This window comes from Taudactylus pleione, unplaced genomic scaffold (assembly GCF_031769625.1).
Source record: "Taudactylus pleione unplaced genomic scaffold, aTauple2 ptg000722l, whole genome shotgun sequence".
Taxonomy (NCBI): Eukaryota; Metazoa; Chordata; class Amphibia; order Anura; family Myobatrachidae; genus Taudactylus; species Taudactylus pleione.
The window spans coordinates 1,067,086-1,139,174 of record NW_028285124.1 but is presented as its reverse complement, the minus strand read 5'-3'; positions in this window follow the sequence as shown (position 1 = coordinate 1,139,174).

Here is a 72,089-nt window from a genome sequence, read left to right as displayed (position 1 = left end):
TCAAAGCCATTGTGGTGGTGAATAGAGGCCAAAATATGAAAATTCTGTCAATGTCCCAATATTTATGCACCTGACTGTAATAGGAATGAAGAAAGAGGCTGGGGTTATGTGCTGAGATGAGGGGATGAGAGGTAGAAAGACTAAATACTTTCACAGGTTTTTTTTTTTTTTTTTGAAAGCATGAGGGTTGGAAGGTACAGAAAGGAAAGTCGAGAATTGTGGTAGGGCAGCTTAAAATGCAGATGCACAGAGGTAGGGATTAAAACCCCTAGAGGAAACAGTGTAAACCCACAGGGGATATTTAAACAATCAGCCCAAACAAAGCCCAAGATTTCTTGTAAAAGAGGATGCTGGATCCGTGCATCGCCTTTTGTCCTTCCAAGTCGCCTCCCCTTCCATGCCCCTTGGACCTCCTTTGTCTTGAAATTCCACCTTTTAACCCTGCATTTTCCTGCAGACACTGTCCCGTGACACACTAATTATTTCCTTTCATGTGTACTACAGATAGCTGAACAACTCTTATACACTATCCCCACAATCCTACAGCGCTTATCTGCATCGAGATCATTTGCAGATCTCTGCTTACACAGTCTCATTAGTTTTAGCAAGAGCCTTATGAATAGTCAGAATTGCAGTTTGTCCTTTGATCTCATGTCCATAGTCAGTAATATGCGGGTTTAGCATTACTGGTGTAAACAAGGCAACCAGTATCCATAACATCTTCTCTTCATGGGTCAAGGAGCTTGCTCCTTTCCGACTTAGGTGGCAACACACCAGGGGCATTTATTATGTCCCTTCTGGCTGTCACAGATCCAAGCATAAAACAAACAAGGTTGTCAGTAGAATATCCTCATGTTCTTCTCCCAGTGGAGCTGTAAGGACTTTTTTTACAATGTGATGTGTGAATCCTGGTAGACTTTTCTGACTTTTACTGCTGTGGGAGTTGTCCGCAACACCTGGTATGGTTCTTCCCACCAATCTGATAAGGAACTGGAACGCAAAATGTTTTTAATCATCACAAAGTCACCAGGCATTAAATCATGACAAGACGCAGGACTGAGAAACTATAGCATTATGTATCTGCTTGACCTGTTGCTCATGCTGATTAGATATTTACCCATGACATCTTGTCTGGAGCAGGTACCATCATAAGGTTAGGTAATTTTCCAAATAGAATCTCATAAGGTGAGACATGTAAAGTTCCTTTTTAGGTGTGGTTTGGATTGAATGCAAGACTAGTGGCAGGGCCTCAGGCCAAATAATTTGTCTGTTTCATACATTTTTGTACCTTTTTTAGTCTGTATGGTCTGATCAACCCTTCTATATTTTGCCACTGGATTGAGATGGTATGGCACATGGAGACTTTGCTTTATTCCAATCATGTCACACATTTCCCTGAATACATTTCCTTTGGAAGCTGAATGTAATCGACTTGTACCACCTGAAATGGTCCCTCTGTGGCAGGAAGGTGTGATGATATTGTAGGCACCATACTCCCAGGATTGTGCTGTAAACAAATTAGACAGCTCTGAGAAAATTTAGAAGCCAAAGTGGAGAATCCTCGCGCATACCAGTGGGTCTTGTCTAAATTAGTCATAGCAGTTTTAGATGCATGGATCAGATCATGGGTGACCTGGGCCAATGCAGGTAAAAGTGACTTACTGTAGGTGCTACTAGCTTGCCCTCTTTAATGCACCACAATCCATCAGCATCCATCTGGCATCCTTCTCGCTCCCAGGTGAGATTTCATGTGGACGAGAAGCTGATTGCATAGAGATTAGTGTTTGCATCAGGTATACAAGTTAAACATTAAATTAATTTTGTTCTTTTGATTTTGCTGTATGTTTTTAGCCATTTTATCAGATCCCACACTTCCTTTAGTAACTTCATCTTTACCAGTGGTATGTGCTTGACACTTAATTATAGCTATTTGCTTAGGTTTCATTAGTGCCTTCAGAAGTTTCTGTACTGCTTCAGCATGTGCAATAGGTGTACCATTAGATGTTAGAAAAATTTTCATTTTCCACAAAGTCCCAAAATCTTGTGCTACACAAAAAGCATAACAGGAATTGGTATAAATGTTCACACTCTTATCATGAGCTGATTCACAGGCTCTTGTCAGAGCTACAAGTTCTGCTGAGTGAGGGGTGGGCAGGGGTCTGGCTTCCTGAGTATCAGTTGTTGTGAATACAGCATATACAGACCCAAGACTGCCATCCTCTTGTCTCAGACAGCTGCCATCCACAAACAAGACTACATTTGGATTTTGTATAGGCTCATAAGTGAGATCTGGATGTGGGGAAAAATGTTGTGCTACAATTGAAAGACAATCATGTGTATTCCTAACCCCACCTTCCTCCCTCTGAGTTTGTAAAGACTCATCATCCAATGGCAGAAGGGTTGCAGGATTTAGACAGTTGCACCACTGAATGATGACATTACTGGGTGCAAGTAATGTTAATTCCCACTTACTGATCCTTGAGGTAGTTAGGTGCTAAGTTTGTTTTCAGGTGAGTAAAGTTGCTGCTGCATGAGGTACATACAAATGCAATGGCTGATTCAGGACAATGTCTTCAGATTTGTAAACTAGTGTAGCAGCTTCTACTACAGCTCTCAGACAGGAAGAGCCCATGCTACTGGGTCCAGGACAGTGCAGTAGTATGCTACTGGATGCTATTTGTCCACATAATGTTGAGTTAACATTCTTGGAAATCAGTATGTAAATCCGGCACCAGATGAAATACTGATTTTTTACAGGACTTCAAATTCAGCAATAATAACACATACCATAGAATGGTTAAGTTTACGCAGTGTGAAATGAATCCCAATAATGCTTTGAGAATTTAAGACTATGTACAGCGATAACTTCAAAACCAATAAAACCACATCGTGATTAGCCGTCAGTGAACATATACGCATCTCCAAATAAAAAAATATATTTTAGGCTACGAACAGAATTATTCTGAGGAAATAAATATTTGTATTACACTGAGTGAGCGCTAAAAGACTAAAGCCACTTTATATATGTAGACTCATCTGTACGGAGAAGCTATAACAGGAAGTTTTTACCCCGAAGCGATTAAAGTGAACAAAAAATATTCAATAGAATTTACAAATTGGAAAAGGTTTTAAAAAATAAAACTGTCAGAGGTCAGAAATATGCATTAGTCAAGTGGCGTGGATACCCCACAAAATGTAAGTGTTGGGTCACTGCATCAGAGATAGTAAATATATAAAGTGCATTACTCTCTAAATAAGGTGAGCGATGGATGATGACAAAGCTTTCTACATAACCTTGCCCAGTAATGCATCAGCAAACACATTCCCACAAAATAAGATTTCTAACTACATGACACAACTGGCAAAGGTGATGCACTTAAATGGTGAATGGGAGGTCACTTACAGAAATACAATACCCACACACCTAGAATACTTTGGATACACACGACTGTACGTTGCAAATAACTGTGGGATGGCCCAAATGTGCATATCACAAAGGTGTGTATTAAATCCATTTTTTATGAAACAAACAATGCATTATTCGATGTAATAAACGCAGAAATTGTGCAACATAACCCAGAGGGTGGGTTAAGATTATGGTACAAATTGCTTGAATGCATCATATCCTTTCACATTAAGCTGTTGTACCAGCTCACAGCCGGCACTAAACTAACAAGGAGGCCAGTATGTTTTATCAGACATTATCGGACACCAGAGGGTCAGTAAAAGTTATGAATTGTTGCTATGTACTGTTGAAATTAGGGGTCATAACAATATGGTCACAATTTGATACGAGAAGCCTGATTTACGTGCCTTTGTGCAAATCGCATTTTGACATGGTAGCCATACAGGTTAAGAGCGACCAGAATGAGAACAATGCGTTTAAGTTTGGGAAAGTGATCGTAAAACTAAACTTTAGATGTCGTAAAAGTGATTTTTATTAACTAGCCAGAATGGTCACTGTTAAAATTTTATGGCGATCCAGCACGCTCTGTGCAATACTATAAAACACAAGCTGGTAATGGTTTAGCTGCTTTACACGGCAGCTTACATGTATGGCTGCGGTTTAGGCTGTATTTTTGTTAAGCCTTTTCAGAAAAGCGGTGCCTCTTCCGGAGAGGTCTAGAGTTGGCTAAATGGCATGTAATGATTGCAAAAAAGTTATCTGACACACCACAATGGCCATTGTGAATAAAATACATGAGATTAACCAATCCAATCAAGATGCTTCAGGTATAATATATAGAAGAAAATGTGCACCTAAAAGAAAACTAAAGCGCATGACAGCACTTCTGCCTTGGGGCATACCCTTTTTAAATAAACACCGGAGACACCACAACTTAAACAAGAAGAGAAATTTAAAGCTCGGAGTTGGTTATATTTTTTTAAACAACCTGTCATGCATAGTCTGTTGAATGTGCAAAAATAGAGCTGGATCTTTTTGATGTACCCCTGACACAAACTAGCATAGAGAAAAGCCTATATGTTAAAGTTCAATCTTTAGCGGCGTCATCTGACTTGAATTTTATGTAGCGGCCAGTGGTGAACACTACTACGATCTGAACACACTGTTGTACATAACGTGCAAGATCATACGACCCAATAACAATCAGACACCCCAAGGGGCTCGGGTCTCCCTTATTGATTACCCTATAGTGACTTTATTCGGTCAGCTGGATGTTACTTTGGGTAATAGGCTCATATCACAATCCAGCAAACTTTACGCCTATTGAGCATATGTTAAGATTATTTGAATTATAGCTCTTTCACTTTGTCAACAAAGCACGCCACAGGCTTATTTTACAAAGATGTGGATGGAGACCATAATAATCGGGCAATGGATGGCGCAAATACAGGATTTAGAAAACACATGAGCAACCACGCAGAGTCGTGTGGTTGAATTACTAGGACCGATACACTGCAAACTTTTTGACCAACATAAACTAACTTTAAATGCTGCTAATTTGAAGATTAAACTCACCGGAAACCAAGATTCCTTCTGCTTAATGTCAGCGGAAGCGGATCCTTTTAAAATAAAGATAGTCACTGCGTCCCTGTTTGTGAAAAGAGTGCAGGCCTCACCAGCCATGCAGATTGGGCACGTGCAGGCTCTGCTAAATGGCAGTGCAAAATATGCGATCGTGTCAGAATGAAAATCTACAGCGTACCTGCGGCAGTAGTGTTTAATTTAGAAAACCAATTTTTAGGCCAAGTGTCCTGAAAACAGTCATAGCCTTTTAACAAAGCATTTTCAGGAGCCTTTGATTGGAACCCTCTGTTTTGAACATAAAAACATGAACTTTGCATCCCTTTATCTGGAGTGGACTTCGCACCTGGCCAATCCATTTCAACCTGACTTTTAACACAGTAATGCTGTAAGAGAGTATATGTCGCTCATACAGATCACAAATAAACAAAAATCCGATGCTGGTATACTGATTAATTATGAAGAGTATCTCGACAGCTACACGCTATTTGCTTTTGACCTGTCACCAGAGCTTGAGTGTGAGCAGGCAATCTATGCGCTGAATTCCGCTTTGTGGATGCGTTGGATTGGACAGTGAATGTGATCATTTACACTTTGTGATAATATTGAAGTCAATCAAAGGCATGATATGCAATAAAATATAGACAGTATCATAAGAGCGCTAATCAACCACAATATACTTAAGCTGGAAAATAGTCCTTTTAAATTGCTTGTCACTTTATTTTTGCTTGTCACTTTTTTTTTTCTTTCGGAGGATCCTCTTCAAACACTCAATATATAAAACGACAAAAAGGACAAGAACAAAAATGTGTAGAATAGTTTTCTGAAGAATTGTATGCAGTAACCACAAAATTCCATAATGAAATTTCAATAGGATGGTGGAATAACGTACCACACTCACTTATAATCAGTGTGGCATGAAACCTATAACAGTTTCTTTTCAACCCAATTTCTCAGAGAAATCATATATGACCCTTCAGGGATACACAGGGAAAACGTATCCTACTCACATGAAACAGAGAGGGATGACTCAAAGCGGTATCTTTACCGGATAAACACATACCCAAACTTCAAATGCATATAGTTGGAAACACATAAAGGTTTCTTTAGATGTATTAATCCTAGGAAATTGTCCAATCAAGAATCTTTAATAAATTCGTGTAAAATAACACCATTTAAAAATATAAAAATAACTTATGGCTAGAAAACATCACGGATAGGAAAATCCCAAAAATATTCAGGTATAGTTGTTAAACAGGTTTGTTAACTTAGAGACAATCCGGAATAGTCTCCAAGAAATACACCTGATACCTTTTAATATAGGTGAAATGTCCACAGTCCAAGTGTTCTCAAAGTGATGCACAAAGGCTTCTGGCCAACGCGTTTCGATCCAATGTCTTTTTCAAGGTCTCCTTAATGATGCATCCCATGCCTCTTATATACCCAAAATGACAGATCATGTGATCATGACCGGAAATCACATCACAGTCCCATACAGAATATGATCCAACAAAACAACCCACAATAAACTAAATCTCTCTTAGTTATGACCTCTTAATGAAAATTGATTATTTGGCAACTGAAAAGACTCGGCATATCTTACCCGCTTACCGGAAGTGCATCACAGCGCATTGCATCCGGCTTTGAGTTCCACGCGTTACCTGCTAGCCGGAAGTGCATCACAGCATATTTCATCCGGCTTTGCATTCCACGCGTGGCTCATGAGAGGATAATTTAATTTAATAGCTTCACCTCGCTTGCCGGAAATCAGTCACTGCCAGAACTTCCGGTTATGCGTTCCACAGTCGTGGAACGCAAAATTTAAAACCGGAAGTACAAATATTATGATGGCACACAAACCGGAGATGTATAACAAAATATAATCAGCATAAAACGCATAAATACATACAATAAAATTACTATAAAAACCATTTTAACTCAAAATCGACATTGAGGCCACCCGGTGTTAATGTGTCCAGTTTAAAGATCCACCTCATCTCAGCCCTAGCAAGGTTTCCTTCTAAATCCCTGTCTTTCCAGTTGCTCTTAATTTGAATACCTAAAAATTTAACTATATCTTTATTAGAACACTTATGAACACTTTAGGAATGGTTTAGATACACATACTGTATCCCACCATTTTAAATGTTACGCAGATGCTCCGACAATCTGGTCTTTAATGCCCTTGAGGTTTGTCCAATATAAAAGAGACCACATCTGCATTCAATTAAATATATCACATTAGTTGTGACAATTAATAAATCCCTCTATTCTATACTCTTTTTCCTTTTACTGTAAAATTAACAGTTTTACTTTCTAAAGAAGGAATAGTTTTACACGCCACACAAACTCCGCACCTATGGAACCCTTTTGTGCGAATAGGATTAACTGTTTTACTTGGGAGAGCACTTTTAACTAAATTATTTTTTAAGTTAGGTGCCATCCAATAAACACAGGTTTCGGAAGTTAACACAGGTTTCGGAAGTTAGTCTCTTTCAACACTGGATCCTTTAATAGAATCCCCCAATGTTTTTTAATTTGTTCCATATTTTTATAATCCGAACTAAAACCTGTAATAAAGGCCCATTCAATATTCTTTTGTTGTGATTTCTTATATCCTTTTTCTTCATGTTTTCTTATAATAAGATCTCTGTCCATTCCCAAAACCACCTTCTCAACCTCTTTAATAGATTCTAATTTATAACCCCTATTAATAAATCTAGCACTCATGGTGGTTAACTGTTTTAAGATGGTCTTCCTCGCTGCAATTTCTTTTTAAACGCAGGAACTGTCCCTTTGGAATTCCCTTCAACCAGTTAGTTTCATTCCCTATAATCATCATCCTATTTGAATCAGTAGGCTTGATATAGCCTTTAGTGTGGATTTTATTATCTTTCAAATAGATTGTCAAATCTAAAAAATTCACATTTGTTCTAATATCAAAAACTAACTTAATATTATTCTCATTTTGATTGAGTCTTTCACAGAAAGATTTCAGATCGACCTCACTCCCCTTCCAAAGAAACAAAATATCATCGATGAATCTATTCCATGATACCAAGTTTGCGCCCTCCCCCCACACCGCATCATGCTCCCAATTAGACATGAATAGATTGGCATAGGCGGGCGCAAACTTGGTACCCATCGCAGTCCCCACTCGCTGAAGGTAATAATTTCCTTCGAAAAAGAAAATTATTTAGGATGAAATCAATACCCTCCAAAATAAAGTCGATTTTATCCACTGACATCTCAGTTTGGGATAAATGCCATTTAACAGCCTCAATACCATCTGTGTGCTTGATGCTCGTATAGAGAGATGCTACATCAGCAGTTATCAAATAAGTTTCATCACAGATAACTGTCATTTAATTTTTGAATGGTATCTAAAGTGTCTCTCAAATAAGATCTACTCTTCTGAGCTAGTGGCTGTAAAAAATGATCTATCATGTCCGACAAATTAGTTGTCAGGCCTGTCCCTGCAATAATCAGTCTTCCTGGCAGAGTGATGGGATTTTTATGGATTTTAGGCAGAGTATAGATACCTGGAGTTTTTGGGTTAGTGATATTAAGGTATTCATATTCTTTTTTGTTAATCGTTCCTTTATCAAGGAATTTCTTTAAAAAAATTTCAAAATTAGTTCTAATTCTGACAGTTGGGTCAGTTTTCAGTCTTTGTATTATCTTGATTTAGCTGTTCTTCAATTTCCTTCACATAATAATTTTTATCTAAAATAACTATCCCCCCCTCCCTTATCACAGGGTTTAATGACGATTGATTTGTCTTCTTTCAGATCTTTTATCGCTTTCTTTTCTTTCTTGGTTAGATTTCCTAACTTTCTTTTTTGTTTTGCATTATTTAGATGTTTAAGATCATCTAAGACTGATTTTGTGAAACAGTCAATCATACTCCCTCTCACATGTATGGGGTTAAATGTAGACTTTTTTTAAATAGAGATTGTCTAGTTTCAATAGAATCATCTCCTCCTTTTTCTTTCTTTTTCTTTTTTCTTTTATCTTAAAGATTTTTTTTTACCGTTAATTTCCTTAAACTTTTGCACATCTATAAAAGTGTTGAAATCATTCATACAATTGCTTGGTGCAAATTTTAAACCCTTCTTTAAAATATTCTCCTTCATTTGTTAAAATTCATTCTCTTAAATTGAAGATTTTTGTGTCCTCCCCATTTATCTCTTTGATGTTCTCCCTACTCTTTTTATTAGTTTTTATTCTTTTTCTTCTTTTTTTTTCTTTCCACCCCTATTACCTCTTTTTGTTCTCTTCATTTTTATCGTATTGGACGGAAATTTGACAGGCATCTCCTTCCTAAAAAAGGTGACTGATTTATATCATTGTCTAAATATTGATCATCTCTCAATACGTTATATCTATTGGGATGATACATCGATGGTCCAAATTCTCTTTTGTTCCATTTTCTATCTCTCCTAAATGATCTTTTAGGGTACATCCATTCTGATTTATTATTGTTGTAATATTGCTGTTTTTGGTATCTGGGGTTTGTCCTCTCACTATTTGGGTTGCGATAACCCCCACATATTGTCGAAAAGATTTTTGGTTGGAGTTCATTCTCTTATCTATATTGGGTATTATATTGTCAGGAGTAGAGAATCCTACATATCTTACTACTTTTATCCATTCTATTCTTATTTTTCTGTTTCTTCTTTATTTTTCTCTCAATTTCCCTAATTCTCTCAGATTCTTGTCCTCCTTTTCTATAAAATTATAATCCCTTTTTAATTTACCTTGATTCTTTTTAATTAATTCAACAGTATTTTTTTCCATACGAATTTCTATCTCTTTTCCCAGAATAGTAAATTCTGGAGAATTTTCGAAGGGTTGTACTAATGTTTGTAGTACTATTATTTTTTCATTGATAGATCTCAATTTATCTCTCCTTTCTTTTATAATCAGATTCATCAGTGAAAAAGAGCAAGTGCTCAAAATATCCCTCCATTCTGCTTTTAAATTCTCACTAGAATCTTAAAGTGGGATTCTTTTTGATTCTCAAACCTTTAGGAATAATGTTATCAGATATTTTTCTAATGTTGCTACTTCCCATCATAAATTGTTTTCTTTCAATAATAGAGAGCCAAGATGCTGTAAGAGAGTATATGTTGCTCATACAGATCACAAATAAACAATCTGATGCTGGTATACTGATTAATCATGAAGAGTACCTTTACAGCTACACACTATTTGCTTTTGACCTGTCACCAGAGCTGGAGTGCGGGCAGGCAATCTATGCGCTGAATTCCGCTTTGTGGATGCGTTGGATTGGACAGTGAATGTGATCATTTACACTCTGTGATAATATTGAAGTCAATCAAAGGCATGACGTGCTGTAGGATTGTAGCAATGTTACATTTGGCCTGTTTCACATTGTGAAAAAATATACAGTAGAAACCCCCCTAAAAGTGGATATCCTTTTGCAGTTTCTATTTGAAAGAAATACATAAATATATATACATTCACTTTTGGATTGTCCTATCCATCCAAATACACACCCACATTCACCTGTATACATCCACATGCACACATCCAGTACACCCCTCCCCCAGTAGGGAGGGAAGGTCCATGCACAACCGACCCCCGACTGCGATCACTCATGTTAATTGCTACCACCCATAGAACATCCTATGGTATATGGGAGACAAAAGGCTGCATTTCAGAGTACTATTCAAAAATAAAATGTACATAGGTTTGTCCCAAGTCATTAATATTCATTGCCTAATATGTTCTGTGGGGCCAAACAGAACATGGCAGTTTAGTTCACTTTCAAATTAGTCAGTTTTGTCATGTCAAAAAAACATTTTCAATAGGTTGATAAAATGGTGTAACATGATTAGACAACCTAATGGGTATCTGGCAGTATCCCAATATACCCCAGCCAGAGCATGCTGCGGCTTGTAGCTTCATACCACCTGTGTAATATCTACAAATATGAGGAAATTCTGTCCCGAATAAGTATTGATACAAAATGTAATGATCGATTAGTTGCAAACTTTATTAGGCATCTGTCGAGAAGTCATTGTTTGAGGCATCATATGGATAAATGTATACTGAAATGTGTAACTTGTAGTAATCCGTGTTTGAAACATTTTTATGTACAATGTTTCATAATGTTAATAAACTGTTTTAAACTTTGTTGTAAATGTGAACTTTTTCCAAAAACCCCTGATGCTGCTACATCTTCCTTTATCCCCACCTACCCCATTCTGTGTCACTCCTGTTTGTCTTCCCTCTCCCTTAAAGAATGTAAGCTCTTTTGAGCAGGGCCCTCTACCCTCTTTTGTGCTTCTCCCTACTGTAATTTATCTCTTACTCCCCACTAGGGCAGCTAACACATGGCTGCTTATGTGGGCATAAAGGTCACTAATATTGCAATGTTTATTTCCATGTCCTGTATTGCATTGCAAGTCACTGGTTACTTATTTGTCTATGTACTTTGGAAGGTGCTGTAGAACACTTGTGGCGCCATATAAATAAATGATAATAATTAGAAACAAAGAACAAAACAAGTTTTTCCAAATCGTAAAAGTAATTTTTTGTAACCTAAAAAGCATATTTACAGATATAATACTGCAACAATGATGTAACAAAGTAATTTCTTTAAATGTTTATACATATTTGTTATAACACCAAACAAAACAAAAAAATACAATTACATATTAATATCACATACAATTCTAATGCTTGAAAACAATATACATTAGATAAAGGTTAAAGACTCAACCACAGGAAATCTTGAAACAATTCTACAGTTCTTTTCCTAGGCAGTAAGAAACCATAGGTCGTTGTTAACCCTGGGGAGCTTAAAACATTTAAGCATCTTCTTTTAAGAGTGTAGTTGATAAATAACCATAACAATCAGTATGTTTCTGCTTTCAAATGGTCAAGGTACAGCCTATTTGACGCAATACTGACTACAGTGGACGATACATTTAATTCAGCCATAGCTTGCATAAACTCAGGCTTCTATTCGGCATCTTGTGGCTCGACATTCTATGGCTTTGCGTGATGTTTCTTATTAAATCCATCATGTTGGAGCCCTGTACAGCATTGCCTTTATACAGAATCTCACCTTAAGCATCCAGTTTGTGATGTACTTAGACCCGGTCATTTTACACAAAAGTATTTCACAGTTTTTCCAATACAGGGCATTAACACCATCCAAAACTTCATGATAAACAGCGTTAGAACCATCTGACTGACCAAAGTTAGTTGTTTGAGGAACAGTTGGCATTTCGGGTGCTAAAAGAGTTAAAGTTGACATTTCTCTATCAGATTGCTTACTGTACACCAGATATTTCTGCAAAGTGGCGGTGTATCGTTTAACCTTATCATATTCCTATAAATCATTATTCTGAAATGTTTATAATCTCATATGTTTATAACCTTGTGTGGCTGTTTTACTTATATCATCATTACCCGGTTTGTTGCGTAAATGTTCTGTCTGCTGCTAAGGCACCAGATAATTTTTTGTTCAATGTATTCTATCAACAATTAGTCAGAAGACCAGTTAATGGTATAGCATAGCCAATAACTCCACCGGACTGTTTCACCAATCGCTTTTTAACCAATTGTGCATTTCTTGTTACAAAGTGATTTTATAAGGTTATGGTTCTTTTAAGGTAATAAAACTGTCATCATGACATCGGTATTTTACCTCTGCCCTCAAAACACTTAATCTCAGAAATGGCTGTCACCAAATCATTTGAAACCGTGGATAAAATAGCAATTCTTTGCATCGATGTTGCCTTTAAAAGCGTCAAATTATGACGTAAACGTGTGGACATGCTCGCTTTTGGTAGTGCTATGACGAATAACTAAAAGTTGTAGAATTAGTTTTTTTAGAAGTATGCTTTTTAATGACCTATGCGACTGGTGCATCTGGCGGGAATAAACCGCTTCATAAATGGTACTAATCATCCATTTTGTTTCCTAAATCAACCAGTAAATATCTATAAGGAGCGCTAGTTGCATCTTCAAAAGCCTTTAAAAAGTACCTTGATTTACCAGGATACATCTGCCTAGCTAGCTTTGTCACTTGCAATTTATCCCTAGGGTTTTTGAAAAGGACCATATTTTTTGTATTTAAATGTATAGTTCTGCTCTCTTTACCATGACAAAACACATTTTGCACAAGGTACATGATACTAAGATATTTATGGTGTACATGCTTTGTGAAAGCTTTCTCAATCTCTGAATTACTAATAGCCGACTCCATCAGATCATCAACAACCGCTAAATTAAGCCTATCATAAGGAAAAAGTTGGTTGTCATTAAATGTCTCAAGTAGACCCTCTATAAAATGCATACCGGGGAAATCACGCAGCAGATGATCGTACATAGATTGCCAGCAAGCATAAAACCAAACAATATTATTGGGAACGTGCGAGAGATACGTAGCAGAATACACAAAATAACTTCTTCCCAAATTGGAGGGGCCGTCCTAAATTACATGAAGGGATGTTACAGTTTAATGTCCAATTTAACTTCACAACACTTCCATTTGGGTATTATCTGTAAGCAACCATTTAGTGTAAACGCACTCTTTGCGCTTTCTGCAGCACGCACATTTCAATCTGCCAATACTTTTTAAACCACACTATACTGAGTTGGCCTATCACTATTTTTTCTGATCTATGCCTTTGGGGTTTAAAGGATAATCTAAGACCAGGTATTTCAGGCTGTCAAAGTTGACAAGTTTCACATTATCAACATTGAGCGTGATTCCTTTAACTTTTAAACTGGTCTTTCCATTATTTAATAGATATGCGTTTGATTTGGGGCCCGCAGAGACAAACTTGTTAGTGCACCTATGGAATTTCATTCTTTAGTTCACCTAGATAATCACACTATGGATTCCAATCACTGGGCCTGCTGACAACAAAATAAGTGTCATGGTAAAGACAATGCTGCTGCGATCTATCCAGTAGATTGTACAGTTCAATACCAGCATACAAGGTCATTATTGGTGCTATAAAAATATTACAATTATGTGATTTAGTGCAATGATTTTTGGAGTATTTCCAATTAACCATGACCGTATCACCTATGAAGTCTAAAATAGACCCCTCTATAGTGGGGTAAAAATGTATATTCAAAAAGTTTGTTAGGGTCAGATACTAGGGATGTATTGGGCAAGTTTGACTTCTGGACAAATTTTCCCTAAAGCAAATTGAAGAATAATTTTGAAATCAGTCTCTTTGCAGGATTCATTTCTATGTGATCGGGTCATAAAGACACCATTTCCATTTTTTTGGATAGGAGTCTATATACGATTTGGCTTTTCTCAGTCCGTAAACCTTTCAGGATAGCCGGACGCCTCTTGTTTATCTCTGATGTAAATGAATCTCATGTAATTTAAAGTAGTTTGAAAACAAATCATCTGATTGCATATCAAAATGCCGCACCTCATAGATTTTACACACTTTGCATCCTTTGTCAGCGGCTCAATTTAACTCTACGGTGCACCTCAAGCCTATGAGAGCGCGTTCCTCGTGTTCACACAGGTTGGCCTCTTCATAAACAGCGCATGTGCGACATAAAGGAAACAGGTGTTTACCAAGGATTTTAACTAGTAGAAACAGAAAAGTTTCCACGGCGGTTAGTACTTTTACTTTAGCGCTACCAAAATATGTTGTAATAGCATCAAACTCTTTCTAAATGATCCTGGATGTTTTACAGGATAAAATTTGGTTTTGTTGACAGAATGGTCCAGATTGGTAAAATCATAGTAGTGTATGCGCTCAACCTGCTGTGTGTTTTGTGATCCACTTTAATGGCATTTGTACGCCCACCATAAATCGCTGCTCACATGTCCAAGAGTTTCGGTAAATCTTTACCCTTAAGAAAATCCTGTAGACATGCATCGGTCTATAACAATTTTTTCCATTCACATTCCCAAATAATGCGTACATGAAAGCTGCAACATTTAAGAGTTCATTCTCAACTGCGACTTGTGACACAATTGACTGTAGGTCGTTTTAGTCACTTTGTTTTAATCATTCGCATTTTAACAAGCTACAACTGTGATAAAAACAACCTTGGAATTAAAATGCCGTGGGTACACCATTAATCACGACATAGCCATCCAGGTAGTTACCAACTTTCTTCTCATCCCCTTGTAATGCGTGTCAAATGTCTATACATGCTTTATGTACAGGTCACAAGCTGCCGTGCTGCAAATGTAGTGCAGGGTGAATTATGGGCAAACATTCCTCTAGTTAGGATCAGTGGTTAGCAGAATATTGTTTGCAGTTCCAGTCTTGGTTGCTGCTGAGCTTCTGCACTAATTACTGCCTGTCTGTGTGCACTGTCAGGTACACACTAATTCTCCTGTCTGAGCACAGCCCAGGTGCTCAATAATCTGTCATTCGGGAGATTTGCTCTGGTTGGGCCCTGTGTCTGTTAAATTCCAGCCAGCCCTTCACTCACTCCTTGCCAGTGATAGTTTCTTGTACTTCTGGTTGTTTCAGTCTGATGTTTTCCAGTCAAGTTCCACAGCCAGTCCACTGTGTTTACTGCCATTTGTCCCATCCAGGCTGCCCAGTCTACATTACACCTGCTCCTGCTGCTTGTGTTATTTAGGCAGCACGATGCACTTCCTCCACCTGAAGTGCAAGTCTGTGTCTGGCACCAGTGTCAACGCGGCGACATTGGCTGTAACTCGGCGGTCCAAGTGCACAATCCAGTGCACCACTGCCATTGTCATCCCGGCACCACTGGTAGCAACTCAGCATCCTCAGTGTGCAATCCAGCACACCATCACCAGTGTTATCCTGGTGGCACTGGTAGCAACTGTGCATCCTCCTGCCAAGTTGTTCTGCCCTCAAAGCAACAATCAGCCCAGAGGCTGCTACCGGCTCAAATGCCGCATCCTAACTCATAGACCCACAGGCCTCAACCAGCCCAGAGGCTGCTACCAGTCCAAAGGCCACATCACAATGATACAGCTGCATCTTGCAAAGATACTCCAGCCCTCAAGGCTGTGCAGGACTTTTACCCACTAGTGGTCCTGAGCCCTTAAAAGTACATTAGCCACTGTATGGCTGGTGTTGAGTAATGCATCTGAGTCTTGTGATAATTATCACCGGCTACAAGCACCAACGTGTTTTCCTCTCAAAATTTGCATCCGAACATAGCCATGCAATCCACTGCTAAAGTGGTCAGTTGAAAGGGGTCATCATGCCTCTTAACAACGACAAGACCCTTTTTCTTATGTATGACAATTTCTTGTTCTGTCATTGATATAACAGCATCTCAGAATGATTTACAAGCCCTCTGTAATATAATTACATTTTCCTCGCAATAGCATTTAAGCTCTTCCTGAAAGTCAAATGATGTGTGCTTGTATTCCTCATACCACTCTTTGAATTCCACCTGTTCTGATTAAATCATATATTGCATGCCGAAATGCTGAATCACCGGCATCGTGCCTTTTTATCATTTTGATTAGCGGCGGTGTACCATTTCCCACATTTTATTTTTTTCAAACAGCTGAGGCGCATGTACAAAAAATTTAGTCTATAAATCTTTTCTTTTAAATAAGTCACCATTATGCACATCAGATTACCACTTTACGCCAGCACATTGATCTTAAATTTCTCCTTAATCAGCGGGCGCAATGAAAAGTACACATAATGCATGGCATTATGGTTTATGAATGTGTACCCCTCAAATTTTGGTTTCAGGAATGTTTTTATGTAATCTGATACAAGCAGCACCCTGAAACTCCCAGGATTTCTCAATTGCTAGTGTTAGTGCGTAACAGTAATTACATATGGTGTACACTTCTCTTGCATGCATTGAAAATCATTAGAATTTTTTTTTTTTTTTTTAGTGGGTTTCATAGGTTTAATGTTTTGTACTGTATAACACATGACCCACAAAAATGTCAACACACACCTTGCAATTGGGATATGTCATACCCCAACACTCGTGGTTGGGTGTGGTGTACAAACCGCATCGATAACAATATATTTTTTCAAGACAGGGCATCTTGAGAGACAATGCTAGAAACTTGTCTCTCTAAACAGTCGGTTGACCTGCAAAATGCTCTACACACCGTAAATCTTAGCGCTGCCTGACCTGTGGCAACACAATCCTGCCTGAGATGGGCCTTACAAAAGAAGAGGCAGGCGTGATTATTTCTGTGATGGTATACTGTGTGGCAAAATGCACAGAAGAAACTGCAAATGCCTTAATATTTTATATACTGTAGTAGTGATTATCGTGCCATAAGACACACTGTGTTTCTCAATAATATAACTGTGGTATTCTCCGTTGGCACCTGCCTGTCACCGCCTACATGGTTCTTGAAAACAGAAAATAAATTTCAACTTGGTATCAAATAAAAACTCTGTTACTTTGCAGTGTGTTTGTTATCTGAATCAAACAAACTGGCATCGAATGTATCAAGCGGCTTAGTGTGATTAGATGGCATTGTGTAACCCGCCGCCCTCCAAACTTAACTGCATGAGATCATTAGGGTCAACATTAACCATGTAACTGTCAAGCATAGTCTGTGTTAGAGTATTGCCCTCATCACATCTACCCATGATATAACCCTATCCAAATTGACAAACCAAAAATTATGATGCTTTTCAGACGCTCTGAAATCGGGGTGGTGTCCTTCATATCTATTGATGGATTCTAAAAAAAAAAAATAAATAAATAGGGAGTCCTCATTAATAACAGGTTTTGCCAGGCTGCATGCTTCCGCATGCATGGGTGAGACTACGGCTTCAACACAGCCCACCTGTGATGGATGGCTATCTATCGGTTATGGTGGTGTTTGTAATATGCTGTCAATCTCTTAACTAACCCTGATTGTCGCCTGATGTGCCAGTCAAAGATTTTTCTGCTTTCTTAATTTTATTAGCATTCTTATTTCACATATTACTTTAAAATGCCTGTTTAGATTATTTTACCATATGACAATCTACACATTACAATGAGGTTCAAACCATGTCTGGTCATTACTAGTCTTTTTTTATATATATATACAGAGTGCGTGGGTCCATATGAATGTGTCCTGAGATTGTTTACTGTATTTTAATATGACTTCAATATATTGTTCAATAAAACTATCAAGAACGCGTGGGTCACTATTCTCGCTGTGTATTATTTCCGTGAGATACGTTTACAGGCCTTTTCTATGTGTTCCATGTAACTGATATCTTTCCAAGGCATGCCTATCAGCGCATAATATTTTTATTTTGCGGCTTTGTCTGCTGTTTTTTCACTCAACAACTATGCCTGACGCCCCTGCAACAACCATTTTGTTGCCTAACCACTACATCTGATGGTCCTGCAACAATCTCATCCATCACCTGCTCATCTGTCACCACACTACCCCCATTGGTCAGTGCATCTGAAATGCCTTCTGCATTGTGTGTCTCTTGCATTTCTATGCTGGGTGTATAAAACTCTTGCGCATTCACATCTTCAATCTGGTATAATTATAGGACTAATCTGCATGACTGGAATTGTTATAATCTCATCCTGTATTACGCATGTAACCTAGTTACCGGACTTTCTTTTTGAGAGTCTGCAGACGCACTCTCTGTGGCTGTTTTTAACAATACTGCAGGGCACTTGTTCATCTTGTGTGTCTGTTCTTTTCGGATTTGATATTAGAGGTTTGAAACCTCCTTGAAATGGCATAAAACATTTTCTTTTAATTTTGATGCTGTCTGAATAGGTTCTCTTTACACCCCTTTTTTATTTAGAGGTTTCATAGAGACTTACCAGATCAATAGTGCACATTAAATAACGTGGTGTCAATCCCTGTCATTTACATAAGAATGTAAAGGCAGGAGGGCTCATTTTGGACTACAGGCTGCAAAAAAAATCTAATTACTGAGACACTCCATAATAAAGGGAATCTTGGGCAGCAATGATTGGCCTCCCCAGGGGAATTTTTGGATCCTTGTAGAGCTTAGGAACAGTGTATAAAACAGGCACCCTTAGAAAAGAACATCCAAGTGCATCACAAGTTTTTGGACAATCATATCGTCTTTAGTGGCTCTGTCCAGGATAACATCCAATTCACACTTATATTCACTAGTGGGATCCTGCAAGAGATATTCATAGACCTGGTTATCTGATAATTGATGATAAATCTCCGAGCTATACATCTCAATGTCTTGGATTACAATGCCCCCACCTTTATCAGCCAGGCACACGATAATGTACTGATATGTAGACAGATCTATGACAGCTTTTCTTTTGGATTTGGATAAGTTTGATCCAGTAGGCTGATATTGCTTTATGTATGCATCAATGGATTGATTCATATTGGCAGAAAAGTATTTCACTGCTGAGTTTGTGGAGACAGGCTCAAATGTAGAGGCTTTATATATCAGTGCAGCTTTAGTCACCAAGCTACCCTTTTCAGAAAAATGCTCTTTAAGCTTAATTCTATGGTCAAATATATAAAGGTCAATCTTGGAGAAGGCATTTGGAGAGCTAGTGGGCACAAACAATAATAATTTATTAAGGACTTGCATCTCATCATATGTAAATTGCTAGAGGAAGAAATTAAAAATGATGTTCTTTTGCACCCTCTTCCTCCTCATCCACTGCCCCATCCCTGTGGGTGCGTTGTCTCCTGTAGACACAATCTGTGCTCTGGTGATAACATCTAAAGGGGGCTTTTGTGCAGGTAACTGAGAAAAATCCCCAGTGATTTCTAGGTCTTGGGATGAAGCCGTCTTGCTAGAGGTTTCAGTCTTAAGTGGATATTTACAGTTTGGTCTCAATCTAGGCTTTCTAACAGTGGGCTGACCATGATTGTTCACCCAACAAGTTTTGATTTTTTTAAACCTGATTAGGTCAGCTCTATATACTTTTCCACCTGCGTAGTTAGCTTATTCTGCCAATCCACATTACTGTCAGCTTTAAAGAGGTCTAAATGTTTAGTCTCAAGGGTTGTAATATTTTCTTTGGCTACTGTCAGTTCTTTCACAGATTCAGAGATCACTAATAGGTTCAAGTCAAAAGAGTATTTTAGTATCGCCACCCACTTGCGGCAGAAATCCTGGGCTATAGCATCCTATCATTAGGATGTTTCTAATCCTAAAACTGCAAGGGATCTTTTTCTCACAAATAGTCGGACAGCATTATACCATGCAAAAAAGTCAACATTGTGTTTCTTCATGCGTAATAGTTGTGCAAAAAGTTGTTCCAGGCTCTCTTCTCCTGATGTACTTTGGAGATTGTCCTTAAATAAAATCGCTTCTGCATCAGTCAGAAAAGGTGAGCATATCACCTAAAGGTAATGCAATTTTCTGAAATCCTCCTACCTCATCCTGCTCCTCAGATGCTGACATCACTAATAGTGAAAAAAATCCAAATCCAAAAATGTCCCAAATGCAACTGGATCAGAAAAATGACTTGAACAGAATGCTGATGCTTGAGTGAAAATAAGCAGATGTTTACTGGTTAACTGAAAAAAGTGACCAACATATATTAGTCCTTTGTCAACTGCCGGACACAGGACTTATATATAATATAGATATACATCCAGGGTGTGTTACCGATCGCAACACACTACACCGCACTCCAGAGCTTGCAAAAAGTCTGCTAACTTATTCAATGTTTTGGGGTCTCTCGCACCCTGTCTTCAGAAATAAGCAAACAAATAAAAAAACTGCTTACCTTATATACCCACCGAAGTCATGTATCCCCAGGCTGCTCGTGCCGGGTGCATTATGCCGGAGGGCAATGGGCATGCACATCTGATGTCACTCCCATACTTCTCTGGGGTTTGCTATGGCAACCCAAAGCACTACTCTGCACCCTGGCAGTCTGTAGAATGAGACAGTGGAAAAATTAAACAATAAATAAAGAAACCATGACAAACAAAACCATACCTGAGTGCTTTCAAGATATAGAAATACAAAAAGTAAATAAGTAAAGAGCATATACTAAAAGTAAAAAAATGAGCTACAGAGAATTTATTTATTAACAGTATCTTATTTAGCACAGTATATTCTGTTGCACTTTACAATTGTAAACATTAATAGATCAAAACTGGTTAATAACAGGCAGATATAAAGGTAGGAAGGCCCTGCTCGCAAGCTTACAATCTATAGGGAAATAAGCATTGATACACAAGGCTAGGTGCTATATATTGCATTTTGGTCCAGCCAGAATGCACAGTTTCTTGGTTGGCTGCATGATCCAGTCACACAGGAATGTCGGCCAAATGTCAGGAGGATGTGAAAGAAAGACAATGTGTGAGGTTATGTGAGGACTGTGAGAGGGGATGTAATTAGACATGAAAGCTATGAAGGATATGTGGGCGGTTCTGGAATCTGATAAGCTTGCCTGAAGAGGTGAGTTTTCAGGGACCGCTTGAAGGATAGTGCTTAGCAGAGAGGTCAGGTTGGGAGATATTTTGAGATGAATGAAGAGATGTATGTTGGTGTGGTTTGGTTAATGGCCTTATGTGTAAGTAAAAGTATTTTTTGTATTGAGGACCTGATTCAGAGGTGCTCGCTAAGGCGCGATCACTCGCTGCTGGCGATTGTTGCTAAGTGCGCATGCGTATAAGTCGCAGTGCTCATGCATAAGCCAGTCATTGGGGAATCATCTGCTAGTAGCAAAAACACAGAGCGCTACTTTGAGTGACAGTGCCATTTGTGGGTGGTAATAGGGGGAGCTGCTTATGAACGGGGGCTTGGTGGAGCGAACGCAGGCCTGTCTGACCATCAAAACAGAGTTTTATGGGTGTCCATAATAAAAAGACAGTGTCATTGTACATGTCAGCTGACATCTTTTTCGATTGAAGTACTCGCAGTGCTAGCAGGAGCCCAGGGTCTAACACAAGCACTGTGTGAGCAGTCGATGGTTCTTTATGCAGCCGATGGTTGCAGTCAAATAATAGAGTAGCAGGTACTACTCATTGCATTGTGTAATTACGAAGTAGTTGCGTTTTTTAGAGCATTTTTTTCTGGTTACTCTTTTTGATTGTGACGTCTTTACAGATATCAATCCAAAAAACATTTTACTTCCCTAACAATTGCCCCTATATTTTTTCATGATCAAATACATGATTTTTTTTGGAGTATTTAAAGTGTAATAAGGTAAACTGTTTTTTTGGGTGGGTTTTTTGTACTACCTTCAAGCTGGTATGGAACTGCACATCCCAGCATGCCTTTCCAGAGTAAATGCATGCCTTAATAGCAATTCTAGGCCAGGCTTGGGTTTGTAGTTCAGGGGTAGCTATAGTGGTTTTTTATTGTAGTTTTTAGAAGGATAAAAAAGCATCTTAAAAAGACAAATGACTGACTTTGTTGTATATTTACTCATTTATTTTTTTATTTAGAATCCAACATTTTTTTGCATCAAATAATTAAAATAATGATTACTAAAATTAAATTTTTATTTATCTTCAAAATAATTTCAACAATAAAAAAAGTATACAATTTTCAGGATGAATTTGGAATGGGGACACAATTACAAATGTGGTTTGTACCTTTTGTGCCATCACCACTTGTCCCTTCACCTCCTACAAATAAAAATTCCCCTCCCAAATATGGATGGCACATATGATGGCAAGATATAGTGTCAAATTATTCCTTGTATGGTTTCTAGGGGCACTAATCAGATTAAATTTTTGGACATAAACATCCAGATGGGTGGACATAATCTAAGATCAAGCTTTTATTCTTTTGCTTTGCAGCCAAGTCCAGAAAGCTACATTTATGGATCTGGGTGGACTGTTGTAGACCTTGCTGGGAGCTTGGTCCAGCCACAGCAGGGCACTGGTCCACCTCACTTTCTCTTGGGCAAGTGAGTTGTGGTGTTTCATCTCCTTGACTTCTTGGCTTATGGTCCTTAGAATGGAGGTGTGCTCCACCATGCTGGCCTGGAATGACTCAATGGCTGCTGTTTGGCATAACACTGCCACCCTAAGCCCATCCAGGACTTGGGCAAGGGTGCCAGTGGAGGATGGGGGAGGCACAGTTGATGGAGGAGGCAGAGTTGATGGAAGATGTGCTGTCACCCCATCCATCTGCAGCCTTTCATCCATGCAAGGTGCTTTAAAACTGAAGTACAAATTAGTATTTTTAATTTACACAAAAATAGACAGATACAAAGACAAGTGTATGCAAATATTTACCAGACACAGCATGTTGGTCATCTTGTTGGAGGCTCCAGATGGTCTAATTGGGCCTCCAAAACTAACCTCCATTCTAAGGCCCCCAACATCTGTTTTTGCCTTTGCCAAGCTGTCAGGGTGGGGACCCCCTTGCCCATTAAGGTGTATGATCTGTAAATTGAGCTTTGTCTTGAGTCAGCTGCAAAGGTCACCCCACTTAATAATATTTTTTGCTTCAATTATTTAAAAAAAAAACATCTTATGTCACATATATATTGACCATTGGGCTTTCAACATTGGGACTACAAACTTATGTTTTTTTTCAGGTTTCCAAAAAAAAAAATCTTCAAGACATTTTTCCTTTGTTTGTAAAATATATAAAATACTTACTTTTTTCTGACAAAATAAGCATCAACATTAGTAGAGTGCTTCCAATTGATTGATTTTTGGATATTTTCACCAAGATTCCTTTAAGAGCTTGTCCAAAAGAGAATCTGGCTAGTGCATCCTAGATGAGGGTATCTTTAACCCCACAAGGAATATCTTGACATTGTATCCTGCCATCTGATGGGCCAGCCACATTTGAAGGTAATGTGTTTGTAGGAGGTGGAGGAGGATCATCTGGTGGTGGCACAGGCACACTTTCCACACCCACATCTGCAAATGTGTCCACATCTTCATTTTCTGATGCCAGTCTCAATCCAAATTTGTCCAGAAAATTGTATGTCAATAATACAGTCCTCTACACTGACCTCATAATCCATGACTGCAACTTCCAAAAAGCCAGGTGTTGCTATTTATCGCCATATGTGTATGCAGCTGCTATTGCCACTCCCACGCAGTGCCCTACGAAATGCACAAGCCACTAACACACCCTATAAAGCCACCCCTCAAAGTTTAACTCACTTTCACAAGATGCTACAGACTATTGGGAGTGTAGGACATGCCGCACAGGCATATGCTAGCTATGACATTAGGTGAGTCACATGTTGTATGATAGGTGTTGTGTTGATAGAGATGTACTAAATCAGCAACTGTCCTGTGCCCATCCACCATTTTTGAGTGGCCAACCAATCAGAATGCACCATAGTTGATATAAAGTTTGCACACTATAATATTTGTCATTGCCAGCAGGAGATCCTCTAGTTTTTATATATAAATATTTGTGTGTGTATATGTATATATATTTATTAGACATACAAAGATTTGTGCGTGTGTGTTTTTAAAATTTGCCAATTCCAGCATCAGTAAATTAAAAAAAATCAAAGGTGTGGTTATACACTAATTGCAATCACATTATAAACAATTAAAATGGAACATTGAAAGATCAGATGAGAACATGACTATGGCAAGTAATCGCAATGGCCACATAGGGTGATGGCTGCATCCGTCAGACTACTGCATGTGTAGCCGCCACTCATTCTGATACGTGGTCCAGTAGGTGCATTTTCTTTGGGATGGGTGTTTACCCGCTTGCTCTACGCATTGTGAGTGATCACTAGTTTTGCATTTTCTCAAGCATAGCAGCTGCGAGCAATCGCGCCTTAGCAACTGACTGAATCTGGACCTGAATACAGTAAAAAACTAGCAACCAATGGAGGGATTGACAGTGTGGCAGCAGATGAACATAAACCTCACAGCTGCATTCATAATGGATTGTAATGGTGATGGCCTGTTTTTGGGAAGACAAGTAAGGAGACTATTGTATTAGTCAATGCGGGAAATGAGTGCATGGATTAGAGTTTTTGCAGGGTCTTGTGTGAGATATGGTCGAATTTTGGAAAAGGTTTTTAGATGTATGTAACATGATATTGAGACAGATTGAATGAATGTGGGGAACAAAGGACCGTTCAGCATCAAGGATAACACCAAGGCAGTGAGATTGTGGAGTAGGTTGGATTGTTGAGTTACAGAAAAAAAAGATTCCCTTACTTCATACTTACTTAAATCCTATATGATAATAGAGATTCAGAGTGCGAGATGACATCCAAGATGAAATGGCAGAAAGACATTCAGTGACACTGACCAATACTAATGGTGATAAATCTGGGGAGGATAGGTAGATTTGAGTAACATTTCCATACAGATGGTACTGAAATCCAAAATAGCTAATTTAGTTTGCCAAGAGAGGTGGTATATATTGAGAAAAGCAGAAGACCTAAGACAGAGCCTTGCGGTACTCCACCTTATAGAGGTAACGAAGAGGAGGCAGAGTCAGAAAAACGAACAGTAAAAGAGCAATCAGATAAATGGGAAGAGAACCAAGAAAGAGCTATGTCCTTAAGACCTAGGGATTGTAGTGTTTTTGTATGAGAAGAGAATGGTCAACAGTGTCAAAAGCAGCAAAGAGATCTAGAAGAATTAGGAGTGAGTAATGGCCTTTAGCCTTGGCAGTGACCAGACCATTTACTACCTTAGTCAGTGCTGTATCTCTGTGGAGTGTTGGGAGCGAAATTCAGACTGAAGTGGGTCCAATAAGTTGTGTGAATTTAGAAAGTGTGTGAGGCAGGCGTAGACAAGTCTCTCAAGTAGCTTGGAGGGGCATGGGAGCTGGGATGGTAATTTGAGAGAATTTTAGGATCAGAATTTTGTTCTTTCAGAATGGGAATAATCACTGCATGCTTGAACAGTGATGGAAAGATGCAAGTAGCGAGAGAGAGAGAGTGCAGATTTTAGTTGGGGTTGGTCTGAGCACAGGAGACAGAGCTTTACTGATTTGTGAGGGTATATGATCCAGAGGAGAGGTAATAGAGTAGGAAGATGAGAAGAGTGTCGATACTTCATCTTCGTTTGTGAGGTCAAATGAAGAGAATGTTCCAGAGGGTTCAGGTAGGGAATTGAGCAGGTCACTAGCTAAGGAAGAGCATACCATTTCATGTCTAATCTTATCAATCTTGTCCTTTTTTACAATAGGAAGCAAGATAATGAGCACAGATAATAGAAGGTGGGTCGGGTATGGGATGGGTAAGAGGCAGTTTAAATGTATTAAAAAGTCACTTGGGGTTAGAGGCTTGAGCAGAGATAAGAAATTAGAAATATGTTTGTTTGGCAGCATCTAGAGCAGTACGATAAGAGTTGTAGATAGACTTATATGTGTGGAAGTCACTTGGAGAACGAGACTTACACCAATGACATTCTACTTTTACGTGAGTTTTTGTAGATGCCTTGTTAAATTAGAATGCCATGGTTGACGTCTATGTGGTGTGTGGGTAGTTGGAGCTACTACATCGAGGGTTTTTTCTATAATCTGGTTTAGGTGTTATGCAGCAGTGTCAGGAGAAGTGAATGCAGAAATTGGTGAGAGTCATTGTTGTAGAGAGGTAGATAGTTGTTGAAAGTTAATAGCATTAATATTTCTGTGGGTTTTAGGAGGTTTTGTTTTATTTCAATGACATTGAGGTTGATGTAATGGAGGAGAGTGTGCAGGTGATAAGGTTGTGATCTGAGAGAGGGAAAGGAGCATTAGCGAAATCAGAAACTGAGCATAGTCTGGTAAATACAAGATCAAGGCCGTGGCCCTCCTGATGAGTAGAGGAGTCAGTCCATTGGGAGAGGCCAAGCGAGGATGTTAGAGAGAGTAGTTTGGAGGCATGAGGAGATTGTGGACTATCAATTGGGATATTGAAATCACCCATTATGATGATGGAATATCTGATGATAGAAAGTGAGGGAGCCAAGCAGAAAAATGTTCCAGAAATTGTTGGGGTGGCCCAGGTGGGCAATAGTCACAAGTTGTAGAGAGGGTGAAAGTCCTGATTGAATGTACTTCAAATGATGTAAATGAGTGAGAGTACCTGTGGGAGAACTGTGTATGTGAAAGATTGGGAGAGTAATATTCCTACCCCACCTCCTTTACAATTACCAGGCCTGGAGGTGTGTGAGAAGTGTGGGTTACCATGTGAAAGTGCTGCAAGGGAAGACAGTGTCTGATTGTGTAAGCCATGTTTCTGTTATTGCCAGAAGGTTGAGGTTAGTTGAGATAAAGAGGTCATGGATGGATGTTAGCTTATTGCAGACAGAACGTTCATTCCATAAGGCACATTTTAGTGACTTGGAGGGTGAAGGGAGGGCATGCAAAGTTTGAGGTTAGCCGGATTTTATAGTTCATTGTGGGGGTGGCATGTGGGTTTGGCCTGGATTTGGTGATATGTCACCAGCTAATAGAAGCAGCAGGAGAGAGTTAAATACATTTGTGGGCTTTGTCTGAAAGATTTTTTTTTGCAACAGGTTGTGGATGTTATTGTCAGTGTGTATAGATAAGTTAAAACCTCATGTGTGTTTGTAAGAGGAGATTAGATTAATGAGGCAGCAATATGTACAGAAGGATAAGCTGCAGAGAGAGTAAAGGATGTAGTAGCCTTATACCCCTTTTCCACCTATATTCCAGGTCTGAGCTGGAGTTGGAACAAAGTTCCTATCCGGATCAGACCCGGAATTTTGCCGGCGCCAACTCGGGATATTCCTGAGTCGGCGCGGCTCACACCAGAGTCGGGTCTGCATAGACCCAGCTCTTCCAGAGTGAAAGAGGTGCTTGGAGATGACGTCATCTCCAAGCGCTACTGAAGCCAGACCAATCCGGCCGGCTAGCAGCGCACTCCAGGTCATCATGACCTGGAGTGCGCTGTTCTCACAGCAGGGTTTCATGGGCTACACCCATGTTAAACCTTGCTATTTACCTGGGTTGGATTGCAGGGTCACTCGATCCGGTGATCCAACCCTCTCCCCTTTTACAACATGGAGCTGACGAGGTTAACCCTTCAAAAACCCATGTTTTAGCTCTGGTGTAAAAGGGGTATAAGATGATTCCATGGATTGAGATCATTAAGAGAAGTTTTTGATACAACATTCAAAAATATACACAACACAAACTATTAAGTAATGATTTTGTAATTAACTGGTCTTATATGTTGTTCAACTGTTTAACTGTTACATAAATTACAGTTCGTGTTCTAATACACTTAGTGCTTAGAATACACGGTTGCCATTGTCATCCATGCCTGCCTCCTATACTGAATCTAAATTAAATGTAAGTCTGATTGTGACATGCTACAGCTGAGCACAAATGCTCCACTAATCAAAGCAGAAATTTAGCACTGGGTTTGAATAAACAAAAACAGTATCCTACAATACATTAGGCTTCACTGAACAACATCCCCCATCCAGGTAATACCAATTACAATCAAGTCATTACATCTAAATATTTTTTAACAGAGAAATTCCATGAGATCGAAGTGTAAGTAACAATATGTAGCTTGCTAGATGAAAATGGATTACATATGTTTTTTAAAAAACAGCTTATGTAAGTGACTGCAAGCAGTAGTAAGAATATGCAGCTTGAGAATGGATTACATACCTGAAGGGATGAAAAGATATAGATGTTCAGTCCAACTGTTTTTTAATGGTTCTATAAATTACACTCGGTGTTCTAATACACTTAATGCTTATAATATGCGGCTGCCATCATCCATGGTTGCCTCTATTAAGAATAAGACAAGTAATATGTACGATCCAGATAAGATAGTTAAGAGGCAAATACATGCAATGATGACCTATGTAAAGAACTCATGACAGTAACGATAAGGAATTTAGACTAAAGTATTCCACATGATGCTTTCATTTAGTCCTTTGGGATGAACTGTGGGCCTGATTCAGAGCAGGATGCAAGTGGCCGATCACTCATCTGCCGTACGAGTGGAAATATTTAAATCCAAGCGCTCGCTCGTATGTTCGCTCGTAGCTAACCTTCCGCCCCATATTCTCCCCACCCCTCCTCTAGCTAGCAAAACGTACAAAATAGCGAGCGTCCGTTATTCTTGTTAGTGTGTGTCATTTCTTCCGCAGAATACGTACGGTTTGACCAAGGGGATGGATTTTCTAATGTAAAAGTTTGTTTGAATACTACTAATGTGTTTTTTTTTTTTTTTAAATGCAGATTTTCCATTTTTTTTTTTTTAAATTAGCTTATGCATGTCACTGCATCAAGCCTATCATAACTCTCATATTTGTGAGGGTGTAGGTCACATGACTCATACACTAACCGATAGAATTGTTCCTGTTAATTTACAAAGTACATTAGCCAATCAAAATGTTTCTAGGACCTTTATTAAAACTGGTTTGTGTAAAAAAAATGATTGCCATCATGAGAGCCAACGCTTTCTGTAGGCGGGAGCTAATGGTGCTAGTTGAGGTCATGGACGAGCGCATTACTGACCATCCGCTCCCCATCACCAATCTTCAAAAGCGTAGGGCCTACACGGAGGTGTGCCGCCGCCTGCGTTCCCTTAGCTATCGCCGTAATATCGGCCAGTTGGAACGCAGGTGGTCGGATCTGAGGCACCGATCATCACGCCTGCTGGCCCTTTTGCGGCGCCGGATTGGCCAAAGTAAGTGTTTCGGTGTCTGTTTTTTTTTCCTCATACCTGCGTGTGCTTGTTTACAGTATATCCCTGTTTTTATTATTTTTGTCATACCTACGTGTGCTTGTTTACAGTATATCCCTGATTTTATTATTTTATCCCAAAATTGAAAAGAAAAAAAAAAAATTTAATTAAAAATGTTTTTCTCCATCATTTTAGGGACAGAGCAGATAGTCAGACGGTGCTAACGTGTGGCTCGTCCCCTATCCACCACTCCCACGCAAACATCCCCTGCCCACTCTTCCCCAAATTCCCCCTCCACCCCAGACCTTGCCATCCTTCAGTCCCCTCCCTCTCCTCACCTGACCATCCCTCCCTCTTCCCCCTCCCCTCAAAACCCAGCTCACTTTTCCACACCCTCCACTCCCTCAGCCATAACCCCTCCTCCTTCACTTACCCACTGGCCCACCTCAGATGAGGAGGATTTCGTGGCTCCAGGCCCAGTCCGCAGTGTGGCTGGTATGTTTACATTGTAAACTGTTTTTTTTTTTTGTTTGTTTTTTTATTATGTAAATTAATTTGTTTGATGTTGTCCTTTTGCCTGTGTAGTTCAAATGTTTTTTATATATATCTTTGTGAAACAATGTCAAGGATGTTTTCCCCTTACACATATGACACATGTCCAAACACTCCCACTTGTGTCTTTCTTGTTTATGGTACCAACAAATGTCGTAGTTTTGCTTAGGTTTAAGACATATATTTTTTTTAGGTTATTTCTACTTTATGGCCCCTTATTTTTTGAAAATCTTTTTGTTTGGCATTCCTTTTTTTTGGACATGTTTTTGTAACTGATGTTTTTTTTTTGTTTAGCCTGAATTTTTTGTGGGTTTGAACATTCTAAATGAAGGTGTCATTTTAGTAACCCGCACATTTTTTTTTTCAACACAGAGGCCCAGAGGCGTAACGAGGCCATTGCAGGAGGATTGGTGGAACTCTGGGGCCATGTAATTAACATGCTGTTGGCCTTGGACCACCTTTTGGTGATCCTGCTGCAATAATTTTTTGTATTTTGACAAAAAAAAATAATAAAAAAAAACTTATTTTGATTTATTTTAGTCTCATTCCTTGTCTGTAAATCTTAGATTGTTGAACCTTACATAAGTCTACTATTTGTCCCTGTGTTTTTAAGTAATGTCAATTTGTTTGTAGAAAGGTCAAGTAAGTATGTAAGCTTGCACATTAAACACATAACAATACCAATAGGTTTTTTGACTTAACATCAAAAATAGATTAAATATTTTTGGTGGTAATGTAAAAATTAAAGCAACCTGCTTAGGCCTAGAATTGTAAACATACTGATTCACCATAATACCTTTGGTGTTTGTTTTTTAGCCACAAAGCAGGGTACAAAAGTTTAGAAATAAAGAAATTACAGTATTAGGCATTAAGCATGTTTGCATTTTTTGGAGCAGGTTTCACTTGTTTGTAATTTACAAAGGAAATGGTTGTTTAATGAAAAAAATTAATTTATTGCACACAAATAATAAACACCAAGTGAATTGTCAAAACAAAATCACACAGTGAAAACACACACAAAAGAGCAAAAAATTCCAAAATCCCCAAAGAAAAAAAAAATCAATAACTGTTTGAAGAAGTAGCATGCCAACATCAATCCACAAATGAGAAGAAATCATTGTTCCCGAAGTGTCCACATAAAGTCATTTGTGCTGATCAGGTAGTATGCATGGATTTTTATGATCATTTTAGGGAATAAAATGTAAAAAAAAGTTAAGTGTACATTAAAATAATACATGTCTACATTGTGTCAATTAAATAACTTTGTGGAAATAATTACCTAAAAAATCTGGCAACAATTTGATCGCGTATAGGCCCCCCCACATACTGACCTCCGACCAACCTCGGGGGGGCCATCCTCAGGCAAGGCATCCTCTGGCTGCATTGGGACACCACTCCTTATGGCGATGTTGTGAAATATCCCACACAGGACCACAATTTTGGAAACCATAGCTGGCAAACACATGAGGTCGCCACCAGAGTGGTGGAGGCATCTGAATCGGCCTTTTAAAAGGCTGATAGTGCTCCACCACCTGCCTGGTGGCTGTAAGTGTGGAATTAAACTGACTTTGTGGCTCTGGTGTGGGAACCAAATAAGGAGTGAGCAGCCAGGGCGTGCAAGGGTAACCACTGTCTCCTGTGAAAATATAAAAAACAACATCAGGACCATTGTGTACCAAGCTTTGCATTGGTTTCAACAGAAGGTGTCAACTTACCCAGAAGCCACGCATCCACAGCTTGTAGGTTGTTTAATTTGTGCCGAATCATGTGCACTGCCTGGGAATTTGGCATTCAGGGACAGGATCTGGAGGGAGGCATCACATACCACCATTACATTCATTGAATGAAAGTGTTTTCGGTTCCTAAATATTGCCTCCAGCATTGCTGGAGGCTGATGTGGTATGTGAGTGCCATCCACAACCCCTATGATGTGTGGGAAGCCAGCAAGTTGGTAAAATTTATCCTTCTCCACATTAAGGGAACCCATATCCAATGGCATTTTAATAAAATGATGGAGGTGTTTAAATAGTGCATCCATCACTGCCCTCAGGATCCTTGAAAAGGAGGATTGGGAGATTCCTGCAACTATTCCCACGGTGGTTTGAAAGGATCCTGAGGCACAAAAATGTAACACAGACAGACATTAATTGTGTAAGTGGTATTGCTGTAGGACTGTCAATTTGCCATTCAAGATCACTCTCTATTAATGAGAGTGTCTATGATGATTTTTACAGGCAGAAGGTAGCGCCTTAACACCTCATCATCTGGCATTCCAAAAAGGGTGACACATGTTCTATATATCTGGGGCCTTGCACACCTACGAGGCCTACACCTGGGACGAAGTTGAGGTTGGTCGGGTTCTGGAACCATGGCCAAGAGAATACGACCAATATCAACCTGAAATATTAAGCAAGGTAGTTATTGTTTTAGACAAATGTGTTAAGACAAATATACTTATCTTTTCAAAGAAAACCAAAGAATCTTACAGGCCTGGGTAGTGTTATGTGAAATTCCACCTACATTTCAAAAGGAGAAAATATTTTTAAGTTTCATTTTATAAACTAGGAATTAAACCAAATATAGGTTTCTAAAATTTAGAGAAGGGAACACACATTATTTCGCAAAATAGTACGCTACATTTAGACTTAAGACATGATTTTACACAGAACAAGCACACATTACTTAGCGAAACATATGCTAAGACCAACACATCTAATTTGTTAATTAATAAAACCAAAAACACTTACCAAAAACAGACAAATATCAAAAAGTTATGAAAGGTCACTTGGGTTCCAGCCTAAATTACTTAAAAAAAAATAAATAAATATAAAAATTTACACAATTTATTAATAAATGTTTTTGGGAATTATTGAAATACTTACTCGAAAATATAAATAAAAATAGCAAATAAAAATATGCAAAAATGCTAACTTAAACAAAGAAAGTAATAAAAAAAAACGCTCCAAAAAAAAAACCTCCTTCACGTTCCACCAACCAAGCAACAAACCATTCTACACCGAAATACCTCCAACAATCAAAAAATGCCACATTGAATGGAGTGACACCAAGCCATAAATAGTCTACATTTTTCCGCTCAAATTAAGGATGGACAATAGGAGCGCACAATGAATGATGCGGCCGAATAATGCTGACGCATGTATAAAAACATCACTGAAGGCCCAAATTGGTCTGCTGCATTGAGAAAAAACACAATGAGTACAGAGCAGCAAAGTACTAGCCAAGAGGCGCCATGTAAGTATTTGGTTTTTAATGGGAAAATGCTTATGTTTAACATTACATTTTGAAACATTTTACATAAAATTTTTAAACCATTTAAAAAAAAAAGTGTGGAGGATGCCATGGAAGAGGCTGCTGGGCCTAGTAGGCAAACTAGGGCCAAAAAAAAAGGCAGCCACAATTCACAAGGAAGGAGATGGAGATTTTGGTGCAAATGTGCAACGACAACCTGGCACAGGCACCAAGGAATATAGGTGCAACCCAGAGATGGAAACTGTGGGACGACATAGCCAGTGCTGTCAATGGGGTGGGTGAGTTTGAACGTTCAACCCAGGAGGTCAAACATCGGTACGTAAAAACTACATTTGACTGAAAAGTGTTTACAGGTCCAAATACTGCAGTAATAATGCCAACTTTTTAACCAGCAGACGGAGCGACTTCAAATATCGGCTTAAACAAAAACTGGCTGATAGGGCTATGCATGCAGGGGGGACAGGTGGTGGTCCCACCCCTGTGTCACTTGAGCTCACGGATTTGGAGGAGCTGGCACAGGGGTGTGTGCAGGATGAGGAGGTGTTTGGCATGTCGAACATGGATACTGACATGCCAGACTTTGCGGCTCCTCATGTTGCCCCAGGTAAATGTTGTAATGTTAACAACTCAGAAATGTGTTTTGGAAAATATCTAGATTGTAATTTTACACTCTTATCTTTTTTCTCACAGAGACACAGGCGGATGAGTCTGCTCCAGAGGGGAGCTTTGGCTGCAGAATTTCTTCAGGCTCTGCAGGGGAGGAAGCAGTAGATCTGGCTGAGGACCCTGTGGCAGACAGTCCAGGGCATTCCCCCTTGCAGGCAGTGTCCCTCCTCACTGATCTCAATGTTAATACAGATCAGCACACTGAGATTCTGCTGAGGATGGACGCCAATCTGCTACGGGTGGCGGACGCCCTGGAGGAAACTGCTGTGGCCAATGTGAGAATTGCAAATGCCCTGGAGCAGCTCGTTCACCAGCACATGTTGGAGCTGGCCTCCCTTCCTGCCAGAATATCAGGACACTCCACCTCTGGCACAACAGCAGCCATCCCTCCAAATGTGCCTAGCCCTATGCCTAGTCCAGAGGCCACAACATCTGCCTCTGGCCAGGCCAGCCGAAGGAGATCCTGGACCTGTTCAGGCTCTTCCAACCCCCGGCCAAACGGCCTAAAAGGCAATGACAGCACTGGCTAATTTCCCCACAATCCATCTCTGTGTTTGCCCCATATTCCTTCATGCCAAAAACCTCCATCTCCTTTCTTGTGAATTGTTTTTATTTGGTTTTATTTTTTTAGTTCAAATTCCACTTATTTTGATTTTGTGTTTCCAAAATCATTTGTAAGATTTTTTACCTTTAAAATAAATATTTATGAAAAAAAATAAAAATCCAAAAATGGACACAATCATTTAATAAAATTATATTCAAAATCTGCAAAATTCTATTGTTGATTTATTAAAAAACTGGTTAAAAGGTAATCCCTCAAACAAACTTACAAACAATACAACGGAAATAGAAACATTTAATTTTTTTTAATTAAACAAGGGTTAAAAACAATTTGAGTTTTAATTAACACTTAGCAAAAAATAAAAAGGACGATTGGTTTCTTGGCCAAAAAAAAAATGAAAAAAACCAAACATGCATACAATATTGTTTCCCTAATAAAGAAACACTTACATATATTTTAAAAGCCCACAAAAAAATCAATTTATTAGCTAATTGATTGTATGACCCAGAAATTAGCAGCTGAGTAGTTCACCTATGTTCGGCTTTTAGCTACTAAAAAAGGTCTATTTGCTAAACACTTTACAAGCAGTTTAGCAATTACAAGATGATTGTTTTTGTGGCCTCAATTGATAAATCGCTACACCATCGATGAGCCCAGGAAGTACGAAGAGACCATCGTCATTGTGGTACACTATACCAGACAACAAGCTGAGCGAGCAGTCTTAATGGAAATTGGATCAGACAGTGACGTATCACTTGTTCTGTTCACATTTGGTGCTCACATAAGATAATTTGTCCGCCCAAAAAAACGCCTCGACATGCCTACGTTTTCCCATCTCCACCTCCGTCACCACCTCAAAATGGACAGTTCTGTTAATCACATTTCACATGTCACTTCCTGTTCACTGTTTATACGATTGAAAAATCACTGCAATCAGACGTACGCACATGCGCACTGTTACACCGACGCATGCGTAGTTGGACAACATCGGCTGACTACGAACGAACGGAAACTTGCGAGCGCCTCTGAATCAGGGCCTGTGTTGAAATGTAGAATCCATTGTGCCTCCAGTCTTAATAGAGCTACCACCCTGTACCCACCCCTTGGTAGTGGGGGTATATGATCTATAATTTTGTAAAGCAGGGTTGACAGTTGGTGTCCTCTCATTTTGAACTGTCTAGCAACTGGTTGGTCAGAATCTTTTCCAGCAAGGGCAGCTCATATGGTTGTCCTTTGGAGAGCCATACATTCTTTAAACATACGTGATGTCATGCCTATATAATGCAGGCCACAGAAATATGACGTCATATATATCAAAAACTTAGTATTGCAACTTAATAAACTTCCTCTCTTATGTTTTCCCTGTATGTGGATGTTGAAACATGTTACTTGTTAATAGGTAACTACACGTAACACATGAATGGCACTTGTAATATCCTGGTTTCTTTGTGGAGATGCAGCTGATGTTGTAATTAGTAATATCAGTATGTACTAAAGTCATGTAAATTCTTTCCCCTGCAATAGCAAGCCAAGGGACATTTATTATGAAACCCAGGTAAGTCAACATCGCTAGACACAATTGGCCATAAAGCTTTAGTGGCTTGTGGTATGATGGAAGTAGATGTAGCATATGTAGTGATCCACAGAAACCGGTCCTGTTTATTACTCCATATCTTGGGTAGAAAAAGATCTTCCCTTTTTCATAGACAACACCCTCTGTTTAGTAGATAAGTGCTGTAGATGATCCCCTCTATTCCTGAATTTAAGTATGACCTCATCCCATTTCGATGGAAGTTCCTGCATATTGCTGGTGATGTGCGCAACTCAGACCATTTGGGAAAACGGTAGTCCCTGCTTGAGTGCTGGGGGGTGATGACTGGTGGCCTCCAATAAAGTGTTTCTATCAGTAGTTTTGTTAAAGACCATGGTGGAAATAATCCCCTCCTTAATGTTAAACACTACATCCACAAAATCTATGCTCATTGCACTCCATCAATAGGTGAATTTTATTGGAGGTGAGTGGTTGATTTGAGTCATCAGATCTTAAATTTCTCACTACCTCCAGACCACAACATAAACAAGTCATTAATGTACCTTGTGTACATAATATGCTGGCTATATTCATCTTAGTTGAAAAATCCTCCTACTATTGTAACATATAAATATTCGCGTATGATGGGGCCACATTGCACATCTGGATTGCTGTAAATAATACTGACCATCAAAAAGAAAATAATTGCGAGTTAAAGTAAGCCATAAAAGTTGTAAAAATAACTATCAAAACCCAATGGTGAAGGTAAGGAATATAGAAAATGTTGCTTGGCCAAGAGACCCTCACGGTGTATTATGGAGGTGTATAAGCTTTGTACATCCATGACACACATGATATTGTTCTCAAGTTTTCCAATGCCACTCAGCGAATTGAATACAGTAGTGGTATCCTTCCTTTAAACAGGTTGGCTGTGACATGACATGCGGTTAAATCAAAGTGTCTAAAAGCTATGAGACTTGGTACATGGAGCCCCATGCTGAAATTATAGGCCTGCCTGGCGGATTGATCTAGTCCTTATGAATTTTGTGGACTGTATATAGTATGGGAATGATTGGATCATTTTGTTGAATAGCCCCAAAGGTTTTTTCATCAATGATGTTATTTGTAAATGCTTCAGTTAAAATGCTGGTAAGTTCCTGGTGGAAATGATTGCCAGGATTGTTTGAAAGATTGATGTATGCATCCTTCTCTGTCAATTGTCTCATAATTTCCTCTTTGTAGGTTTGGAGGTCTTGAAGTACTATGGCTCCACCCTTATCGGCCGGTCTTATCTCTTAACACAATACTTTTGTCTTGGCTTACGCTCTTTAAAGAGAGAGATATATTTTAAATCCAAAAAAGGTGTATTTTTACAAATGGTGAATTACCTCTGAGCATGTAAACGGTTATTGATTTCATTATTGCCTGCTGTTGCTTATTCATTGTATTTATAATCTTACACACATTGGTTTCATGAGATATACATAATATATTTGTAACTTCACACACATTAAACAATCATATATTAGGAGTGAGACTGTAAAAGTTTTGCTTTCCGCCATAAATATTTTATTGCAGCTTTATCATTTAAAAAGTTTGTTATATATTTATGCGCAAAACATGTCTGATCATGTACAGCTGTCATTTTATAAAGGTCAGCTGCTATTTATAATAAAAATAATTGCTACACATTGCTGAATAAAATAAAGAAGTCTTCAATAGATATTATATATTTTATTCCTGAAAATTGACAATGCATTTTATTATGTCAAGACATGATTTTTTACAGCTGCAAAATCCATTCAATCATTCACACTATCCATCAATAGCCTACATCCTGGCCCCCATCCTCCAGAATTCAAAATCAATTACAAGTCTTGAATTATGGAGGATGGGGCCATTGTTTGTGGTCAATTTCACACATGCTACCGCATGGACATGCATGCATCCTGACCTTGACAATTTTATACACTGACAACCATACACCCAAAAGTCAAGTGCCTCCATCCTGGACTCCCCCCTCCATTCTACTTTCAGTGTTTTCCAACAAATATTAACCCTAGTGCTGACCTGTTGCAAGGGACTGATGTGAGTAGTAAATATTCTCTGTAAAGTGCTTTAAAAAAATGTACTATTATTATACACATGTGGCTCTTCAGCAGCTGTTATAGACGCATCTTATTTCATTTCAATTATAATGTGAAATCAAAGACTGGGAAACTAGGGTGATGTGGAAAAAATAAACCGAGAGAGAGGGAACATAGCGTGTAAGCAACCCTGCGACATTGCATTTTGCTGCTGTAACCATTTTTTAATATCATACCTTTTAAATTCTCCTTTATTCGCCTTATATTAACAGCATTGCTTGAATAAAATACTGAATGTTCATATGGTCTTTTTAATGCCTGTTAGTCAAAAAAAACATTATTTCAATGAATACAATAGATAGAGAACACTTTTTCATCAAACTTAATTTGACAGGTACCACGCCCCAACCCCTCCCATAACTCCTCCCCCTGGCACTCCCACTTTTCCTCCCCCTTTTGATATGTCTCAATATTAAAACCATATTAAACGATATTAAATCCATATAAACTGACATCTTTTTTTGATAGGGTTTTGATATAGAGATAGAAATCAAATGTATATAAATGCGATAGGCCTTGATATAAAATGAGTGCACTGTTTAATCAGACAGTGCTTCTGTTAGATGAAGCATCATCAGTAAGATGTTTTGTCCCATAGACAGTATAGTTGTTATCCCTTCGTGATAGCTATAAAAGTAAATACATCTTTATCTAGCAGGCAGCCATGCCTACGAACAAAAGAAACGGTGCATCACGCCGCGCCGCTAATCTAAAAAAGTGGATCCAAAAGGCGTATTACACGGTATTGAACCCTGGCAGTTATAGCGGCTTTGATAAGTATTATAAGGCCAATAAAGATGCATTTAAAAGAACGGAAATTAAAAAAAGGATGCAAAAACAAGACGCGTATACGTTACATAAACCGGCTAGGAAATTCTATAAAAGGAACATGATCTGCGTATCCGATATAAATCAGCAATGGCAATGCGGTTTGGTATTGCTGATAGACCTTGCGAAGTACGATGGTTTTAAGTATATATTAACAGTTATCGAAATATTCAGTAAGAGAGCCTGGGCCGAAAGCCTAACGTCTAGGAGCGCAGCAACCGTTGCTAGCGCTTTTGAAAAAATATTTAAGCAGGGTGCATGCCAAAGAAGCTGCAAACCAACCGTGGTAAAGTGTTTCTAAACAAAATCCTAAAAAAACTGTTAGAAAAATACGATATACATCATTTTACGGCCAACAGTGACGTAAAGGCGGCGGTTATAGAAAGATTCAACAAGACTTTAAAAACACAGATGTGGCGCTATTTCACAGCGCAGAATACCTACAGATATATACATGTTTTACAGGACTTCATATACAGCTATAATAACACGTATCATAGAACGATTAAGTGTACGCCGTGTGATGTGAATGCCTCTAACGCTTTGAGCATTTTTAAGATGACGTACGGTGAATACTTTAAAGCTAATAAAATACAGCCTCGATTAGCCATTGGTGAGCACGTACGCATCTCCAAATATAAGGATATATTTCAGAAAGGCTATGAACAGAATTATTCTAAGGAAATATTCATCATACAGGCTGTGAACACTAAAGAGCTTAGGCCTCTTTATATGTTGGTGGATCTGTATGGTGAAGTTATAACTGGCAGTTTTTACCCTGAAGAACTTCAATGTATTCCCAAAAACTATAACAGAACTTACAAGGTGGAAAAGGTTTTAAAAAATAAGACTGTCGGAGGTCGGAAATACGCATTGGTCAAGTGGCGCGTTTATCCCGCAAAATTTAACAGCTAGGTCACAGCGTCTGAGATAAAAGATATATAAAGCGCATCAGACTCTAAACAAGGTGAGAGATGGATGACAAGTCGTTCTACATAGCATTGCCCAGTAACGCGTCAGCGGACACATTCCCGCAAAATCAGATTTCTAACTATACAACAAAATTTGTTAAGCTGATACACTTAAGCGGCGAATGGGATGTAGCTCTTACAGAAATACAATACCCGCACATGTGGAATACAATCGATATACGCGATTGTGTGTTGAAAATAACAAGGTGGGACGGGCCAAACACGGCTGTCACGAGGGTGTGCATTAAACCCGTTTTTTTTTTAAACAATCGAGGCGCTAGTCGATGCATTCAACTCTGAAATTGATCATCATAATCTGGATGGAGGGTTAAAACTATGGTACGATCCCCTCGAACGTGCTGTATCCTTCGACAATAAGCCGATGTACTAGATCACAGCCGGTGTTAGGATGGAGAGAATACTGGGTTTACAACCTAAAATTAGGATTTTAAAACCGTATGCCGACATCAATGGGGGACAATATACGTTGTACGTGTACACAGACATTATCGAACACCAGAGGGTCGGTGATAGTTATGTACCATTGCTACGGACTGTTCAAATTAAGGGGCATAACAACAAAATCATCACAATTCGATACGAGAAGCCAGATTACGCACCTTTATGCAAAGCGCATTTTGACACGATTACCGTAGACATAAAGAACGACCAGAATGAGAACATAGCATTCAAGTTTGGGAAAGCAATCATAAAACTACACTTTAGACGTTGCGATTTTTATTAACCAGGCAGAATGGTCGCTGTTAAAAAATTATGGTGATCCGACGCTATACGCGCAATATTATAAAGCGCAAGCCGGTAATGGATTACCCGGTGTTCACGGCAGTGCTTACATGTACGGCTGCAGTTTAGGCGGTATTTTTCAAAGCCTTTTCAGAAAAGCGGTGCCTCTTTTCCGGAGAGGTCTAGAGTTAGCTAAACCGCACGAGAAGACCGCAGCGCGCAATATCGCTAAAGATGTTACTGGACATGCCACAACAGCTGTGGTGAATAAAATACACGAGGCGAACCAATCCAAACAAGATGGTTCAGGAATAATATATACAAGAAAAGGCGTGTCTAAAAGAAAATGGAAGCACACGATACCGTTTCCGCCTTGGGGCATCCCTTTTTTAAATAAAAGCAGGAGAAGCCGCAGCTTAAAGAAGAGAGAACCAAAGTGCGGTACTGGCGATATTTTTTAAACAACATGTCTTTCATACACACTGAGTCCGTCGAATGCGCAAAATCAGAGCTGGATCACTTTGACGTGCCCCAGACACAAAGTAGCATAGAGAAAAGTCTATACATTGAAGTTCAGCCTTAGCGGCATTATCCGACACAGCGCAGCTTGAGTTTTATATAGCGGCCAGCAGCGAACACTACTACGATCTGAACAACACCCTGCTGTATGTGACGTGCAAGATCGTACAAACAGATAACGCTGCAATAGAGCAAGGGGCACAGGTCGCCCTTATTAATTACCCCATAGCAACTTTATTCAGTGAGGTGGATGTCACTTTGGGTGACAGGCTCATATCACAATCCAACAATCTTTATGCCTACCGCGCATACATTGAGACTATATTGAATTATAGCTCCAACGCTTTGTCAACAAAGCACACCACAGGATTATTTTACAAAGATGTGGCTGGAGAACATAACAGGGTGCTGGACGGACCTAACACGGGTTTCAGTAAACGAGCAGGAGCGACAGCGCAGTGTCGCACGGTTGAATTGCTAGGACCACTTCACTGCGACCTTTTCCAGCAGCATAAAGTAATTTTAAACGCCGTTGACCTGAAGATTAAACTCAACAGAAACAAAGACTCATTCTGCTTAATGTCTGCTGAAGCTGATGCCTTTAAAATACAGATCGTCGCAGCATCCCTATTTGTGAAAAGAGTGCAGGTCTCACCGGCCATGCGCATTGGTCACGGGCAGGGCCTGCTAAATGGCAATGCGAAATCCGCGATTGACCGTGTCGGAATGAAAATCTACAGCATACCCGCACGCAGTAGAGTGTTTAGTCAAGAAAATCTATTTTTAGGTCAAGTGCCGAAAACGGTCATAGTCGGGTTTGTGGACAACAAAGCATTTTCAGGAGCCCTTGATCGGAACCCCCTTTGTTTTGAACATAAAAATAAGAACTTTGCATCCCTTTATCTGGATGGAACACGGCACCCGGCAAATCCATTTCAAACCAGACTTTGAACACAGTAATGCTGTAAGAGAGAATATGTCGCTCATACAGATCACAAATAAGCAGAAATCTGATGCCGGAATACTGGTCAACCGCGAAGAGTACCTTAACGGCTACATGCTATTTGCTTTTGATCTGTCGCCGGAGCAGGAGGGCGGAGAGCACTTTTCCCTGATAAGGACGTGCAATCTACGTGCCGAATTCTGCTTTGTGGAAGCATTGTATCATACAGTCAATGTGATCATTTGCACTCTATTTGATATCGAGATTAATCACAGGCGTGATGTACTGTATGATTACCTATAAGTGAGAGAAAATATTTCAATATTTTATCGAGTCTTCTAACGAATATCATTAAAAAAAGAGAGAAAATGAACACACTACAGATAAATTGTATTCTCTACACGGAACCAAGCATGTGCCGTTATTTTAAAGGAACCTACGCGTGTGATATGTTGCCTTCCATTAAACTGGCGCAATACCCCTGCACGTAAGTAATCAACACGCATAGTAACGGTCAGCCTGGCGAACACTGGTTGGCCGTTTATTTTAATGAAGCGGGTATTTATTTCTTTGATTCTTACGGACTCGCGCGGGACAAAGTTATTTTCCCAAACAATATCATAAAGTTTTTACATTTTAATTCAAAAAGCATTTGTCACCAAAACCGCCGATTACAAGACTTTTCAAGCGCTGTATGCGGACAATATTGTATTTACTTGATATTTTTAATCTGTAAAAACTACAAATATGAGGAAATTCTGGCCCGATTTAGTAATGATACAAAACGTAATGTCCGTTTAGTTGCAATGTTTGTAAGGCGGCGGCCGGAAAGGCATTGATTGAACCGCTATACGGATAAATGTATACAGAAATGCGTAACTTGTAACCAGCCATGTGTTTGAAGCATTTTATGTACAATGCTTCATAACTATAATAAACAATGGTTTTAAACATTATGTTGTTGCGTGCTTCTTCCATAAACACCGATTAGAAACAAAGATCAAAACAATCCGTTCTAAATCATAAACATATTTTATTGTAACATATAAAGTATATTTACAGATACAGTGCTGTTGCAATATCATAACAATTGTAATCAGAAAGGTATTTGAAGCATTTTATGTACAATGATACAGCGCTATAATAAACAAACATTTTTAAACTTCATTACAATACATATGCTTAAAAACTAAATACAAAACAAATAGGTTATAGACTCAGCCACGGGGCATCCTTAAACACTTCTAAAGATCTTTTTCTAGGCATTAAGTAACCGTATGTCGTTAATCCGGGGGTGATTAAAACATTTAAGCGTCCTTTCTTATGCGTTTGTAGCAATAGTGGGGATGATAAATACCCAACACCCTCGGAATATGTTTCTGCCTTTTAAACGGTCTAGATGCAGCCTATTGGACGCATTGCCGACCACTGTGGACGGTATATTTAATTCAACCACGGCTTGCAAAATCTCGCCCCACCCATTCGGCATTTTATGGCTCGACATGCTGTGACTTTGCATGACGCTTCTTATTAAATCCAGCATGTTGGAGCCCTGTATAGCATTACCTTTATATAGAAACTTGCCTTTAGCATTCCAGTTTGTGATGTGTTTAGACCCAGTCATTTTATTTAAAAGTATCTCACTGTTTTTCCTATACCGGTCATTTACACCGTCCAAAACTTCTTGATAAATGGCATCAGAACTGTCTGACTGTCCAGTGTTAGCTGTTTGAGGAAGAGTTGGAGTTTCGGGCGTTAAGAGAGTTAAAGTTAGAGTTAAAGTTGACAACTCTCTATCTGACTGTTTACTCAAAACCAGATATTTCTGCAATGTGGCTGTGTAACGCTTAGCCTTATCATACTCCGATAAATCATTACTCTGTGGTATGTTTATGATCTCTGCATCTAGGCCTTGCGCAGCTGTTATGTATATATCATCGTTACCTGGTTTGTTGCACAAGCGCTCTATCTGATGCTGAGGCATCAGGTACATTTTCTCAGAGTATTCCATCAACGATTAGTCAGAAGTCCCATTATTAACGGTATAGCAAAGCCAAGCAACGAGCCAATAAATCCGCCAGACTGTTTCACCAAACGCTTCTTTTTACCAATGGTGCATTTCTTATTACATAGCGCTTTTATAAGGTTGCGCTTTATTTTAATGTAATTCAACTGTCGTTGTGACAATGGTATTTTACCTTTTAGCATGTTGAGCGCAATCTCACAAATGGCCGTCACCAAATCGTTTGAAGCTGTGGATAAAATAGCGTTTCTTTGAGTCGGTGGCGCCTTTATTAACGCTTTTCAAAGTGCCCAATTACGACGTAAACGCGCCGACATGCTTGCTGATGGTGTCGCTATGATAAATGACTAAAAGTTGAAGAATTACATCTTTTTAGAAGCATGCTTTTTAAAGACGTACACTACCGGTGTATCCGGCGGGAATAACCCGCTTCGTAAACGGTACTCATCAAGCGTGTTGTTTCTTAAATCAACCAGTAAACACCCATAAGGCGCTCTGGTCATGTCTTCAAAAGCCTCTAAAAAGAACATCGATTTACCGGGATACATCTGCCTAGCCAGCGTCGTCACTTGCAATTTATACCTAGGGTTTTTGAATAGAACCATATATTTTGTATTTAAATGTATAGTTATGCTCATTTTACCCTGGCAAAACACATTTTGCACACGGTACATGATACTGAGATTTCTATGGTGTACATACTTTGTGAAAGCTTTCTAAATCTCCGAATTAATACTAGCCGACTCCATCAGATCATCAACCACTGCTAAATTAACCTTATCAGGTGGGAAAAGTTGGTCGTTGTTAAGTCTCAGGTAGCGCTCTATAAAGCACATACAGGGGTAATTCCACAGAAGATGATCGTACATTAACTGCCAGCAAGCGTAAAACCAAATAATATTATCAGGAACATGCTAGAGGTGCATAGTGGAATTATGCAGCAGCATTTTCACAAAATAACTTTTACCCGAGTTGGAGGGGCTTGCTAAGATACATGAAAAGGGATGTTGCAGCCTGATATCCATCTTAAAACCTAAATGGTAGCATTGTGAAATTATCTGTAAGCTTCCGTTAAGTGTAAACGCACTTTTGCGTTTTCTGCAGCACTTGTGTTTCAATCTGCCAATAGCTTTTAAAATGCACTATACCGGGCTGGCGTATCACAATTTTTTTCTGGTCGTCACCTTCAGGGTTTAAAGGATAAATTCAGGCTGTCAAAGTAGACATGTTGCGCATTATCAACATTAAGCGTGATTCCTTTAACTTTTAAACTAGTCTTTCCGTTATTTAAACGATATCCATATGACTTGGGCCCCACTGAGACAAACTCTGTTATATGCGCACCAGCCGGGATTTCGCTAGTCAGTTCACCTTGATAATCACCCAATAGCAGATTCCAATCACGGGGCCTGCTGACAAAAATGACAGCGTCTGTATCATGGTAAAGACAACGCTCTTGCAACCTTTCCAGCAGTTTGTACAGTTCAATACGGGCATACGCCATTGTTATTGCGGCTATAAAAATATTACAAATACACGAGCTGATGTAACTATCTTTGGCGTATTTCCAATTCACCATCACCGCTTTGTCATCTATGAAGTCTAAAGAAGACACCTCATAGTGGGGCAAAAACGCGTATTCAAAAAGTTTGTCAGGGTCTGAGACAATTGCGGTGTTAGATAAGTTACACCTCTGTGCATACTTACCCCACATTGAGTTCAAAACAGCTAAGATAGCTGACGCTTGGCCGGATTGATATGAATATGATTTTTTTGATAGGCGTCTATATACGCTTGGCGTTTCTCAGAGTCTGTACACCATTCGGGATAACCGGACGCCTCTTGTTTGTCCCTGAGATGTAATTTAATGTACCCTGAAAACAAATCATCGGATTGATAATCAAAATGCCACATCTCATAGATTTTACACACTTTGTAACCCTTGTCAATGGCTAAATTTAACTCTACAGTACACCACGTACCGACGAGGGCTCGTTACTCATCGTCATGTTCACACAACTCTGCCTGCCCAGACTCGCAGCATGTTCAACATAAGGGAAACATTAGTTTACCGAGCAATTTAACCAGTAGAACCGGAAAGTAGAAAGCCCGCGCGGAGGGTACACTTTTACTTTGGCGATGCCAAAATATGTTGTGATATTGCCAAAATCTTTATAAATGATCCTGGCATGTTTTACAGGATATGAATTGGTTTTGTTGACAAATGGGTACAGACTGGTAAAATCATAGTAGTGTATGCACTCATCCTGCTGTGTAAGGTGATACAGCTTTATGGTGTTTGTACGTCCACCGTAAAGCACAGTGCGTGGGTTCAAGGGTTCGGGCAAATCCCTGTCCTTAAGAAATGCCTGTAGACACACATCCTCTTGTAACATTTTTTTCCACTCGCACTCCCAAATAATACGCACGTGAAACCCGCACATTTTAAGAAAGTTCATTCTCACCTGCGTCTTGTGACTCAACTGGCTGTAGGTAGTTTGAGTCACTTTGTTTTCATCAGCGGGGTTGTAACAAGCGCTACATCCATGATAAAAACAACCTTGGAACTCAAACGCCATTAGTACACTGTTGATAACGGCGTATCCATCCAGGTAGTATCTACCGACTTTCTTCTCACCCCCTTGTAATGCGTGTCTTATGTACATTAACCACTGTATGGCTGGTGTTGAGCAGTGCTTCTGAGTCTTATGATAGTTATCACCCGGTACAAGTGCCAACGTGTTTTCCTTTAAAAATTTACATCGGTACATGGCCATACATACCGACACTAATGTGGTAAGTTGAAACGGGTCAACATGCCTCTTAACAATGACGGGCCCTTTTTCTTTTAGTATACAATTACATCCTCTGCCGTCATTGCTAAAACGGCATCTTGGAAGGTCTTACAAGCCCTCTGTAGTATTACCACATCCTGCTTGCAATAGCGTTTAAGTTCATCCTGGAAGTTAAATGGCATATGCTTGTATTTCTCATACCACTCTTTGAATTCAGCTAACATTGATTCCATCATATATTGTGTGCCGAAATGCTGCATATCCGGCATGATGCCTATATAATTTTGGTTAGCGGCGGTGTTAAAAAAAAAAAAAAAAAAGCGGGAAATGGCCTTTTGAGCCCTCAAATCCCATCGCTTTTGGTAAACGACTGAGTCGCATGGGCAAAAAATTTAGAGAGTCGATAAATCTTTTGTTTAAATGAAGAACCTTAATGCACATCAGTTTACCGCCTTGCGCCAGCACATCGATTTTAAATTTCTCCTTAATCAGTTGGCGCATTACAAAGTACCCGTCATAACAACCGTCATTATGGGCTATGAATGTGTACCCCTCTAATTTTGGTCTCATGAATGTTTTTACAAAGTCTTCGATACAAGCAACGCCCTGACACTCACAGGATTGTTCATCCGCTGTTTGAATCACCCAGGACTGTTCAACCCCTAGTGCTAACGCATAACAGTAATTTGGTATGTGTACACCCGTCTCCTGCATACATTCAAAATCATAAAAAAAAATTTTTTTTTTGTAGGATCCACAGGTTTAATGTTTTGGATTTAACACAAATGACCCGCAAAACTGCCAATGCACACCTTGCAAACGGGACATGTCATTCACCGACATTTGTGATCGGAGGTGGTGCACAAAATGCAGTGGTCGCAATACAATTTTTCAAGACACGGTGTTTTGGAAGACAACGCTAGAGCCTTGTGCTCTTCTAAACAGTAGGTTGACCTGCAAAACACCCTACACACAGGGCATCTTAGTGCTGTTTTTCCTGTATCAACACAGTCCTGTCTGAGGCAGGCCTTACAAAAGAAGAGGCAGTCGTGATTATTTTTGTGCTGGTACGCTGTGTGGCAAAACTTGCAGAAGAATCGGGCACCCACAAATGCTTTTATGTCTAATATACCATAGTAATGGTCGTCGTGCCATAAGATAAACAGTATGTTGTCTTTGTATAGACTGTCTGTACAATAATAATACAGTCTGTAGTGTAGTACAGTATCTTAATTGTTGCTTTTAAGTGATTTTCAAAACAAGCAACGTCGCTAAAGCTGATCGGCTTATAAAGGGGCAGATTCAAAGCTTTATGAAGCTCAAGAGCACGATCGTGCATAACGATATCCGAGGAATTATCATTGTCCAGAAGTTTGCAGAGACTAGCTGCCAGACACAAATTGTTACCGCTGTTATTGAAATCGTATAACAAGCGCCTGCGTTTCTCAATAATAAGACTGAGTAGTCTTCTCCACAGGTGTTGGCCCGTCAGGGCTCCGCCTACACGATTCTTAACAGATCACAAATTTCAACTCTATCAATTAAAACCTCAGAATTACTTTGCAGCGTGTTTATTATCTGATTAAAAAAACTTACGGCATCTAATGTATCGTGCGGCCTTCGATGTGAATAAATTGCATTGTGTAAGTTTCCACCCTCCAACCTTAACTGCACACGGTCATTAGGGTCGACCTTAACCATGTAGCTGTCGAGCATGGTCTGTATTGTGTTGTGTATTGCCCTCATAGCATCTACAAACAATGTAACCCTATACAAATTGACAAACCGGAAATGGTGGTGGATTTCAGATGCCCTGAAATTGGGGTGGTTTCGTTCGTATCTGTCGATGGATTCTAAAAACACAGGGTGTGTCTCCTCGTTATTACCAGGAGATTCTGGACCGACAGGTATGGGTGATGCTACGGCACAGTCCATCTGTGATCGTCTATCTACGTGGTGCGATGCTGCATTGTCATTCTGGCTGCTAAAGCTAAACATGCCATGCCATTCTAGTCTAAGCTTTTTCTGTCTTGCGTTTATTAAAGTCTGAATAGCGCACTTTACTTTTAAACATCTGTATGTATTTTTACAGTGCTGCACTCTACGCGCTGCATTGTGGTTCAATCCACGACCTGTCATAATTAGTCATTACTTTTTTTTTACCGAATGCATGGGCCTGTATGAATGCATTAGTTTCCCTACCTTGTCTGCCCTGTTCTGTTATGCCGCCCAAATAACAGTTAATAAAATCATTAAGCACGCGCTGGTCGCATTGTCCGCTGCGCATTAGTTCAGTGTGTCGCGTTAACAGTCCCTCCGTTATGTGTTTCATGCATGTGAGTTCTCTGAAAATCATGCCTAACAAAGCGTGATATTTTGATAGTTTACTCACACCTTCTGTCCTCGCTGGTGTACTTGTAGTGGGTTGTCAACCAACACTCTAATCTGTTGATCCTACGCCCGATGGCCCAGCGACAGCTTCGTCCAGCGTGTTCTGCGGCGCTGGATGATGTCTACCACCGTTGCCTGATGTCCCTACAACAGCATCATCCAGCGCAGCAGAAGGCTGCTCATTCATAGACACACTGACCCTGATGCTCAGTGCGCCTGACACACCACTTTCCTCATGCATTTCTATCGATTCTACATCTGAAGCCCAGAACACCTGGTCATCTTGAATCAGATCATCATCATCATCCCATATCAAAATGGGCTCTACCTGTGTGTCTGGGATAATTGTTTCAGATTGGGTGTCTGATATTGTAATAGGACAGACCCATGCAGATTGCAATATTATAGCTTTATGATTCTTTGTATGCCTGCTCTTTCTTTTTGAGGTGATATTGCTGACCTCTGCGGTAGTGTTAATGCTGGTGCAGGGCACTTGTTCATCATGCCTGTTGACCCTCTTAACCTTTGTGCAATCTGCGCCGGCATTAACAGTGAGACTTGGTGCCTGTTCATTATCATCCTGACCAGTGATCCTGTATTTCTTTCCACCATTACAACATTCTTGTACACTTTGCAACGGCGTCAATCACCTTCTTTTAGGGGCTGATTCGTCAGTATAACTCAGTCTCCTCTTTAATTGTTTTTAATTAATTGGCTCATTCACCCAATGCGTTGTGCGTGGCATACCTCTTACCCGCCTGTGTGGTTTGATTTTGTTGTATAGATGGTTCATTATCAACGGTGTAGAACCGGCTAGACGATAATGGTTGTTTGGAGGCGCTGGTGTGCATTGGTTCTCTTTGTCAGCTTCGGGTGGTTGTGACATTGTTATTCCATCCACGGTTGAATGGGACTCTGGTACCCCAACCATTTCATCAGCCATTATTGCGCAGCAATAATCCACGCGCTCCATATTATAAAGTGCATCCAAATCGTAACCTTAAAAAAAAAACAAAAAAAAAAACAGATGTGCAGTAGTGTTATACACTTTGCTCTACAGAAAAATGATCGATTTAGATGCGTGTAATGAGTGTATAGCATCATTTAATTAATTTACTTTCCATAGAATACTCTCAGGGCAGTTCTGATTCCTGCGATGGCTGTGGACACATGGCCACGCCGCGTATAAGGTTTTCAACAGCTGATTGGCCACACGGTATGGTAGGACTATCTGGAATACAGATGCGTAATTTTAAAAACATATATCGCACAATTTACTTACATGTGATTTGTATTGTCGTTAAAATACCCATGAGTACTTACAACTAGTTTGTGACCTTGGCGACAAAGCATACCCCATGTAAGGATTCTGGAATGTTCTGATATCATCCCCAAATGCGCATTCTGCACCGTATGGGTCGACACCTCCCAGGTCTTGACCGGCAGGACCTGCGTAAGATTAATTATGATTAATTATGCACGAATAAACATTTGTAAAATTGAAATCGTGCTGCAACCATTGAAGACATATTCACAATCATTAACATAACTTTATGTAGGCATCGTAAACAAACTATAGGTCGATATACATTCACATTCCTCATCTTGCGAAAGGCACGTGATCATATCGTCATCAGAAATCTCAAAGATGTTCTGGTTTGTTGACTGTTAACAGAATATATTATCATAATATGCAAATCGTTTATATATTTAACCGTTAACGCATATTTTTACATGATAAAAATATGTTGTACATACCTCCATTATTTTTTCTAAGGATGTGTCTTGGAGTAACCGTAAATCTGGAAGACATATTAAAAATACTTTATTTACACATGATTAATCCACAGGCACAATTCATATTTACACAGCGCATATGAATCACAAAAATTTAGTGTAAATTTTATTTTAATTATGGTAAATCACAGCACCCTGTAATTGTGACAATCTATTTTAAGTAATGCAATAAAATGTTAATTTGCCATTAGCAAAAGAAATCGCAAGTTAATGAAACAATGTACAAACATAAAAGCACCACCATATATATATTATTTTATTAGTCAGCTAACATGTCTGCTAACAGTTGCAATACCAAAATATAAATAAATAATAAATAAATAAAAATAAACCACACTAAAAGCAAGTCATGTCAGCTAACAATGACATTCCAACTGCTAATTCACGCATTTTAAACAAAATCACACATATATGTGACAACGAGGCATTGCTCTAATAATTGCAATACCAAAAGAAAACACTAGCTTAAAATTATGCTATGATACAATTTATAATCACAGCATTAAAAAGTATAGTAAATATTTGTATGTGTGTATGTATATGTGTGTGTGTGTATATATATATATATATATATATATATATATATATATTCACATTTAAATTACACACCATAATCAAAACCAACATGTACATACATCATGACATGTATACCAATCACTGGTAATAAGTGTATGAAAATGGTGGCATTATGAATGTGATATGATTGTAATAACAGGTTAATAAACCATGGTATATTAATTTTCTTCACAAAACCAATCATTTACATTATTATTATTATTATTATTATTATTATTATTATTATTTTTTATTATTATTATATTTACACAGCACATATGAATCACAAAAATTAGTGTGAATTTTATTTTAATTATGCAAAATCACACCACCCTGTATTTGTGACAACCTAGTTTAAATAATGCCATAAAACGTTAATTCACCATTAGCAAAATAAATCGTGAGCTAATAAAACATGCTGTATAATCATATAAAATGCGCATATATATATATATAGAGAGATATATATAGATATATATAGATATATATATTTATTTAATTACAGAGTCAGCTAACATACAGCATTGGCTACACCACCAAAACTCGCCACTAGATGCCTCTTAAGTCATATGTAGTACACCGCCTATCTTTGAAAATTTCAAATTCTATCCCAAGGTTAGCTGTATAGCATGAATGGAACATTTGACTAATGAAAGAAATTCCAACGTATAATTCACGCAATATAAGTATCACCAACATATCTATATATATATATATATATATATATATATATATATATATATATATATATATATAAACACTGCATACGGTGTGGCACACTCAGTTGGAAACAGATCTTTTGGTGGTGACAGGGGGTCAATGTTAGTAAGGAGAGAGGCGGAATGGATCTTGAGACTTGACATTCTTCACACCAGGGGTTTAAATGACAATCTTCCCTTGGCTGGTCTTTGTTGAGACTGATGCGGTGCCAACTGGGATTTAATGAGTGGTATATTCAGGTGAGACTAGAGTTCCCTTTGGGTGTCTTGATTTACACCATTGGCTTGGTTGGTGGGTCATATGTAACACATGGCTATTAGCTGCTGATTTTTCTTTTCTTCTCTATGTGGTGTGGGTCTCTAAGGTGCTCTCGTGTTGTCTAAGCCACATGTTCGTTTAGCTGTGAGGGTGCTTCTAATTAGTGATCATGGGCTTGCTGCTTTTTATAGTGAGGACCTAGTGTATGGGTTTGATTACATTGGTATACTTAGTAAATGGCTAGGGTCGGTTTAAAGATTCATTGGTAGCATGTGAATAATACTCCTTTTCCGTATGTTTTAGATTGCCTCTGGACTAATTGGGATTATAGAAATGTTATTAGGTTAACCATATTGCTAAAGTTCACCAAATAGTTATGTGCTAATTTATGCTTTGACCACTGTGCGGAGAGTATTCTTGTGTCGACAGATGGTAGCAGATCCTAATGCTATTTGTTATGATATTGTTACTTGGCAACGTGGGTTGTGGTTCACGTGGTGTGCGCCGGGTTGCTGACGTCGTCATCGGCTGCCGGAACTGATGGGCGGGAACAATGGATGCTTCTTGTGGTTGTGGTCTCACATGGTGATTGGTAATGGGCTATTTAAGGTATGTGTTTATTATGTGTTTGTATTTTCTGAAGACCGTTTGATAAATAACTGAAACGTTATTATAAGTGTTCACCATTATTTGCTCCGTTTCCAACCGAGAGTGCCGCACCATATGCAGTATATCCAGTTTGATTTGTGGGGGCACCCGGCAAAGCTAAGTATCTTGGGTGGAGTGCGGGATATAGAATAAATATATATATATATATATATACATACACACACACACATATAGGTAGTCCGGCACTCTCAATTTGTAATGTTCAAAATACTGGGGTGTTTTTAGGGAAATTCATGTAGAGGTTCCCATAGATAATAGTCTAGCCTCTTCAAGAAAGAAGAAAAAACACTCTCCAGATTTTCAGCAAGATTATTCAGTATTTAATGATTAAACCAACATCATTTGCCAACGTTTCGGTCCAATATGGACCTTTGTCAAGGCACAATAGCTTCTAAACATCAATGGTTCACTAAAAGGGAGTACATATAAACAACGTAAGCATTCATAGTCTGACAGGTCCTTTAAAACACAAATTCAAAAATGTTATAATCCATGATCAATATGTATGTGATATAGGGAGGGGTGTGCCTCATATAACAGTAACATGATATCCAATAGAAGCCCACACTGCAAGAGACTATTCACAGTGGTAGAAAAAAACAAAATCTTTATGCAGCAACTAGTATTGAGAATACATTACAGGGGTCAAATGTGCGCCCCAATGTAGATTATAATAATAGCAACCAGGTGGAGGGACAATTTCAGAAAGATAGTCATGTATCACACAGCATATACATAAAGGCCAAGTACATGGGGGTATGTGCAGTACAATCCCCAGGTGTATATATTACACAAGTATGCATAAGGAGGCTGTGGGAGCCTGGAAGATGAAAAAAAAGGGTGTCTTTCCTCAGTGTTGGTCTGTCAGAGAATGTCCTGGTGCTGGAGCATAGTCTGAGCTCAGGGTTTAAAAACCCAGTGCTTAGGGGAAAGTCTCAGAGTCCTGATTGCCACAGGTGAGTCCTGTTATAATCAGGAAGTGGGGCAGTATGGCAGTAGCCGGCGGCCATCTTGTGTGTGGCTCAAGATATATATAATAATAGCTGTCAGTGAGCCTTGGCAGGACTTGAAGTGATGGGCAATTATTGGTGCTACTGAAACTCATAAAAAAGGCTAAACTGGTGTTATTAGGGATCTAATGCCATAAATGCATATTATACATATCCAACCAAAAAATGTGATATGGGCATACCCACATGTACATATATAAACGCATATGTACACACACATACCCGCACATACATGTGCATATATATATATATACATGGTCAATTTGCAAACATTAGAGTAAAGGGTTATTTAGTGTGTAGTAGGACCTGGGACTAGAGGACCTGGGAGTACAATGCAAGTATATAGATCAACATCACAAAAAACAATTAACATTAGGTGAACAGTACAGACAAATGCAATGTTAAATATAATATTTGATACCGTGTTATATAGATAGTCATTTTTCAAAGAAAGATACCCAATGGGCAATTCTCGTTAAGTCCCCGTGGTGCCACAGTATCAAGTCTGTAGATCCACCGACTTTCACATTTTTTAAGTAAAGCCAGTCTATCACCTCCTCGTTCTGGAGGCGGTATCCAGTCGATAAGTTTGCATTTGAGGGTTGCTACCTGATGTCCCATCTGTAAAAAGTGTCGGGCAACAGGTTTATCTGACTAACCACTATTGTAGGCTGCTCTGATGGACGCCCTATGGTTAGCCATATGTTCCCTGAAGATCCTGGAGGTGAGCCCGACATAGTAAAGACCGCAAGGGCATATGAGTATGTAAATGATATGGTCCATTTTACAATGGAGCTTCCATCTAATCTTTTATGGGTACACCCGTGTGGGGGTGAGCAAGAGTGTTGCCTGGAACCATAGAACTGCAGGTCACGCAGCCTCCACATCGATAGCTACCGGGTCGGTACTGCAAGACTTTGATGATAGTCATTTCCGGGTTCATTGATGGCCTAAGTAGCAGTTGTTTCAGGTTAGGCCCTCTTTTATATGCCATCATAGGTGCTTTGGTGTTGGTAAATGGTAGAATGGGGTCAGATTGGATGATCGGCCAATGTTGTCGGATTGATCTTTCTGTTAGTCTGGATCTGTTGCTGTATTGGCTGACATAAATGACACGGTCACCTTCAGTAGATTTAGGTCGCGGGTTTGCATATTTATTTCTGGCCTTATTTAAACAGCTCTTAAGTAGAGAATGTGAGTATCCTCTTTCTTTCAGTCGAGCTGTCATTTCTAGGAGTTGGGTGTCCTGCCGTATTGTATCTGAGTTATTGCGTAGGGCCCTAAGGTATTGCGAAATCGGGAGACTATCTTTCAGTGCAGGAGGATGATGGCTTGTGGCCTCTAGAAACATATTCTGGTCAGTATCCTTCCTATAGAGGGTTGTACCCAACTTGTTCCCATCCCTGTATACGGTGATATCAAGGAAGTTAATAGACTCCTTATCAATATGGTGAGTAAACCTTACTGCATGCTTCAATGTATTTAGTTGTTCCACCATTAGGTTAAATGAGCTTGTAGGTACCTCTCCATAGTAAGAAGATATCGTCGATAAATCTGAGAAAGAGGACTACCTGGGTGCCGTAATGTGGTATTATGTAAGTTTCCTCATATTTGGCCATATAGAGATTGGCGTAGGCTGGTGCCAGATTCGACCCCATGGCAGTTCCTGAGCATTGCATGTAATATGTTTCTTTGTATTTAAAGTAATTGTTGCTTAGGACCAATCCAGCTAGATCCATGAGGAATCTTGTTTGTTGTGGTTCTGTTTCTGCTCTCGTAAGAGCATCCTCCATCGCTAGTAATCCATCTTCATGCGGAATGATGGTATATAAAGAGCAGACATCCATAGTTGCCATCCAGGTGTCTCCTTCAATAGTGATTGCTTCCAATCTATTAATGAAATCTCCAGTGTCCTTGATGTAACTTGGTATTTTGGTGACTAGAGGTTGTAGATGATAGTCGACATATATAGTGAGTGGTTGGAGCAGTGATCCTCTGGCTGAAATAATCGGCCTACCTGGGGGTTTGTTCAGATATTTATGTATTTTCGGCAAAGTGTATATTATAGGGCATATGGGATGTTGCACCGTCAAATATGCCAAAGTATCCTCGTCGATTAGGCGTGTCTGGATGGCTTCTTGTAATCTGGCATCTATTTTATTTTTGATTTCATACGTGGGGTTATGGTAGATTTTATTATGTTTTCACATCCATAAGTTGTTTGAGAATTTCTTCATTGTAGTCACTCCAGTTTTGGACAACTACTGCACCCCCTTTATCCGCCGGTCTTATTACCAGGTTCTCATTCATGCGGAGTTTGTTCAGTGCCTCTTTCTCGCCAACGGATAAGTTGTTGTAATATTTTGGAATATCCCTGGTATTAGTTTCTTGATCAATCAGGTGTAGAAAGGTTTTGATACTGGGGTTAGTGGAGGTTGGATCAAACTTAGATGGATTTCTAAATGGATTATGAGTTTGTTGTAAAGTTGTGTTCTTAAAGTGTTCATTCTGTCGTAGTCTATGACCAAATTTGAAGTGGTCAATCGACCAGTTAAATTTGTCATGCCTATTAGTTGGAACAAAGGATAGGCCTTTAGTAAGCAGATTATGTTCATCCTTTGATAGTTGATGGTCTGAAAGATTAAATACAGTGTTCACAATCTCCTGCCCCTTCCCCTTCTTCTTCCTTGTGTAACTACCCTTCCTCGGGTGGGGTCTACGGGTTGTACCACATCTTCTTCCCCTAGCTGGTTTGTTTCTAAAAAACCAAGGGGAGGTCTAGTTTCGACGTTATCCGTGTCTGATGTTGTTCCTAAGGATGCTGTATCAAATTGGTACATTTGTGTGCGTCCCATGGGTCTTAGTCTTCTCTGTCTCTGATTTCTGTTAGGTTTACTTTCTCCTAGTAGCCATCGGTAGACAGTATGATTTTTATAATCATTGGCAACAGTGGTCAGTTTCTTCCGTTTAAAAGCTATCAGGTCTCTTCTATAGTTGTCAACTTGGGCATTAAGTTTATCAAGCCAGTTGGTGGATTTATCATCCTTCAGTATGTTAATACTGCTTACGGGGAATTGATCAAGATCCATGGTAACTTTTTTAAGTTCCTGACTTACTTCCTCCACCACAAGAGCTATAAGGTCCAGAGAGCATTTGTTAAGGATGCTGCACCAACGGCTACAAAAAATAAGATTGTTTCTACCAATGGTGGGCATGTTACTAATCCTGAAACCCCTAGGGATCTGTTTGTTCCTGTGGTATTCTGATAGGAACTGTCCATGGAGCGTGAGGTCCATAGTTCTTTTTTTGAGTCGTAATAATTGATGGAAAATATCAATGGATGTTCCCGCAGGCAGGGTAGAGAAGTCCAATTTCTCAAAAAGGACGCGATCCGCTTCTTCATCTGTAAATGACAAGGCACCCACCATACTACCAAATATATTGTACTGGAGTACACGTGCAACTCAGCATCAGTGACACCTGGGATACACTTGTGACCAGTAGTCAGTCACCATACATTATGGCCACCGGAGGAGCAGCCCTATTTGATGAAGCACTCCTCTCCCAAGCTGAACAAGGAGCCTTGTCATTTACAGATGAAGAAGCGGGTTTTTAAACCCTGAGCTCAGACTATGCTCCAGCACCAGGACATTCTCTGACAGACCAACACTGAGGTAAGACATCCTTTTTTTTTCATCTTCCAGGCTCCCACAGCCTCCTTATGCATACTATGTAATATATACACCTGGGGATTGTACTGCACATACCCCCATGTACTTGGCCTTTATGTATATGCTGTGTGATACATGACTATCTTTCTGAAATTGTTCCTCCACCTGGTTGCTATTATTATAATCTACATTGGGGCGCACATTCGACCCCTGTATTCTCAATACTAGTTGCTGCATAAAGATTTTGTTTTTTTCTACCGCTGTGAATAGTCTCTTGCAGTGTGGGCTTCTATTGGATATCATGTTACTGTTATATGAGGCACACCCCTCCCTATATCACATACATATTGATCATGGATTATAACATTTTTGAATTTGTGTTTTAAAGGACCTGTCAGACTATGAATGCTTACGTTGTTTATATGTACTCCCTTTTAGTGAACCATTGATGTTTAGAAGCTATTGTGCCTTGACAAAGGTCCATATTTGACCGAAACGTTGGCAAATGATGTTGGTTTAATCATTAAATACTGAATAATCTTGCTGAAAATCTGGAGAGTGTTTTTTCTTCTTTCTTGAAGAGGCTAGACTATTATATATATATATATATATATATATATATATATATATATCTCTTTATATATGGAATAAAAACACAATTAAAAGAAGGTAATGTTTGTATAAACAAAAAACAACAAAAAACAACAAAATACAAAAAAAAATAAAGAAAACGGTTATGCGGTTTAACTTCTATAAGCCGCACAGCCGCAATGCTCCACAATTATTTTAATTACACATGGTCAACACCCGCTAATCATCATAATTATACAAGCTGAATCTCATGCATATTAACATTTGCTAACACTTGCATTACCAAGAGATTCTGTTAGATTAGGAATTACCACGCATATATTTATAAGCCGCTTGTTATGAAACACAAAAATAGACGTAACCGTTATAATCAGAACTATGACTTTAAAAAAAAAATAAAAAATGTATCGCAACCCGAATAATCTAATAAATGTATATACCCGCATATATTACAATTACCGATATATATATATAACAACTTTTAAGAACAATTTAAACATTTTGTGAAACACAATATGCTAATTTTCTACACAAAACTAAAAATAAGTTTTAAAAATACATAAGCTTGCTCTGTCTCAGTCTTCAAAACAGATGTGAATATCAGCAGTCAAACAGCTGCTCTTTTAAAGGAAAAATGTTTGAAGCGCCTCCTCTATGGGCATGGTTATCTTGGTCAAATTTTAACTGAAATATTAAAAAATCAAAATAAAATTTCTATGGATAATGATATACTAAAAATTTTTAGGTCTTTACAATGCCCGGAGACTTTCCTACCATTCAAGTCTAAATATGCTATGGTTTTACAAACTTGGAGCAATAAATGGTTAAATGTTTAATCGCCTGATTGTATGTGTGTGTGTGTATATATATGTAAATATATTTATTCATATATATATATATTCATTGATTTAAATTTGAAATTAAACACTAACAACGCGCTATTTCAATTTAATCATAACTGATGCATGATTCCAGCCTTTAACAGCGAGCTGATTTAAACTTTTATTTATCATGTCTGGACATGCATGATTAGTGTATGCACAGCTTGTATGATGAATATTTCCTCAGAATAATTGTTCATAGTCTTTCTGAAATACATCCTTATATTTGGAGATGCGTACCGATGGCTAGATGATGTTGTGTTTTGTTTTAAAGTATTTGCCGTATGTCATCTTAAAACAGCGCAATGCATTAGAGGCGCTTGCATCACACGGCATATACTTAATCGTTCTATGATACGTGTTATAGCTGTATATGAAGGCCTGTAAAACATCTATATATCTGTAGGTATTCTGTGCTGTTTTTTAATTCTTAAATGTATATACCAATTCAGATTCCCACTTCTCACAATGCAATAACATTTGTAGGAAAACTTCCTTCCATAGGCATTCCCATGACCTTTCTGACAATTACCCATCTGAACTTAGGCAGCTGGTACTCCTAATTGATACAATGCCATTGACCTTTTTGACAATCAACCATCTGACCTTAGGCAGATGGTACTCCTAAATCACTTTGTTGTGTGTCCCTGTGAACGGGAGTTCAAACAATAGCTCTATGAAATGAATGGTTATGTATGAATGTGAGATCCTGATTCCTGTTTCTCACATTGCAATGCCATCTGTGAGAATTTACAGCCCCCAAGCACAGGTGAAATAGATCATACATTTTAACTTTATTTCAATATTAATCATTTAGAGGTACTGCTTCTGCACCATCTAAGGGTTATTAAAATGTCCCTATTGCAGTTATGCATTTATCATTTTCTTTCTAATATTTTGTTCATAGGCATAGTGGCCTGCTAGATAAAGATGTATTTACTTTAATAGCTATCATGAAGGGTTAACAATACTGTCTGATTAAACCTTGATCCCATTTTATATCAATCAAACCCTATCAAAAAGATAAGTGTGATGCGCCATTTCTTTTGTTCGTAGGCATGGCTGCCTGCTACATAAAGATGTATTTACTTTTATAGCTATCACGAAGGGTTAACAACTATACTGTCTATGGGACAAAACATCTTACTGATGATGCTTCATCTAACAGCAGCACTGTCTGATTAAACAGTGCACTCATTTTATATCAAGGCCTATCGCATTTATATACATTTGATTTCTATCAGTTTATATGGATTTAATATGTCTCAATATTAAAACCATATTAAACGATATCAAAAGGGGGAGGAAAAGTGGCAGTGCCATGGGGAGGAATTATGGGAGGGGTTGGGGGCGTGGTACCTGTCAAATTAAGTTTGACGAAAGTTTTCTCTATCTACTGAATACGAATTTTATATAAAATTGATGTCGCATTAATACCAACTTCATATCAACTTCATATAAAATGTATATGAAGATATAAAGTTAATGATATCAGATTATTCAATTTATATCAAACACTATCAAAATGGGCATATAACAGTGTTAGGAGGCAGGGATAAGGGGCATGGCACCTGTCAAATTTAAGTTTGGTGAAAAGAGGATCTCTATCTATTATAACTAATTACAAGTCATTCCCTAATAAGACTTTATAATTTAATAATTGTGGACTACATATACATTCATAAAGGTTAACATGTCAAAAGGGAGACACTAACATTTACATGTTAGTAGTCTTCAGTGTATAAAAGAACCTTAATTGTCATTAATAACATGTTATCCATTCAATTTAAGCAGTCAATGAGACCCTTTACTTAGTATCATCTATAAACCATTATTCTCTATAGGCTGCTAATTTCTCTTTATGAATTAAAGTGAAAAAAACAATCAATGGATATCTCCTATACATAAACTAATATCTAATACTATTTTATCACTTAAACCAACACCATTTAATTGGAATGATGAGCACCTATTCAGTAAATTACCAGAAATGAATGCACATTTAATATTGTATAGTCATGATATAATCTTACTGTATTCAGAGATGAGCTTCTATTTAAGCCTTAAAGGAAAAAGAGTAAAGAAAGGTCTCTATGGGGAGGACACTTGGAGAACATACTAATAAAGAATAAAACGTAACTATTAAATATAAGATCGACTTAAAACTGACTAGCGAGCACGTGTGCATGAACGTAGTTCTGTGGTGCACAATTACAAAGAGGGTAATTCCTGTTTTGCTAATGAGTCTGTCCAAATACAGCAAAGAGACAAATTAGACAGGACAAAGATAAATACTTTCTTCATTCTGCTTCTCTCCACTTGCTGAAATTTGCTTTGAATGCTGAGTGAGAGATCTGTACTCAGAGTGTATCCTTGGAAATAACAGACATTAGCAGAATATGGAGGTACTGTAGCTGTTAATTTCTACATTGGGCTGTTGTGCTAAAGGCAGAAAAATAACTACTAGGCTCCTGGTGTAGCTGTTAAAAAATGGATAGAACAGTGGAGTAGAATGTGTCACTTTTTTATGCTAAAAGTAGCCATTGTCAGTGCAGTATAATTTACTCTAAAGGCAAATAAATCCCAGCTAAGCCATGTATCCATAAAGGGTGAAGTCCTAAAAATTAGTGATGTACCATGAGCTAATGATGGTTATACTGTAGTAGCTACTCTGTAGCTATATTGATTCTGGATGCAAATGTATCTCCGTCAGATGGGGAAAAAAAACATTAAGGGTTAAATCATAGACATTAATGATATCAAAATGCAAATGTTAGTAATTACTGTGTAGTGATATTGATTCTGGAGGCAAATATTTCCAGATGAACAAATCAAAGGATTATACCTTAAAGCTTAGCAAAATATTAACCTTTTCTGGTACCATGACTGATATCTTAAACATTAGTGACACAATTCAAGGCATATGGCAGTTGTGACAATTGTGGTATTTTCTGTGCAAACATTATCACACCTTCATAGTGGCTGCTGTGTAGCCAAGAATCAGAAACCTGTGTAAATTTGTGATTTTGAATTTTTGAACAGTAATTGATGTCCAATGGACAACAGTAAGGGGGCAAATATGTTATACAATGCTATAAATAGCCACACAATTGTCCTAAGGAAAAAGAACCAGTTTTCATCAAACTTAATTTGACAGGTACCATGTCTTTTAACATGCCCTTTGACACTTCCTGTTTTTTCGCCCCTTTGGATTGTGTTTAATATAAATTTGATTTCAAATGATTGAAACCAAGTAACCAACACTTAGACAAACAGCGCTGAAAAGACAAATATTGTTAACATGTGAATTATTTGTGCTTATTAGATGGCTGACCAAAAAGAGCTGCTGAAAAAAATGTGTATTTCATGGTATTAAACCCCAGCAGTCATTGCGGTGTTGATAAATATAAGGTAAATAAAGGAGTTTAAAAGGGCCAATATTGAAATAAAGATTACAATAGCAAGATACTTATACATTACATAAGCTGGCGGGAAAAAACCTAAAAGGAACATGAATGGCATATTTGCTATAAATCAACAATGGCAATGCAACTTGGTCTCAATCATAGTTCTTGCAAAGTACAACAATAGATAAAAAAATATATAGATAGATATCTCCAGCTTTCTCCTAAGAACACTACAACAGTTGCTAATGCTTCTGAAAAAATACTCTGGCAGGGTTGCATACCAAAGAAGTTGCAAAGCGATTGCAGTAAAGAGTTTCTAAACAAAATCATAAAAAAATACTGTATACAACATTTCGCAAACAATAACGATGTAAAAGCGGCTGTTATAGAATGCTTCAATATGACATAAAAAACACCGATGTGGTGTTATTTCACAACACAGAACACTTAGATATATAGATGTTTTACAGGACTTCATATTCAGCTATAATAAAGCATCATATTATTATTATTATTATTATTATCCTTTATTTATATGGCGCCACAAAGGTTCCGCAGCGCCTTACACAGTACATAAATGAGCACACAAGAAAAACAGTTAATAGTAATACAAAACAATGCAGGACAAGGACAAGGTTATAAACTCAGCTGCAAAACACAAGCAGCAGGACATGAGCAACCAAGTGTTAGGTGCCATTGTAGGGAGTTAGGAGTAAATTATACTATAAGTAGGGGGAGGAGAAGCACGTGAGGATGAGGGCCCTGCTCGTGAGAGCTTACATTCTATAGGGGAAGGGCAGACAGACAGGGGCGACACAGAGGGGTAGATAGTGAAGAAGGAGCATGGAGCAGTGGGTTAGGATATGTGCTGCGGAATGTGTGTGTATAAGACGACCTGATGTTATGTAAAAATTAAGTCCTTCATACATCTATCTCTATGATAGAAAATAGATTGTTTGTGTTATTTACATGAGAGATGTACAAAGTAAAGTAGAAGCACTTTAATTTGTGTGTTACATTTTAGCATCTATATACAGCCTGACAAGAAATGCAGCTATTATGGGACTGTCCCGCCATCCTAATACAGTAGTGACTACTTTAGTTCCAGCTGCTGGGTGCTATGCCATGCTCCTGTGAGTGGGTGCATCTCACATGCTAGACCCACTCACAAATGGGTGCAGCCATACATGATGTGGTCCCACAGGATGTTGCAGTACCCGGGCCCAGAATTTCTCTTGGCAGCCCTGGAGGTGACAGACAGAACGAGGAGGGAATGGGGCTTAGTAGTGGGGTAACAAGACCATGGAGGGAGGTGGTTGAGAGTGGAGGTATAGGAGAAGTGGGGGAAAGAAGCAGAGGGTTGGAAGCAGACTGATGAGAGAAAAAAAGGAAGAACAGCAAGTGGAGGAAACAGGAGGGGGAAGAGAGGGACGGATAAAGTAGAGGATTATGTGGACATAGAATATGGGGGTTGTGTGAAGTAAGGGTGTTCATGCTGTGGACAAGGTAATAATTGAGATGTAAACTGGAGTGGAGGCTGTGAGATATAGAGTCAGTGTGATATAGAGACAGTGTAATGTGGAGGCTGTGTGATGTAGAGACAGTGAGATATAGAGTCAGTGTGGATTAAAGTTGTTAAATGTTCAAAAATACATGTAAAGAACAGTGCTGCTAATGTATGAGCGCAGCTCCAAAAGTGATATATAAAGGAGAGGTATGTGAGTAGTGGGTGCAGGAATTAGTTTATAAACAAATGATTAATGTGGATAGATGTGACACAATTGGAAAAGGCAATACAAAATGAATGAGGACAAAATTACAATGTACCCGAGCTGATCCAGTCCAAAGTGTTCTGATCAACATAGAACAATTAAGTGTACGCCGTGTGATGTGAATCCATCTAATGCTTTGAGAATTTTCAAGATGACGTAGAGTGATTAATTTAAAACAAATAAAATCCAGTCATGTTTAGCAGTTGAACATGTACATCTCCAAATATAAGCAAAGGCTATGAATAGAATTTTTCGGAGGAAATATTTGTAATACACGGCGTGAACATCAAAGGACTTAAGCATTTTTATAGTTTGGATCTTTACGGCATATCTAAAACAGGTAAATTTTCCCCCCAAAGAGTTTCAAAGCATACAAAAAAACTATAATAGAATTTACTAATTGGAAAAGATTTTTTAAAAAAAAGTCAGCGGTCAGAAATACGCGTTAATCTAGTGGTGATATCCTGCAAAATTTAACATTTGGGTTGCTGCATCACAGACAAAAGATATACAAAGCGCATCGCTCTATAAACAAGGCAGACGATGGGTGACAAATTATTCTACATAACCTTGCCCAGTAATAGTACAGAGAGAGCGTGTTACTCTCTTTGTGTGTTCTGATGTTGTTGTCTGATGTCATGGATGAATTGAATAGTTAAGGTGGATGCTCAGTAAATGCATCAGCAGACTCATTCCCACAATTTAACATTATTAACTATGTGACAAAGCAGGCAAAGCTGATGCACTTAAATGGTGAATGGGAAGTAGCTCTTACAGAAAAAAATACCCACACACTTGAAATAATTTGGATATACACGATTGCATGAGGCAAAGTGGGATGGACCGTCTGCGAATGTCAAGATGGTTAAACAAAGTTTTTATGAAACTATCGATGCTCTACTTGATGTAACAAACACAGAAATTATACAACATAAACTGGAGGGTGAGATAATACTGCAACATGAACCACTGTAACACAGCTCACAGCCTGGTGCTAAACTGACAAGAATACTAGGTTTATAGCTTAAAACTAAGTTATTAGAATCCTGCGTTGAAATCAAGAGGGCAATATACGTTGTATGTGTACACATTATCATACATCAGAAGGTCGCCAATATTTATGTACCGTTGCTACTGTATGTACTGTTGAAATTAAGGGTCATAATGAGATGCTCACAATACGATACGAGAAGCTCGATTATGTACCGTTGTGCAAATCGCATTTTGATACGATAACCATAGAGATAAAGAACGACCAGAATGAGTACATCGCGTTTAAGTTTGGTAAAGTGATTATAAAACTACTCTTTAGACATCACAAACTATTTTTATTAGGTAGAATGGTTGCTGTTAAATTATGGTAACTCTACACGTAATATTACAAAGCGCAAGCCAGAAAGAGAGATTCTGTCCATAGAGTTGGCACTCCCATTCACATAATGAAAATACCAAGGTGCCAGTCATGTGTTAAAATAGTAAGATCAAGGAAGCAGCACTCAAAGGGTTAATAAAAAGATTTCAAACAAGTTCCATTAAATCAACTTGTTTGAAATATTTTTATTAACCCATTGAGTGGAGCTTCCTCGATCTTGCGCTATTTATAATATATTTTAATTATTTTTAGCTGGTAATGGGTTTTCATGGCATTGTGTACATGTATGATTGCAGATGAGGTGTTATTTTTCTAAGCCTATTCAGAAAAGTGGTGCATCTTTTTGAAAAGGTTACAGTTAACCAAATTCCACATGAAGTTCGTGGCGCATAATATACATTATTGGGCACACCACAATGGCTGCTATAAATTAACTACACAAGGTGAATCAATCGACTGAAGATGGCTCTGGTTTAATATATGCAAGGAATGGCGATTGTTAAAAGAATACTAAAGCACTCGACAGCATTTCCACCTTGGTGCATCCCCCTTTCAATAAAAACCAGAGACTTTGCAACTTTAAATAAAAAGAGAAAATTGGCAAGAAGGGTTGGTGATATTAACAGGTCTTTCATACACTCTGTTGTATGTGCAAAATCAGAGCTGGATCTTTTGGATGTACCCCCAACACAAACTAGCTTAGAGAAAAGTCTACACATTGAAGTTAAACATTATCTGAGACAGTGCTGCTTAATTTTGAATAGCGACCAGGAGCCAACACTACTATGATCTGAACAAAATGCTGCTTTACATGTGTAAGATCATATGGAACATTAAAAATCCATTACCCCAAGGGGCTCAGGTTGCCATAATTATCCCATAGTGACTTTATTCAGCCAGGTGGATGTTACTTTGGGCGACAGGCTTGTATCACAGTCCAACAATCTTTACGAATATCGAGCTTACATTGAGACTATATTGAATTAAAACTCAGACGCTTTGTCAACAAAGCACACCACAGGCTTATTTTACAAAGATGTGGCTGGAGAACGTAACAGAGCTTTGAACTATGAAAATACAGGATTTATAAATGAGAAAAATCAATTGTGCAGAGTCGCGTGGCTGAATTATTGGGGCTGCTGCACTGTGACCTTTTCCACCAACATAAACTAATCTTAAATGCTGTTTTGAAGATTAAACTCATTGAAGAAAGACTCATTCTGCTTAATGTTAGCGGAGGCGGATCCCTTTAAAACACAGATGGTCGCAGCATCCCTATTTATGAAAAGATCACAAACCGAAATCAGATGCCGGTATACTGACTAACCATGAAGAGTACATGAATGGTTATACACTATTCATCTGCTGCCAAAGCAGGAGTGTTGGGAACACCTATCTCTGATAAGAACAGGCAATCTATGCACTGAATTACTTTGACTGTATGATCCATTCCAATGTGATAATATACGCTCTATTTGACAATATCATTGACATGTATCAAAGGTGTGATCTATATGAACAATTACATAAAATTAACACAATACATATAAAGGTATTCTGTACACAAACTGTGTAAACTATTGCCTACTGGTAAACTCTCACATTACCCCTGCACATTTGTAATCAATGTGCATAGCAGCGGGCAACCTGGCGGACAGTGGTTGGCAGTTTATTTTAATGAGTTGGGAGTTTTTTTATGCTAATGGCCTCTCAGCGGATAGTGCCATCTTCCCAAAGACTATAATACATTTTTTACATTTTAATTAAAAAAAACATTTTTCACAAAACCTGACAGTTACAAGACTTTTCAAGCGATTTATGTGGCCAATATTGTATTTACTTTATAATTTGATGTGTAAAAACTTCAAATTTGAGGAAATCTTGGCCCATTTTAGTATTGATACAAAACTTATTGATTATTTGTAAACTTTGTTAGGTGTGTGCCAAGAAGTAATTGTTTTAGCCATTAAATGAGTAACTTGTTGTAATCCCTATTATTTGACACATATTATGTACATGACTATTATGTACATAACTAGAACAATTTTATAATAAACAAAAGTTTTTAAACGGTTGTATAATCATTAAATTCTTCCAAAAACCCTGATTAGAAACAAAGAACAAAACTGGTATTTCTAAATCATAAACATATTTTATTGTAACATAAAAAATATATTTACAGATACATTCAGTACAGTATCATAACAAAGCCATTTCTTTACATTTTTATACATTTTAGTTTTAACACAACCAAATATTCAGTTGCAAACAATTATAATGCTTTAAAACAATATACAATAGATATAGTTATAGACTCAACCACATGGATTCCTAAAACAGATCCACAGTTCTTTTCTCGGCAGTAAGTAAGCATGGGTGTTTAACCTGGGGAACCTTGAAACATTTAAGCAGCTTTTTCTTTTGTTAAGAGTTTGTAGCGGCACTGTTGTTGAAATACAACCAGCATAAGTTTCTGCTTTTAAATAGTCTAAGTACAGCCTATTGATGCATTACCGACCACTGTGGTCGGTATTTTTAATTCAGCTATAGCCTGCATAAATTCAGCCCACCCATTCGACATCTTGTGTCTCGACATGCTATGGCTTTGCGTGAAGTTTCTTAGTAATTCCAGAATGTTGGAGCTCTTTACAGCTTTGCCTTCATGCATTAAAAGAGTTAAAGTTGACATTTCTATTATCAACCTGTTTACTGAACACCAGGCATTTCCACAAAGTGGCTGTGTAATGTTTAGCATTATCATGTTCCAAAAAATTGTTCTGCAGTAGGTTTATGATATCTACATCTAGAACTTGTGTGGCTGTTTTACATATATCATCAATTCCCAGTTAGCTGTGTAAATGTTCCATCTGCTGCTGGGATGCCAGATGCATTTTCACAGCCTACTCCATCACCGATTAGTCAGAAGACCTTTTTTTGGATTAGCAAGAACAAGCAATGAATCCACCAGATTGTTTCACCAACCGCTTCTTTTTTAAAAATGGTGCGATTTTATAAGGTCACGCTTCTTTTTTAAGGTACTTCAACTGTCGTCATGACAACAGTACCTTTTAAGCATGTTGAGGGATATCTCACAAATGGCGGTCACCAGGTTATTTTAACCCATGGATAAAATAGCATTTTTGTCAGTGTTTCCTTTTATTAATGTCTTTAAAAGCACTCAATGATGGCGTATCCATACAGATATGCTGGTAGTGCTATGGCGAATGACTAAAAGTTGTAGAATTACAGCTTTTTTTAATATTATGCTTTTTAATGACATAAGCGACTGGTGTATCTGATGTAATGGAAGAAGCTGTTTTGTAAATGGTACTCGTCAAATGTATTGTTTTTTTAAATCAAACAGTAAATGAGTGCTGGTCGCATCTTCAAAAACTTTTAAAAAGTACCTTGATTTATCGGGAAACATCTGTCTAGCCAGCATTGTCACCTACAATTTATCCCTAGGATTTTTGAAAAGGGCCAAATATTTTGTGTTTAACTGTTTAGTTCTGCTGTTTTTAATTTGACAAAGAACATTTTGCACAAGGTACATGATACTGAGATATCTATGGTGTACATACTTTGTGAAAGCTTTCTCAATCTTTGATTTATTATCAGCCAACTCCATCAGATAGCCAACCACCGCTAAATTAATCTTATCAGGGGGAAAAAGTTTGTCAGCACTAAAAGTCTCTAAGGTAGACCCTCTAAAACGCATACCGGGGTAATTACACAGCAGATCATACATAGATTGCCAGCAAGCATAAAACTAAACAATTTTATCGGGAACATGCGAGAGATGCGTAGTGGAATTTTGTAGCAGCATTTTCACAAAATAACTTTCCCCGAATTGGAGGGGCCAGCTAAAATACATGAGGTTTTGCAGCCTTATGTCCATCAAAACTTCACAACAGTTCCTTTCGTTTATTATAGGTAAGTCTCCATTTAGTGTAAACACACTTTTGTGTTTTCTGCAGCACACATGTTTCAATCTGCCAATACCTTTTTAAAGCGCACTATACCAGGTTGGCGAATCACAATTTTTTTCTGGTAATTGCTTTCGGGGTTTAAAGGATAATCTAAGACCAGGTATTTCAGGCTGTCAAAGTTGACCTGTTGCGCATTATCAACATTGAACGTGATTCATTTAACTTTTAAACTGGTCTGCCCATTTTTCAATCGATATCCATATGACTTGGGCCCCGCTGAGACAAACTCTATTATATGTGCACCCATCGGGTTTCTGCTAGTCAGTTCACCTAGATAATCAGCCAATGGTGGATTCCAATCACCAGGCCTGCTGACATAAATTACAGTCTGTATCATGGTAAAGTCAATGCTCTTTTAATCTTTCCTGTAGATTGTACACCTGAATACGAACAAACATTGCTGTGAAAACAGCAACAAATATATTTGTATTCCTCGGGCAGCGATCAGTGTATTTCCTATTTAACATGTCATCTATGAAGTCAAAAGCAGACACTTAATAGTAGGGTAACAACTTTTATTCAAAGAGTTTGTCAGGGTCAAACGCTATTCATGTATTAGGTAATTTTCCTCTTTGCAGAATTTTCCCCATAATGAATTTTTGTGGTATTCATTTCTATGTTATTAGGTCATAAAGAGACCCCTTATTTGTTTTTATAGGCATCTATATATAAGGTTGGCGTTTGAGTCTGTACACCTCTCAAGATAGCCGGATGCCTTTTTTTTTTTTTTTTTAATCCATGAAATTTAATTGTAATGTGGTCTGAAGACAAATCATCAGATTGCATATCAAAATGCCACACTTAATAGATTTTAGACACTTTGTCCCCTTCTCAATGGTCAAGTTAGTTGAACTCTACGGTGCACCACATGCCAACAAGAGCGCTTTCCTCATGATCGCATGGTGCGTCCTGACCAGACATGTATGTGTGTGTGACATAGAGGAAACCTTTGTGTGCCATGCATTTTAACTGGTAGAAATGGAAATAAGACCTCGTGGTGGGTCACTTTTACTTTAGCAATACCAAAAATGTTGTAACATCAATCTTTATAAATGATCCTGGGATGTTTTACAGGATACATTTTGGTTTTGTTGACAAAAGGGTACAGACTGGTAAAATAGTAGTGTATGCATTCATCCTGATGTGCTTGTATACAGCTTTATGGCATTTGTATGACCACCATAAAGTGCGGCCCATGGTTCCAAGGGTTTGGGTAAGTCTTTACCCCTAAAAAAAAAATGTAGACACGCAATAGTCTGTAACATATTTTTTTTCCTTTCACATTCCTGAATAACACGTACATGAAAGCTGCAACGTTCATTCTCAACTGCGATTTGTGATGCAATTGAATGTAGGTTATTTTAGTCACTTTGTTTTTATCATCAGCGTTGTAACAAGAGCTACAACCATGATGAAAACATCCTTGGAATTCAAACGCCATGGATACACCATTAATCACCAGATAACCATCCAGGTAGTAAACATCTTTCTTCTCACCCCCTTGTAATGTCTTCTCTGTTATCTTTGTGTGCTATGTACACTGTATGGCTGCTGTTGAATAACACTTCTGAGTCTTGTGATAGTTATCGCCAGGTACAAGCACCAATGTTTTCCTCTAAAACCTTGTATTGAAACCTAGCCATGCAAACCAATGCTAAATTGGTCAGTTGAAAGTGGTCAACATGCCTCTTAATGACAGAACCCTTCTCTTATGACAAATTATTGTTCTGTAATATATATAACAGGGTACCGGAAAGACTTACAAGCCCTCTCTAATATTGCATTCTCCTTGCAATGGCGTTTAAGCTCCTCCTGAAAGTTAAATGCTGCGTTGTTGTTTTTCTCATACTATTCTGTAAGCTCTCGCTGATCAGCCATCATCAATATGCTGTATTGAGCCTATGTAATCTTGGTTAGCGGCTGTGTTAAAAAACATACATGCAAGAAATGTCCTT